At 44.2% G+C, this 60,948-nt stretch overlaps 1 protein-coding gene across 1 annotated transcript; it reads left to right on the top strand.

Annotated features, from left to right (window-relative positions):
* Window positions 1–2,370: 2,370 nt before the first annotated feature.
* rnf224 (ring finger protein 224) lies at window positions 2,371–49,495 on the top strand. Its single transcript, XM_068011896.1, has 2 exons — window positions 2,371–2,448; window positions 48,700–49,495. Exon 2 carries the CDS (start codon window positions 48,707–48,709, stop codon window positions 49,250–49,252), a length of 546 nt encoding a protein of 181 aa, XP_067867997.1. The 5' UTR covers window positions 2,371–2,448; window positions 48,700–48,706; the 3' UTR covers window positions 49,253–49,495.
* The last annotated feature ends 11,453 nt before the right edge of the window (window positions 49,496–60,948 follow it).

The raw sequence follows: 60,948 nt of genomic DNA, 5'->3' as shown, positions 1-60,948 counted from the left end.
TTAATATAATCATATCAAAATTACAAACAGCTGATATTTACAAAATGTATAAATGTATGGATGTTTAATGTTAAACCTCCCACCCCCCCCCCCCCCCCCTCCCCAGCACAGATAGAGTGTGAAGTCAGGAACAGTGTTAGGGCCCAATAAAAATCATTGGGCCATAATTTGCTGTCCAAGTAAAGGTGTGGCTAATTTATGTGCAAATGGTGTAGCAATTTCACGTGAGGAGCAGATCCGTGGTTAAACTTAAATGTCCAAAAGTTGCTGTCCCAGTTGTCCCACTCCACTGATAGCTTCACCAAAATGGCATTTCTTGGCTGCCTCACTGTTAAAAGATGCTGGATTTGTGTGGTAGACATGAACCAAACTAGCCGCAGGACGTTTAGTCTTGTACGTCCCAGTATATATACTTTTAATAACATAGCTGTTAATTACTGCCAATCAAACTCTCTGGCACTGAAATGTCACCATTACGTCTCATTTCTTCAGGTTCTAATTGCTGCTGGAGATTTTAAAAATGTAAAATTTTCATTTCTTTTACTTTTCCTTTGTCTCTTTTTTCTCTCTCCAATCCAATCTCTTTCCCTCTTTTTTTTTCTCTTTACCTGATTTGACATTGCATTCAACCACTCTAACTTCCATTTCCCTTTCAGTCCCTGCACTGTTAATTTCACAATCCTTCAATTTGCTTACAGAGATGAACAGTTGCTTTCCCTGTTCGCTCAGGTCCCAGATGCCCTGTTTCCCTCGCTGTGATGTTATCAGCTTGCACTTTCAGCAACTTGCCACCCAAAGAATTCAAAAACTTAAACATGAAAGGGCATGTCTAATGGCTGATGCTGTTAGATGTCCTGCCGCAGCAAATTATGGCCCTTTGTCTTATAAAATGGAGGGGCCTCAAACTGAACCTTTGCAAGGCAAACTGTGTGAAACATATTTATAGCCTACCACATGAATTGTCATCTGGCACATTGATGACTCTTGCTGATTATCCAATAACCTTTAATTTGGGGGGAAAATACTATAATTCTGTCTCTACAGGCAAATTGAGAAGAGATTCTGAATAAAGTGCTTCATAGACCTTTGATGAGGTAGATGGGAAAGAAGATGATGCCAAACATCATAACAAATCCGGCCATTATCAGGAGACTGAGCCAGCAGCAGTTACTGGAGAAAATCCAATACCTTGAGATCTGTGGTGTGTGGTGGACACCCACCAGATGTGATGGGTTCGAGAGTTCAGGGTTGGGATGGGGCAATAGTTGTAATGTCACCACAGTTGCAGTATCTTCGTATTCATCCCTCTTCAGCCAGCAGAGCCGAGACCCCTCCAACCAAACCTGCTGCCTGGTTTGGAGCCCCGGGGGGAAGGTGGACATCATCTCCAGGTCGGGGTTTAGCTTGGGGACTCCTCCCAGTGGGATGGAGATGGCAGTCCGGCAGAGCGGGCACGGGAAAGTGTCATTCTGTTTCATAAAGATGCAGATTCGCGCCAGGCATTCCATGCAGAAAGTGTGACCACAGGACAGCAGCAATGGTGTCTTGGAGGCATTGTCATAGACAAAGTAACAAATTGGGCATTCAAAAATAGTTCTCTGCAGCTCAGTCTCCTCCCTCTGAACAGCCATGTGCTCAGGAATCACCAGGGACCACCAGCTCCATTCTGCAGCCCTCAGCAGGGGAGATTTTGCAGGCTCCTACTGCAAGTTCCAATTAAGTTGGAAGAATATCACGCCACAGGGTTCTGAGCTGGAAAGTTCCAATATAGCCTGGGTGTTGCCCTTTTTTCCCCAGAGACTGGTGTTTCTCTCTGTAATAAACTGCTTCTTTAGAGAGGTGTGATTGATGCTGAGTTTGGCCACTCGCTTTGTGCTTGACAGATATGTCCAGGTGGAAGAGTCTCTCGCCCTTGCTGTGGGACCTCTCTGTCCTCTCTGCGAATGTGTGTGTGTGTGTTTGCTGTCTGTTTCTAAGCACTGGACTCTTTGTCCGCCTGGTTACCGCCTTCATTCAGCAGCCGCTCAGTCCGAGTCTGCAGCGTCGAGCTCCTCCTTAGCAACTGGTCAAGCGGCCGGGACTGACTCCCCTGAGTCAGCAGCTGGATCGGAGCCCGGGGAAAAGGCAGCTCTGAACGCAATCGCTCCCCCCAAACGGATCCCTGGGGCCGAGGCAGGACTGCGACGGTACATGGAAGTAATCCAGGCAGCCAAGGCTGGAAGGGGGTGGTGAAGAGAAGGATTAAAACGGTATGGCAGAGGCATGGGGCTCGAGATCCGAGGGAAGAATTAAAGGGTTAATAAACACCTCAGAACTCAAGTCATCCCTCTGGGTATGAGAGATTCAAAACTCCATCCAAAAATCCAATGGATGTCTAAGCTTCACTTACATAAGGTCTTTCACAACTCCCAGTCTCTATGCGGGTAACGTAAGAAATAGAACAAGTGGGTAAGACGCTCAAATTCGTTGCAAAGGGTATGAAGTAGTGCCATCGCTGAGATATGACTGCAATTTAGGCATGACTGGGAGGTAAATATTCCTGGTTTATAGGGTCTTTAGAAAGGACAGGGACATTGGAAAAGGAGGAGTAGCAAAGGGACATAATTACAGCATTAGAGGGGAAGTCAGTAGAATTACTATGGGTAGAATTGAGGAATAGAAAAGGATCTAAGACTTTGGTGGAAATTGTTTGTAGACTGCCAGAGTAGTTGGACACATACACGTGGAGATCAGAGAAGCCTGTTGCAAAAGCAGCGTAGTTAGAGAGGGAGACTTTACATTTCACGGAGACTGGGGGAAACGGAACAGGTTGAGTCCCAAAGACAGTGAATTTCTTAATGTATTCAAGACTGTTTTCTGGAGCAATATGTTCTTGAACTGACAAGATAACGGGCCATATTAGATTTAGTTATGAGCTTGAATCAGTCAATAATCTAACAGTAAGAGAAAACCCACCAACAGTGACCATAATATTCAATAGGTTGGAGAGGGAGCAGGGTGAGTCACAAACTACAGTTTAAATTAAAGTAAGGCAGACTTTGGAGAGATGAGGCAGAAACTGACCACAGTAGACTGAGCAGAACTATTGTGTGATAAAACTACAGATGAACAGTAGTAGAATACAAGACCTACACATACCCCTAAAGGGCAGGATCTGGTTAACAAGAGAAGCGAGATATAGTATAAAACTAAAAGAAAGGACTTATACAAAGGCAAAGAAAAGTAGCAATCCCACTGACCAGGAGAGAGATAAAGAACAGCAAATGGAAACAAAAAAAAAGTGCTAAGAGCTGCAAATAGGGAATATGAGAAAAAGTTTGCAAGGGATATTGAGGATGGCTAAGAGTAATGTGGACCCCTTAATGACAGACACAGGTGATATTGCAGTTGGAAATCAGGAAATGGCAGACTTACATTACGGCTTTGTATCAATCTTTACAATAGAGGATGAGGATAAAGTACCAGGATACAAAGAAATCGAGCAATAAATCAAGGGAGGAACTAACTCCATTCAATATAAGTTCAAAGAAATAGTGTTGGAGAAACACATGGGATTAAATATAAACAAATCTCCAGGACCTGATGGATATCAAAAAGAGTAGGTGAGCAAATTGTTGATGTGTGAGTAATGATCTTCCAAAACTCTCCTGATTCAGGAGTTATCCCCTTGGATTGGATTACTGCCAAAGTCACTCCAATATTTACTAAGTGTAGGAGATTATAGAAACACAAAAGCAAAATACCAAGGATGCTGGAAATCTCAGCAGGTCTGACAGCATCTGTGGAGAGAGAAACAGAGTTAACATTTCAGATTGATGACCTTTCATCAGAACTGGGAAAGTTAGAGATGTAACAGGTTTAAGCAAGTGAAAGAGGGGAGGGTGGGGAAAAGAACAAAAGGGAAGGTCTGTGATAGGGTGGAAGGTAAGAGAGATTAAATGACAAAGGAGTTGGTGGTGCAATGCCAAAGGGAGTGGTAATGGGGCCAGTAACGAAACAAATAATGTGTGTAGAGGAGATGTGAATGGTAGAATGGTGAACAACTGCCATCCAAAAGCAAAAAAAAAATCAAGAGAGAAACCAAAACCAGCAAAGAAAAAATAAACAAAATAGGGGCAGAGATCCTGGCCTGAAATTGTTGAACTCAACGTTGAGTCTGGAAGGTTGTAAACTGCCAGTTGGAAGATGGGGTCCTGTTCCTTGAGCATATGTTGAGCTTCATTGGAACACTGCAGGAGGCTGAGGACAGAGAGGTCAGAGTGGGAGCAAGGTGGAGAATTAAAATGACAGGCAACTGAAGCTCTGGGTCACGCTTGCAGACTGAATGGAGGTCTGTGAAAAAGCAGTCACCCAATCTACTTTTAATCTCCCCAGTGCAGAAGAGACCACTGCGAATACAGTGTACTAAATTGAAATAAGTACAAGTAATTCGCTGTTTTATCTGGAAGGAGTGTTTGGGGCCTCGGATGGTGAGGAGAAAGGAAGTAAAAGGGCAAGTGCTGCATCCCCTGTGCTTGCACTGAAAGGTGCCATGAGAAGTGTTTCGGGTGATTAAGGAGCAGACTAGGGTGCTGCAGAGGGAATAGTCCCTTCGAAATACTAAAGATGAGGGGGAAATGTGTTTGGTCGTGATATCATGTTGGAGGTGGTGGAACTGTCAGTGGATGATCCAATGAATACAGAGGTTGGTGGGGTGGAAGGTGAGAACAAGGGGAACCCTATCATGTTTCTGGGAGGGAGGGGAAGGGATGAGAGCAGAAGTGAGTGAAATGGAATGGACACAGTTGAGGACCCTGTAAATGATGGTGGGTGGAAATTCTTTGTTGAGGAAAAAGGAAGACATATTGGAAGCACTAGTATAGAAAGTTTCTTCATCAGAACAGATGCGTTGGAGACAAAAAAATTGCAAGAATGGAATAGAGTCCTTACAGGAAGCATGGTGTGAGAAAGTATAGTCAAGGTAGCTGTGGGAGTCAATGGACTTATAATGAATATTGGCGGATAGTTTATTCCCAGAAATGGAGACAGAGCAATAGAGTAAGGGAAGGGAAGAGTTGGAGATGGACCATGTGAAGGCAAGGGATAGATGGAAATTGGAAGCAAGTTGATGACATTTTCCCGTTCAGGTGAAAGCAGGAAATGGCATTGATACATTCATCATTGTACCAGAAAAAGAGGTGCTCGAGGGGACCTGAGTAGGACTGGAAACAAGAATGTTCCACATATCCCACAAAAAGGAAGACACAGCACTCATGTGGGTTCCCATAGCAACACCTTTTATTTGGAGGAAGTGAGTGGAGTTAAAGGAGAAGTTGTACATGTGAGAACAAGTTCAACCAGGCAGAGGAGGATGGTGGTGGATGGGGATTGGTTGGGGTTCCATTCAAGGAAGAAGTGGAACCCTCATACTGTCCTGGTAGCTGATGGAGGTGTAGTGATTGGATGTCCATGGTGAAAAGGAGATGGTTAGGGCCAGGAAACTGGAAACTGTTAAAGTGACAGAGAGCATCAGAAAAGGCGGGAAGAGACTGGACAAGGGGAGAAAAAAATGGAGTTGAGATAGAAAGAAATCAGTTCAGTGGGGCAGAAACCAGCTGAAACGATGGTTCTACCAGGGCAGTCCTGTTTGTGGAACTTGGGAAGGAGGTAGAAGCGGGCTGTGCAGGGTTGGAGCAACTATGACTATAGGGAAATTATAGGTCTATTAGTCTAACATTAGATGTGGTGAAGTTACTAGAATCTGTTTCTAGGGTCACAGTGACTGATTTGGACAAATATGAGCTGATCAGAGAGTCAGTATGGATTTGTAATGGGTAACTCATATACAATGAACTTAGTTTAATTTTTTGAGGCGCTAACAAACATAGTAAATAAGCAAGTGTCTATAGATGTTATGTATATGGACTATTCAACTAAGTTCTACATAAGAAACTGTTAATAAAAATGAGAGCGCATGGATTTGGAGTCAGCCTATCGACTTAGGTAGGGAGGCAGGAGACAGATGGATATGTACGCAGTTTGGCAGGAGGGAGCAGGCGATGGCGTAGTGGTATTGTCACTGGACTAATAACCCAGAGCAGAAGGTGGAATTTGAATTCAATTAATGAACCTGGAATTAAAAGCTAGTCTAATGATGACCATGAAACCATCAATGTTGATTGTTGTAAAAACCCATCTGGTTCACTAATGTCCTTTAGGGAAGGAAATCTGTTGTCCTTATCTGATCTGGCCTACATGTGACTTCAGACCCACAGCTATATGGTTGACTATTAAATGCCCTCTGAATGGCCTAGCAAGCCACTCAGTTGTATCAAACTGCTAAGAAGTCAATACTCCCTTCCTAATAGCACTGTGGGTGTACCTAGCCCACATGGACTGCAGTGGTTCAAGCAGGCAGCTCACCACCACCTTCTCAAGGGCAATAAATGCTGAGTTACTTACCACAGAATTCCCAGCCTCTGACCTGCTCGTGTAGCCACAATATTTATATGGCTGGTCCAGTTAAGTTTCTAATCAATGGTGACCCCCAGGACGTTGATAGTGGGGGATTTGGTAGTGCTAATGACATTGAACACCAAGGGGAGATGGTTAGATTCTCTCTTGTTGGAAATGGTCATTGCCTGGAGCCTGTGTGGTGTGAATATTACTTGCCACTTATCAGGCCAAGCCTGAATGTTGTCCAAGTCTTACTGTGTGTGGGCATGGACTGCTTCAGTATCTGAGGAGTTGTGAATGGTACTGAACACTGTGCAATCATCAGTGAACATTACCACTTCTGACCTTATGATGGAGGGAAGGTCATTGATGAAGCAACTGAAGATGATTGGGCCTAGGACACTAGCATGAAGAACTCCTGTAGTGATATCCTAGGGCTGAGAGGTTTGGCCTCCAACAACCACAACCATCTTCCTTTGTGCCAGGTATGACTCCAACCAGTGGACAGTTTTCCCCTGATTCCCATGACTTCAATTTTGCTCGGGCTCCTTGATGCCATACTTGGTCAAATGCTGCCTTGATGTCAAGGGCAGTCACTCTCACTTCACCTCTTAAAATCAGCTCTTTTGTCCATGTTTGAACCAAGGCTGGAGCCGAGTGGTCCTGGCAGAAATCAAACTGAGCATCAGCGAGCAGGTTATTGCTGAGTGAGTGTCTCTTGATAGCACTGTCAATGACACCTTGCATCACTTTGGTGATGATTGAGAGTAGACTAATGAGCAGTAATAGGTCAGATTGGATTTGTCCTGCTTTTTGTGGCCAGTACATGGGCAATTTTCCATATTGTTGGGTAGGTGCCAGTGTTGTAGCTGTACTGGAACTGCTTTGCTAAGGGAATGGCTAGTTCGGGAGCACAAGTCTTCAGTACTACAGCAGGTTATTGTCAGGGCCTATAGCCTTTGCTGTATCCTGTGCTTTCAGCCATTTCTTGATATCACATCGAGTGAATCAAATTGGTTGAAGAGTGGCATCTGTGATGCTAGGACTTCAGGAAGAGGCTGAGATTGACCACCCACTCGGCACTTCTGGCTGAAGATCGCTGCAAATGCTTCAGCCTTATCTTTTGCACTGATGTGCTGGGCTCCCCCATCATTGAGGATGGGAATGTTTGTGGAACCTCCTTCTACAGTTAATTCTCCACCTCCATTCATGACTGGATGTGGCAGGACTGCAGTGTTTTGATCTGAACCATTGGTTCTGGGATTGTTTAGCTCTGTCGTGTGCTGCTTCTGCTGTTTAGCATGCTTGCCGTCCTGTGTTGTAGCTTCACCAGGTTGGCACCTGGTTTTTAGGTATATCTGGTGCTGCTCTTGGCATGCTGTCCTGCACTCTTCATTGAACCAGTGTTGAATCCCTGGCTTGATGGTAATGGGAGTGAGGGATATGCCAGGTCATGAGGTTACAGATTATGGTTGAATATAATTCTGCTGCTGCTGATGGCCTATACCAACACGGAATCAAGGTGGGTAAATAGAGTAAAGATACAGATCAGCTATGATCTAACTGAATGGTGGAACAGGCTTGAGGGGCTGAATGACCTTTTCCTGTTCCTATATCCCAAAGTGCTTTACAGCCAAGAAAGTCCTTTAGAAGTGTAGTTACTTTTGTAATGTAGAGAAACACAGCAGCCAAACAGCAGCAAGGTAAATGCCCAGATAATCTATTTGGTGACGTGGATTGACATGACAAAGGAATGCCACCAGGCCCCCGCTGAGTTCCCGATCTCAAATTCCAGTTGAATTGAGCTGCAAGTCCCAATTTTGCTTTTATTGTCTGTGAGTGTCAGAGTGTCAGAGACTTGCATTTCTCTCTGTAAGAATTGCCTCTTCCACTTCCCGCCCAGACCCAAAACAGGGCAATCGAATGAATCCCTGTGGTGAGAAATGACGGCAACCCATGTGCGGAACTCCTGAAGAAAGCACATTTCCCACTGACTGGGCCACACAGGACTGAGGTCAGAGGTTCTTATGTCAGCACATCACGAGGACAGGCTCCTGGTGCACCTCCCACTACCCCCCAGCCCCCTGCAACCAGCAGGAGCACACCACTGAAATGGGAAAATTCTGCTGATGCTGCAGCAAGACACTTGAGAGGAAAGTAACTGTGGCCAAAATAGCAAGGGCGTGTTCAGCTGTGTTAGGGTTCTGAAGCCCATTAAGGGCATGTAGGGCTACTGAAGGATTACTCAGGGTGGAATTTGGTGGAACAATAGGTCCTTGATAGATTAAGGAATCAAATTGGGCTGCTGGCCCTGTCAGCATTCACCCAAGGGTACTCAAAGAAAAGGGGGCTGTGCTCTGCGAGCTCCCTGCTCATATATTGAACAAGCCACTGGGATTGTTCCTGGGACTGGAGAGAGCCCCATGTGGTGCCAACATTTAAAAAGGGCAACAGATCTGAACCAGGAACTCATAGGCTTATTAGTTTAACTTCCAATTATAAACAAGTTACTAGAAAGGATCATTAGAGATACAATGAATGACCATCTAGACAGAGTCTAGAGTTAGTAGAGAATCTCAACATGACTTCTGGCAGAGAAGATCCTGCTTCACTAACCTGGTTGAATTTTCCGAGGAAGTCTCCAAGTTGATGAGTGTAGGTATCAACTTTTGTAACTTGATTTTCCAAAAGCCTATAACAAGGTGCCACACAATAAGTTTCGAAGCAAGGTTGAGTCATGTCGGATTGGTTGGCAGATTTAGGCTGGGGTAAGAAACTGGTTGCTTTTTTGAAGACAGAAGCTTATTATTAATCATGGTGGCCCTATGTGGGGATAGATTACTAGTGAAAATCCGCAGGGATCGATGTGGGGACTGTTGCTCTTCCCCTTCTTTATCAGTAACCTTGGTAAAGACATTGAGAGTTCAGAGATGATGCAAAGAGTTGTGTGGGTGCAAGGACCTTAAATGAGGAAAATAGATTACAAACACATCTAGATGTGGAGAATGGACCAGCGTATAACAGATGCCTTTTAGTATAGATAGCTATGGTAAGATGCATGTGGGTATGGCTAATGGCAAACGTGTGCTCCATGCAGGGTTGCATTCTTAAGACTCTGGAGCAGGAAAAAGATTTTGGTATTATAGTACATAGATCTTTGAAGGGCAATGATCAATGTCATGTCAATTAAATAGAAGACAAGGAAATTCCATACGGTCTCTATACTAGGCCTTGGCTAAAGCCCATCTAGGGAACTGTGCCCAGTCTGGTTCCCTCACATAATGAGGCAATAGAAAAGGTACAGAGATGGGGCACTAGATTGATACTTAGTTTAAAGACAGTAATCTTCAGGAATTGGGGCTTTTTCATTTTCTTTGGGGTTGTGGAGGTAGAAAAATAGGGGTCACGACATTTGGAAGTTGCCCTTAACATTATGTGGCAGGCTTGATGGAGCATTGGTCGGTGCAAGATACATCACAGGACAGTTGGGCATAGCTGTGGGTCCACCACTGCGGACATTGCTAACATCACGTGGAAGTCGAGTGCTTATCTGAGAGGGAAGGAAGTAGAAAATGAGAATTGCTGAAAATAGAGACATGTTGTCGAAGCTTTTCGTCTTGCACTCATCAGGACAATACGCAAGAATAACCAATGTAAGGGAAAACAACAACTTATACTGCATAAGAAGAGAGTGCTGATTGTTTGGCAAGTGAACTCTGATTAGTAGAGGCATTGCCATGGAGAATGCACCAGTTTACGGTGACTGACAGTTAACTGCCAAGCTTTGTTTGAAAGGTAGACTGGACACTTTTGAGGGCAAATTTCGGTCCAATCATGTCCCTCCCGTGTTTGCAATGGGAATGGTACAGGCTGTACCCAACCAGTCCGTGCTCGCAAAACTCAAAACACAGTGTCCAACATTAGATGTGATTCCGCAATTGGACAACATTTGCTAAATAATCCGCAGTGTGCTAAGAATTACGCTGACAACCAGTTTAAATTGTCAGTAGAGCTCGCAGTGTGGTGCATTTGCGCATATTGGAAGCTACATATATTCATACACAGGGCCCTGTTCTTTGCAGACAGAAAGAACATGTACACACATTGCGCCTGTTTCAGCTGAACAAAGTGACAGCCATTCGCTGGTTCATTCCTCAGAACAATGCCTTGACCAATCAGAGTCAAGTTGCCTGGTTTAAATTTCAAACAAAGCTTGTCAGTTAACTGTCAGTCACTGTAAACTGGTGCATTCTCCATGGCAATGCCTCTACCAATCAGAGTTCACTTGCCAAACAATCAGCACTCCCTTCTCATGCAGTATAAGTTGTTGTTTTTCCTTACATTGGTTATTCTTGCATATTGTCCTGATGAGTGCAAGACGAAAAACTTCGATAACACGTCTCTATTTTCAGCAATTCTCAAGAAGTAGAAAATATTATACCAGGAACAGCAATGGGGAGCAGTGCAGGAATCCATACCTGCCCAGTTGATACAAATCACCATCAAGAAGAGAACATTTGAATTGGAATGGAACTGTATTTGCACCCTGGATATTAATAATATGTGTTTAAAATCTTTGTGGCTTGCACATTTTAATATTTCTCTGCGTTGATCTGCAATTTATGGCTGGCAACTTTTTGCCAACTCATTCACAGGAGGAGGAAATAGATATACTGCACACCTCACTGTAACTTTTTCCTTTCTCACTAATTTTCACCATTCTGTCTCTACTGTCAGCCACAGCTCAGTTGGTAGCAGTCTTACCTCTGAGTTAGCGATTATAGTTTCAAGTCCTGCTTTGGTCACTTGAGCACAAAAATCTAGACTGACATTGCAATGCAATACAAAGGGAGTGCTGTGCTGCGTTTCAGGTGGAATGTTAACTTGCAATCCTTTCTGCTCTCTCAAGTGGATGTGAAAGATTCTGTAGCACTATTTTGAAGAAGAGCATGGACGTTCTCCCTAGTGTTCTGGCCAATATTTATTCCTCAATCAACACCGCAAAAAAAATCTGGTCATTTTCATATTGCTGTTTATGGGACCTTGCTATGCGCAAATTGGTTGCTGTGTTTCCTATGAGCCTCTGTCAGTGGGCTATTTAACAGAGGAAGCAATGGAACTGGATCTGATTCTGTCTTCATCAGCATGTGCATATGCACACTTGCACACACACACACTTGAAAGCATGCACATACATGTGCACACACACACACCAGTAGATTGCACACACATACCTGCACACACACACATGTATGCTTGCCTACATGCAGGCAGACACACAAGCACACAAATGAACACACAAGCATTGCACGAACGATCTGTTCATACTTGATTCAAGTAGGACGTTCAGCTGTGTAGGGCTTCACTATACTGTGGCGGAATAAATTAAGTCTGTGACTCAATAGCCTACTTGTGCATTACAGAAAGAAAACTTGCTTTCATATAGAGCCTTTCATGTCCTTATAATTCCCAAAGTTTTTCACAGCCAATAAATTTATTTTTGAAGTGTAGTCATTGTTATGTAAAGAAATACAGCAGCCAAGTTCCTCAAACAACAATGGAGTTAATGACCAGATTATTTGTTTCTGATGGTGTTGGCTGAAGGATAAATGTTGGCCAGGACACCAAGAGAACTCCCCTGCTCTTCTTCAAAGATGGCCATGAGGTTTCTTATGTCCACCTGTCAGGCAGATAGGGTGTTGGTTTATGTCTGTTCCAAAGACGGCACTTACAACAATGTGTTAATTCTTAATGCTGTTCAGTAATAAGCTGAACACTGTGTACACATTCAGCAGCATAAACCTAGAACTGGGGTTAATAAAAAAAACTCAAGGTGAAAACCAAGCTGACTCCATAGTACTTACACAGTCTGTTGCACAGAAATGTGTTATCTGAATGCCTAATAAAAATACATAAAAACATGAGTCAAAAAAGAACCATTCCACCTTCGAATCTGTTTTGTCTACAGGCCGTGTATCATAGACCCTACTTCCATCTATTTCATCTTCTGAGTTCTATATAACTATCCAGTTAGTGGCCAAAGGCAATCAAACAAAGCTCCAGAATATTCATTCACCTTTATGGCTTTATTTCCAATCCTGACCTGCTATCCTCCACTTTTAGAAAACATTTTATATATAAATACCTTATTAAAAATCAGTTGTAAAGAAAGACTTGCATTTATGTAGCACCTTTCCATACTTCAGGATGTCTCAAAGCACTTTACAGCCAATGGAATATTTTTGAAGCATAGTCACTGTTGTAATGTAGGAAACATAGGGAGAGTTTGCAAGTTCTCCCTGTGACCGTGTGGGTTTTCACCGGGTGCTCCGGATTCCTCCCACAGCCAAAGACTTGCAGGTTGATAGGTAAATTGGCCATTATAAATTGCCCCTAGTATAGGTAGGTGGTAGGGGAATTGAGGGAAGATGGGTATGTGGTAGGAATATGGGATTAATGTAGGATTAGTATAAATGGGTGGTTGTTGGTCGGCACAGACTCGGTGGGCCGAAGGGCCTGTTTCAGTGCTGTATCTCTAAATAAATATAATAAATAAATGTAGCAGCCAGTTTGCGCACAGCAAGCTCCCACAAACAGATAATCTGTTCTTAGCAATATTGATTGTGAGATAAATATTGGCCAGGACACTGGGGGGAACTCCCCTGCTCTGATTTGAAATGGTGCCATGGGATTTTTTACATCCACCTGAGAGAGCAGATAGGGCCTTGTTTTAACACTTCTTCCACAAGGCAGCATCTCCGACAGTGGAGCACTCCCTTAATACTGCAGTGTAGTGTCAGCCTAGATTATGTGCTCAAGTCTCTGAGTGCCACAATCTTGTGACTCACTGAGCCACAGCTGACACCATATGTAGAATAGAATCATAGGATGGTTACAGCACAAAGTGAGGCCATTCGGCCCATCTTTTCCATGCTGGTCTCTGCAGAGGCAACTCAGCAAGTCCCTGCAATTGTCAGATGAATACTGAAAAATTTTTTCTATTGAGAAACCAAGGTGAAGAGCCATGGTGCGTGTTGCAAGTCAAAATGAGAGCAGAGACAAATCAGAAAATACTAATCAGATGCATCAATCTTGGGTTTTAAATCTCTGTAGATTGCAGAAGTAACTAAGCTGAGGAAAGTAAGGAATTCCACCGTTTTGAAATCTGGAAAAGAACTGATCAGAGGAAGAGGCTGTACTAAGAGTCCTGATTTAGATATGGTGATGATGCAGAAATAAAGGTGAATGCACAGGGTGAGACATTTGGAGATTAGAAGAAACAAGGCCAGGAGGAATTACCATGGTACTGCTGATAAACTAAAGAAAAGAAAGTTTGTAGTGACCAGTGAAAGAGATTGGAGGCTGGAGGAGAGAGAGCAGTCTATCAGAAACAAAGCTTTTTCAGCGTCGCTTGTCCAGGGTACATTGGACAAGGGCTATTTTGAGGAGCCTCAGAGCACCAGTAGAGGTTTCCTGCAGCCTCAGCCAAGCTCCAGAGGTTTGCAACAATGCCTAAGGATAGAAGATGTGTTTCTTTCTCTGTGAATCTGTCTGATTCTAATCTTCTTAGAGGTCTAACTGAGCAGGGGATCATTTCACAACATATGTCCTCAGATTCCCTTTCAAACAAGTTAGGAAAGAAAAATATCCTTGAAAATAGAAACAGTTAACGGAAGAAAATAGAATGTTTGTGGCAATGTTCAGTGAGAGGAGGAAGCCTAATTCTCCCTGGGAATTTTTCACATTCTGTGATACGTATAGAACAGAGCACAGCCAACCCATGCAGTTCTCCCTCTCAGGCCACATTCTGTGGTGTGAATGATTCAATCTTCAGGAGCACAATAGCACCATAGATCAAAAGAAATATGGATCTAAGATTCAGTGAAACATAATCTCTGTAAAATGTAAAACTTTCAGAGATTTTCTCCTGCGGCGTTTCAGAACTTCCCTCAAAAGGGGGCCCAGCTTTGCTCTGAAGTGATTGAGTTGCAACTCTGGTAGGGGGATCACTCTAACCTAATTCATCAGGCAAGAAACCCACAGGATTGGGTGGAACGTCGGTTTTATACCCCATCCAATAGTACTCTTTTATTCAGAGTAAAATCGAGCAGGGCGTAGAAGCAGTGCTGCACCCGATCCTGTCAGTTTCCCAATGGGTGGGTTAGTTAAAATTGCTCACCGCTCCACCCCAATAGCAGAAAAATTTGCCTAGCAAAGGCCAGAGCTTAAAACTCCTCATTTAATAAAAGCTCCTCAGATTTCAACTGAATAACCCATGAGGAAATTGTATGGGAACAAAGAGTCTTTTACAGCTTATGTATGTGTGTGTATGTGTGTGTGTGTTTGTGTGTTGGACACGCCTATGGGAGTGCTGCTGCATTGCCTGATACTTCTGAGGGGAGTGTGCAACTCAGTACAAGGGCAGACAAACACCCCTGTCCTCACATGGGAAAGGCAGTCTCAGTGTGGTGCAGCATTCACTTCCCACAGTGTGGAACAGTTCCCAGTGGAACAGCATCAGGAAGGGAAGTCTGACCTGGACAAGAATAGGAGAACTGCTGAGCTGCCAGTGGCAACTGTAGATTGTGAGTATCTCATAAGGCACTCCATCTTTACTTAGACTTTAAACAGTGCACTATTTCAATAAGAGCAGGGGAGTGCTCCTTGGTGTCCTGGTCAATATGTATCCCTCAACCAGCATCACAAGAACAGATTATCTGATCATCATTACATTGATGTATGTGAGAGCTTGCTGTGCGCAAATTGACTGCAGCTTTTTTTTACATTACAACAGTGGCTACACTTCAAAAATTACTTAATTGACTGTGAAATGTTTTGGGACACTCTGAGGTTGTGAAAGGTGCTCTATAATTGCAAGTTCTTCTTTCTTTCTGTTATCATGCACACAGCCTATATTCTCAGGTTGATGCCCCCATTGTGATGGTCCAGATGGTACTGTCAAAAAGCTCTATAGATGTAGGATCTATTTCTTAATTACCTGTGGTTTTGACACCATACTGCCAAGTATAAAATAATAATCTTGCCATCATGATTAGTTTTGTTGGGTTGTTAATAGAATGGAATTAATCCCATTTATAGCCAGTTATCATAACATATAGTAATGACGTTATTCTCCCCACTCTCCAACTGCTGTTTAGAGGTGCCCTGGAATGACCCAGGATAAGGCTCATTTAGGCTGTTCCTCCCTTCCTGAAAGTGGCGGGGACACGTGTGAGCATCCTCTGTGAGAAGTACGTGAGCGTCACTTTGTGTCTTCCCTCACACACTATGGCTTCTACCAATATCCGGCCAGTGTTTAACCCTGTGCTGGTGTAAAGCTCAGGCCCACTTGGGCCATATGGTCTACTCCTGCTCCTATATATAAGCTAGTTACTAATAAATCAAATAGGGAATTCAGGAGAAACCAGAGAATAGTTAGAATGTGGAACTCACTACCATAAGGAGTAGTTGAGGTGAATAACATAGATGCATTTAAGGCAAGGCTGGATAAGAATACTAGGTAAAAAAGGATAGTAGGATATGTTATGGGATTAGATGAAGAAGGGTGGGAAGAGGCTCGTGTGGAGCAGAAACACCAGCACAGACCAGTTGTGCCAAATGGCCTATTTCTGTCTGTAAATGTTATGTACAGTGATGTGGTTGATGCTGAAAAATACCATTTAGATGGAGAGAACTAAGACCCAAGAGGCTTTGAAGTAAAGAAAATTAAATGGAAGCCAGTGACCATTCTCCTACCTTCCCAACATTAGTGGCAAAAGGTATCAAGTCTTTGGGTTTAATGGTATTCCTGGGTGTTTTGGTTTGTTTTCCAGCATCAGCCATGGCTTATTTGGTAGAACTCCCACCTCTGAGTCAGGAGGTTGCAGGCACAATTTCCAAATTGACATTCTAGTGCAGTACTGAGGGAATACAGCACTGTTGGACACAAAGATAGTGGCATTATAAGTAGTGTAGATGGAAGCATAAAATTACAAAGAGTTATTGATAGATTGCAGGGCTACAGAGAAAGGCATGGAAGTGGGACTAGCTGAGCTGCTCCTGTAGAGAGCTGGCATGGACTCGATAGGCCGAATGGCCTCCTTCTGTGCTGTGCCAGTTCTATGACTCTAAGTGAATGGGCAAAACTGTGGCAAATGGATTTCAATGTCGGCAAATCTGAAGTTATTCACTTTAGACATTAAAAGAATAGTATAGAGTACTTTATAAACAAGGAAAAGCTAGAAACAATGGAAGTCTAAATAGACTTGGGGTCCAGGAACATAGATCAATCATTAAAATGTCATGAACAAGTGCAGAAAATAATCAAAAAGGCTATGGAATGCTGGCCTTATATTTCTAGAGGATTAGAATACAAGAGGGTAGAAGTCATGCTTCAGCTATACAAAGCCCTGATTAGACCACACCTGGAATACTGTGAGAAGTCCTGGGCACCACACCTGAGGAAGGATATATTGGCCTCGGAGGGAGTGCAGCTTAGATTTACTAGAATGATGCACACACTCTAAGGGTTAAATTATGAAGATAGATTACACACACTGGGGTTGTATTTCCTGGAATTTAGTAGGTTAAGGGGTGATTTAATTGAAGTTTTCAAGATATTAAGGGGAACAGATAGGGTAGATAGAGAGAAACTATTTCCATTGGTTAGGAAGTTTAGCACTCGGGAGGCATAGTCTAAAAAGTAGAGCCAGACCTTCTCACAGTGAAATTAGGAAACACACAAAGGGTGGTGGAAGTTTGGAACTCTTCTGTAAATGGTAATTGATGCTAGATTGATTGCGAATTTTAAATCTGAGACTGATAGATTTTTGTTAACCAAAGCTATTAAAGGATATAGGGCAAAGGTGGAGTTAGGTTGCAGACCTTATTGAATGGGGGAACAGGTTACTGGGGTTAAATTGCCTCTTCCTGTTCCAACAAAAGCAAAATATTGCAGATGCTGGAAATCTGAAATAAAAACAAAAAGTGCTGGAAATACTCAGCAGGTCTAGTAGCATCTGTGGAGAGAGAAACAGAGTTAACATTTCAGGTCTGTGACTTTTCATCAGTTCTGATGTCTGTTTTTACTCCTGCTCCTATGTTTCTAGATGTTGTCTTTGGGATGGGGAATTAAACCAAGGGCCTGTCTATCCGCTCAGGTGGACAGAAGAAATCCCAAAGCACTATTTGAGGAAGAGCAGGGGAGTTCTCCCTGGTGTCCTGGCCAATATTTAGCCTTCAATCAACTTCACTAAAACAGATTCTCTGGTTATTATCACATTGCTGTTTGTGGGACCTTGCAGTGCGCAAATTAGCTGCTGCATTTTCTTACATTACAACAGCAAATATGCTTCAAAAGTACTTCATTGGCTGTAAAAGCATTTTGGAACATTCTAAAGTTGTAAAAGATTCTTTATAAATGCAAGGCTTTCTTTGTTTTCTTATGCACACACACACACACACACATATGTATATCTATATATAGATATATACATGTTATTTAATTTTGCAAGCAGTCTACACCAGTTGCTTAGCAGCATAACAAACAAGCTGCAGTTTATAACTTTGGAAAAAGAGCTTTCTTTCTTTGCCTACAATGCTTTCTGTTTCAGCATTATGTTTGACATCTCATAAACACAATGTGTGTATGGAATAATTTCAAAGAACCTTTATTTAATTCAGTTGCCCCTGATAGTTGCTCCAAGAGTTACCTAGATATGTAAAAGAAAGACTTGCATTTATATAGGGCCTTTCATAACCTCAAGAGATCCAAAATGCCTTCACAGCCAATGAAGTACTTTTTTGAAGTGTAGACACTATTGTATTATAGGGAAACTCAGCCACCAATTTTGAGTACAGCAGAATCCTACAGACAGCAATGAGATAAAAGAGCAGATAATCTATTTTAGTGATGCTGATTGACTCATCTATAGGATGCCACCCAGTGAGTTCCAGGTCCCTGGGCTGCCACCTGTCTCCTGCCACCTCCAAGCTAAAGAAAGGAAGCTTGTTTCCAAACACAGCAACATAGGAACAGGAGTATGCCATTCAGCCCCTCAAACCTGTTCCACTACTCAGTTAAATTGTAGATGCTTAGTATCTTAATTTCATCTACCCACTTTGGTTCCATAACCCTTAATGTCCATTCCTAATAAAAATAGATCAATCTCCGTTTTGAAATTTTCAATTGACCCCTAGCCTCAATAGCTTTTTGGGGGAGTGGGTTCCAGATTTCCACTGCCCTTTGTATGAAGAAATGCTTCTCTGAAATCACCCCTGAACAGTCCAAGCTAAGGCCCCCTTTGTTCCTAACTCCCCCAGCTTTTCTCTATAACCCTTAATCTTCTTAAACACCTCAACTGGATCACCTCTTAATCTTGGATATGCAAGGGAATGCAAGACTAATCAAATCAACATGTTCTCATAATTTAACCTTTTTTAGCCCCAGTATCATTCTGGTAAATCTGTGTCGCACTTCCTCCAAAGCCAATATATCCTTCCTGAGGTGTGATGCCCAGAGCTGAATGCCATACTCCGGAGGGGGTCGCGCCAGAGCTTTAAATAACTGTAACATTATTTCCACCCCTTTATATTTCAGCCCCCTCGAGTTAAAGGTCTACATTCCACTGACCTTGAAATTATTTTGTGTAATTGCCCACTAGCTTTTCGTGATAATTGTGCTTGGACCTCTGAAGCTTTCTGCTCCTCCAGAGTGCCTAGCTTAAGACCATTTAGAAAATACACTGATCCATCTTACTTAGGTCTAAAGTGGCTACCCCCAAACTTCCCCACATTGAACACCATCTATTCAGTTAGACAGCTGGTTATATTTGAATGTGATTCATAGTTATTCAAATCCAGGAAGTCCTGATTGCTATCTCCAGGGATATTTAGGGAATTGTAGTTGTTCAAATGTCTGATGTAATTTGGAGTTCTCGAGAGAACAGTGTAAGCCAGAATCAACTCTTGAGGTAGTAAGAACTACAAGAACAAAAGAAGGACTATGGATATAACAGTATTCTAGAAAAACTGTTTAGCATTAGAGTACAATGTTTTATTGATCTTCTTTTGAGTAGTGGCTAGGAATGCTACTGTAAATATATACATGTATTATAACTCTGCTCGTCATTTACTTGTTCACCTTTTGAAAAATGTATATGATTGAAACTTAAGAGCTGAAGCTGTGATGCCCAATCACTTATCAAATACGGGAGAGAAATCCTAAGGGGGCAAAAGATTGTTCAGATTACTAAAAAATAATGAACAGAAATGTTTTCTTCTTTGCTTTCCTGAAGTACACTACTGAAAGCTCAGCTGCATATCCAGAATGAAAGAAAGATTTGCATTTCTACAGCATCTTTCACAACCTCAGGATGTCCCAAAGTGCTTTGTAACCAATGAAATACTTTTCAAATGTAGTCACTGTTGTAATTTAGGAAACGCAGCAGTCAATTTTCACACAGCAAGGTCCCACAAACAGCAATGAGTCCTAAAGGAAGAGTGCTAAATTGGGGGAAGGCCAACTATACCAAAATTCGGCAGGAGCTGGGGAATGTAGATTGGGAGCAGCTGTTTGAAGGTAAATCCACATTTGATATGTGGGAGGCTTTTAAAGAGAGGTTGATTAGCGTGCAGGAGAGACATGTTCCTGTGAAAATGAGGGATAGAAATGGCAAGATTAGGGAACCATGGATGACAGGTGAAATTGTGAGACTAGCTAAGAGGAAAAAAGAAGCATACATAAGATCTAGGAGGCTGAAGAAAGACGAAGCTTTGAAAGAATATCGGGAATGTAGAACCAATCTGAAACGAGGAATTAAGAGGGCTAAAAGGGGTCATGAAATATCTTCAGCAAACAGGGTTAAGGAAAATCCCAAAGTCTTTTATTCAAATATAAGGAGCAAGAGGGTAACTAGAGAAAGGATTGGCCCACTCAAGGACAAAGGAGGAAAGTTATGCGTGGAGTCAGAGAAAATGGGTGAGATTCTAAACGAGTACTTTGCATCGGTATTCACCGAGGAGAGGGACATGACGGATGTTGAGGTTAGGGACAGATGTTTGATTACTCTAGGTCAAGTCGGCATAAGGAGGGAGGAAGTGTTGGGTATTCTAAAAGGCATTAAGGTGGACAAGTCCCCAGGTCCGGATGGGATCTATCCCAGGTTACTGAGGGAAGCGAGAGAGGAAATAGCTGGGGCCTTAACAGATATCTTTGCAGCATCCTTAAACACGGGTGAGGTCCCGGAGGATTGGAGAATTGCTAATGTTGTCCCCTTGTTTAAGAAGGGCAGCAGGGATAATCCAGGTAATTATAGACCGGTGAGCCTGACGTCAGTGGTAGGGAAGCTGCTGGAGAAGATACTGAGGGATAGGATCTATTCCCATTTGGAAGAAAATGGGCTTATCAGTGATAGGCAACATGGTTTTGTGCAGGGAAGGTCATGTCTTACCAACTTAATAGAATTCTTTGAGGAAGTGACAAAGTTGATTGATGAGGGAAGGGCTGTAGATGTCATATACATGGACTTCAATAAGGCGTTTGATAAGGTTCCCCATGGTAGACTGATGGAGAAAGTGAAGTCGCATGGGGTCCAGGGTGTACTAGCTAGATGGATAAAGAACTGGCTGGGCAACAGGAGACAGAGAGTAGCAGTGGAAGGGAGTTTCTCAAAATGGAGACGTGTGACCAGTGGTGTTCCACAGGGATCCGTGCTGGGACCACTGTTGTTTGTGATATACATAAATGATTTGGAGGAAAGTATAGGTGGTCTGATTAGCAAGTTTGTAGACGACACTAAGATTGGTGGAGTAGCAGATAGTGAAGGGGACTGTCAGAGAATACAGCAGAATATAGATAGATTGGAGAGTTGGGCAGAGAAATGGCAGATGGAGTTCAATCAGGGCAAATGCGAGGTGATGCATTTTGGAAGATCCAATTCAAGAGTGAGCTATACAGTAAATGGAAAAGTCCTGGGGAAAATTGATGTACAGAGAGATTTGGGTGTTCAGGTCCATTGTTCCCTGAAGGTGGCAACGCAGGTCAATAGAGTGGTCAAGAAGGCATACGGCATGCTTTCCTTCATCGGACGGGGTATTGAGTATAAGGGTTGGCAGGTCATGTTACAGTTGTATAAGACTTTGGTTCGGCCACATTTGGAATACTGCGTGCAGTTCTGGTCGCCACATTACCAAAAGGATGTAGATGCATTGGAGAGGGTGCAGAGGAGGTTCACCAGCATGTTGCCTGGTATGGAGGGCGCTAGCTATGAAGAGAGGTTGAGTAGATTAGGATTATTTTCATTAGAAAGACGGAGGTTGAGGGGGGACCTGATTAAGGTGTACAAAATCATGAGAGGTATAGACAGGGTGGATAGCAAGAAGCTTTTTCCCAGAGTGGGGGATTCAATTACTAGGGGTCACGAGTTCAAAGTGAGAGGGGAAAAGTTTAGGGGGGATATGCGTGGAAAGTTCTTTACGTAGAGGGTGGTAGGTGCCTGGAACGCGTTGCCAGCGGAGGTGGTAGACGCGGGCACGATAGCGTCTTTTAAGATGTATCTAGACAGATAGATGAATGGGCAGGAAGCAAAGAGATACAGACCCTTAGAAAATAGGCAACATGTTGAGATAGAGGATCTGGATCGGCACAGGCTTGGAGGGCCGAAGGGCCTGTTCCTGTGCTGTAATTTTCTTTGTTCTTTGTATGACAGATCATCTATTTTAGTGACTAAAACCAAAATACTGCAAATGCTGGAAATCTGAAATCTGGTGTCGTTGTCTGGCATACCAACCTCTACCTTACAGAGGCTGAGTACCAACTCTCAGACACTTCCTCCTACCTCCCCCTGGACCATAACCCCACCACCAAACATCAAGCTACTGTCTACAGGACTGTCACTGACCTCATCTCTTCTGGAGATCTTCCCTCTACAGCTTCCCACCTCATAGTCCCGCAACCCTGGACAGCCCGCTTCTACCTCCTTCCCAAAATCCACGAACAGGACTGTCCTGGCAGACCCATCGTTTCAGCCTGTTCCTGGCCCACTGAGCTTGCTTCTTCCTATCGTGACTCCATCTTTTCTCCCTTGGTCCAGTCTCTTCCCACCTACATCTGTGACTCTTCTGATGCCCTACATCATTTTGACAATTTCCAGTTTCCTAGCACTAACCGCCTCCTCTTCACTATGGATGTCTAAACTCTCTACACCTCTATCCCCCACCAGGATGGTTTGAGGGCTCACCGCTGCTTCCTTGAACAGAGGCCCAACCAGTCCCCATACACCACCACCCTCCTCCGCCTGTCTGAACTTGTTCTCACATTGAACAACTTCTCCTTCAGCTCCACTCACTTCCTTCAACACAAAAGGTGTTGCTATGGGTATTCACATGGGTCCTAGTTATGCCTGTCTTTTTATGGGATATGTCAAACATTCCTTTATTTAGAGATACAGCACTGAAACAGGCCCTTCGGCCCACCGAGTCTGTGCCGACCATCAACCGCCATTTATACTAATCCTTGTTCCAGTCCTACTCAGGCCCCCTCCCCCAACTCTTGTTCCAGTACATTGATGACTGTATCGGTGCCGTTTCCTGCTCCTGCCCCAAACTGGAAAACTTTGTCAACTTTGCTTCCAATTTCCACCCTTCTCTCACCATTACGTGGACCATCTCCGACACTTCCCTTCCTTGACTTCTCTGTCTCCATCTCTGGGAATAAGTTTTTTTTTAGTTTTAGAGATACAGCACTGAAACAGGCCCTTCGGCCCACCGAGTCTGTGCCGACCATTTATACTCATCCTACACTAATCCCATATTCCTACCACATCCCCACCTGTCCCTATATTTCCCTACCACCTACCTATACTAGGGGCAATTTATAATGGCCAATTTACCTACCAACCTGCAAGTCTTTTGACTTGTGGGAGGAAACCGGAGCACCCGGAGAAAACCCACGCAGACACAGGGAGAACTTGCAAACTACACACAGGCAGTACCCAGAATTGAACCCGGGTCGCTTGTGCTGTGAGGCTGCGGTGCTAACCACTGGGCCACTGTGCCGCCCTAAGCTGTCTACTAATATTCATTATAAGCCCACCGACTCCCACAGCTACCTCGAATACACATCTTCACACCCTGCCTCCTGTAAGGACTCCATTCCATTCTCCCAATTTCTCTGTCTCAGACGCATCTGCTCTGATGATGCAACCTTCCACTACAGAGCTTCTGATATGTCTTCTTTTTTCCTCAACTGAAGGTTCCCTCCCACTGTGGTTGACAGGGCCCTTAACCGTGTCCAGCCCATTTCCCACACTTCTGCCCTCACCCCTTGCCCTCCCTCCCAGAACCGCAACAGGGTCCCCCTTGTCCTCACCCCACCAGTCTCCACATCTAAAGGATCATCCTCCACCATTTCCGCCACCTCCAGGTGATGCCATCACCCAAATGCATCTTCCCCTCCCCTCCTCTGTCAGAATTCCGAAGGGTTTGTTCCTTTCACGCCACCCTGGTCCACTCCTCCATTACTCCTGACTCCTCGTCCCCTTCCCAGGGCACTTTCCCATGCAATTGCAGGAGGTGGAATACCTGCCCTTTTACCTCCTCCTTCCTCAGTATTGAAGGCCCCAAACACTCCTTTCAGGTGAAGCAGCGATTTACTTGTACCTTTTTCAATGTTGTATACTGTATTCGCTGCTCACAATGCGGTCTCCTATACACTGGGGAGACCAAATGCAGATTGGGTGACTGCTTTGCGAAACACCTCTGCTCAGTCTGAAAGCATGACCCCGAGCTTGCGGTCGCTTGCCATTTCAACACCCCCCCCCCCCGGCTCTCATGCTCACATCTCTATCCTGGGCTTGCTGCAGTGTTCCAGTGAACATCAACGCAAGCTCAAGGACCAGCATCTCATTTATCGATTAGGCACAGCCTACTGGACTGAACATTGAGTTCAATAATTTCAGAGCATGACCAGCCCTTTTTTATTTATATTTTTAATTTTTACTTTATTTTATTTTGTTTCAACATTTTTTTACTCTGCCTGCTCACTGGTTTTTTCATGTTTGTGCTTTTGGCTAGGGCTGTTCATTATGCTGACATTTAACACCTTCTCTGCACTAATGCTTTGTCTTTCACCACACCATTAGCACACTTTCTTTGCCTTTGTCCCATGACCTCCTTGTCAGTTAATCTCTCTGGTCCTCTGTCCTATCAACACCTTCCCTTTTGTTCTCTTTTCCCCCACTCCTGATTTATTTGCTTAAAACCTATCACATTTCCAATCTTTGCGAGTTCTGATGAAAGGTCACTGACCTGAAATGTTAACACTGCTTCTCTCTCCACGGATGCTGCCAGACCTGCTGATGACACAAAGATAGGTAAGAAAGTATCTTGTGAAGAAGACATAAGGAGGCTACAAAGGGATATAGATAGGTTAAGTGAGTGGGCAAAGATCTGGCAAATGGAGTATAATGTGGGAAAATGTGAAATTGTCCATTTTGGCATGAAGAATAAAAAGGAAGCATATTATCTAAATTGTGAGAGATTGCAGAGCTCTGAGATGCAGAGGGATTTGGGTGTCCGAGTGCATGAATCGTAAAAGGTTAGTATGCTGGTATAGCAAGTAATTAGGATCGCTAACAGAATGTTATTGTTTATTGCAAGGGGAATTGAATACAAAAGTAGGGAGGTTATGCTTCAGTTATACAGGATATTGGTGAGACCACATCTGGAGTATTGAGTACAGTATTGGTCTCCTTATTTAAGGAAGGATATAAATGCGCTGGAAGCAGTTCAGTGAAGATTCACTAGACTAATACCTGGAATGGGCGGGTTGTCTTATGAGGAAAGGTTGGACAGGCTAGGCTTGTATCCACTGGAGTTTAGAAGACTAAGAGGCAACTTGATTGAATCATATAAGATTCTGAGGGGTCTTGACAGGCTGGCTGTGGAAAAGATGTTTCCTTTTGTGGGAGAATCTAGAACTAGGGGTCACTGTTTAAAAATAAGGGGTTGACCATTTAAGACAGAGATGAGGAGAAATCTTTTCTCTCAGAGGGTCGTGAGTTTTTGGAACTCTCCTCCTCAAAAGACAGTGGAAGCACAGTCTTTGAATATTTTTAAGGCAGAGGTAGATATATTCTTGATAAGCAAGGGGTGAAATGTTATTGGGGGCAGGCGGGAATGTAGAGTTAGAGTCATAAACTCTCCATTGAGGTTTACAATCAGATCAGCCAGATCTTGTTGAATGACGGAGCAGGCTCGAGGGGCCGAGTGGCCTACTCCTGCTCCTAATTCGTGTGTTTGTATGTATGTTCATATGAAATATTGCCATGGATTCTTCTACTTCCAATTGAAAGGGAATTCAGGGTTTCAGTTTAATATCTCATCTGAAGGATGGCACCTCCAAGAGTGCAGCACTACCTCAGTACCACCGTGAGTTCATCTAGATTTTGTGCTTAAGTTTCTGGATTATGACTTGAACCGACAACCTTCTAACCTAGAGGCAAGAGCCATGGCTGCCACTTATAGCATGCTGCTTCTGTTGTTTAGCATGTATGGAGCCCTTTGTTCTAGCTTCACCAGGTTGGCATCTTATTTCCAGGTATGCCTTCTCCTGGTATGGTCTTTTGCACTCTTCATTAAGCTAGGGTTAATCCCCTGGCTTGATGATAATGGTAAAGTGAAGGATATGCCAGGCCATGAGCATACAGATTTTGGCGGAATACAATTCTGCTGCTGTTGATACCCATAGTGCCTCATGGATGCCCAGTTCTGACCTGCTAAAACTGTTCTGAATCTATCCCATTTAGCACGGTGTAGTACCACACAGCATGTTGGTGGGTGGCCTCAGTGTGAATCATAAAATCAAAGAACATTTATGGCACATCATGCCTGCGCTGGCTTGAAAAAAGAGAAAACCAGCTTAATCCCACTTTCCAACATTTGGTCCGTAGCCCTACAGGTTACGACACTTCATGTGTACATCCAGGTTTTCTGCCGTTACCACCCTTTCAGGCAGTGAGTTCCAGACCCCCACAACCGTGTGGGTGACAAAATCTTTCCTCAGCGCCCCTTTAATCCTTCTACCAATCACTTTAAATCTATGCCCCCTAGTCACTCACCCCTCGGCTAATGTAAATAGTCTCTTCCCATCCACTCCATTTAGACCCCTCATAATTTTGTACATCTCAATAAAATCTCCCCTCAGCCTCCTCTGTTCCAAGGAGAACAACCCCAGCCTATCCAATATTTCCTCCTAGCTGCAATTTTCCAGTTCTGGCAACATCCTCATAAATCTCTGTACCCTCTCTACTGCAATTACATCCTTTCTGTAATGAGGTGACCAGAACTGCACACAGTACTCAAGTTGTGGCTTAATTAATGTTTTATGTAGTTCCAGCATAACCTTTCTACTCCTTTATTCTATGCCTCGGCTAATAAAGGAAAGGATTCTTTCGGCCTTTTTAACCACCTTATCGATCACTCCTGCTACTGCAGGGATCTGTGGACATTCACTTCACTTCACTGAAGACGGGACTTCAACTCCACAAGAACTATGTGATGGTCACTCCTACCAATCCTGTCATGGACAGATGCATCTGTAACAGGTAGATTAGTGAGGATGAGATCAAGTAGGCTTTTCACTCGTATTGGTACTCTCACCACCTTCCACAGGCCCAGACTGGCAGATATGTCCTTCAGGACTCGGCCAGGTCAGTCAGCAGTGTCAGTATGACTATATGAGGCTGTTGTTTGACTAGTATGTGGGACATCTCTTTCAATTTTGGCACACATCCCTAGATGTTAGTGCAGAGGGGTTTGCAGGGTGACTGAGCTGGGTGTGCTTTTGTCGTGCCCTGATTCAATATCTAGGTCAAAGCTCAGTGGGGGGCCGCCCAGTTTTATTCTCCTTATTCATTGTTGTGGCTTGATACAACTGAATTCAGAGGCAGTTAAATGTCAATGACAATGTGTGGAATATGAATCAAATATAAGCTAGACCACATTAGGATGGCAATGTTTACTTCCCAAAAGTGCATTTGTGAATCCGTTGGGCAGCTCGATACCATCCAGCAGCTTCAGATTCCCTTTTATTGATGCAAACTTTTTTATACATTATTTTTTAATATTACAAATTCACAAGCTACCAAGGTAGAATCTGAAGTCATGTTTTGGCAGATTATTAGATCAGGCCTTGGGATTACTAGTCCACTAACATAACCACTGCAATACTATACCCTACATACAGGACTGGCCCTGGATGTGATACTTACATATTGTCCAATATACTGTAAATACTTGCTGCCTAAAATCACACTAAACAATGGCCACTTAGATGAGGTATGATTGGACAGTCAGCATCCGTGGGACCTGTACTCCACTGAGAATTTAGCGCCCTGGAAACAATACCCCACTGAGAGTCACTGCCCTGGAACCCATACCCCAATGAGAGTCAGTGCCCTGGAACCTATACTCCACTGAGAGTCAGTGCCCTGGAACCCATACCCCACTGAGAGTCAGTGCCCATGGAGCCCATACCCCACTGAGTCAGTGTCCTGGAACCCATACCCCACTGAGAGTCAGTGCCCATGGAGCCCATACCCCACTGAGTCAGTGTCCTGGAACCCATACCCCACTGAGAGTCAGTGACCTGGAACCCATACGCCACTGAGAATCCGTGCCCACGGAGCCCATACCCTACTGAGTCAGTGCCCATGGAACCTATACCCCACTGAGAGTCAGTGGCCTGGTTCCCATACTCCACTGACAGTCAGTGTCCTAGAACCAATACCCCACTGAGAGTCAGTGCCCTTGGAACCCATACGCTACTGAGTCAGTGTCGTGGAACCCAAACCCCACTGAGAGTCAGTGCCCATGGAGCCCATACCCCACTGAGTCAGTGTCCTGGAACCCATACCCCACTGAGAGTCAGTGACCTGGAACCCATACGCCACTGAGAATCCGTGCCCACGGAGCCCATACCCTACTGAGTCAATGTCCTGGAACCCATACCCCACTGAGAGTCAGTGGCCTGGTTCCCATACCCCACTGACAGTCAGTGTCCTAGAACCAATACCCCACTGAGAGTCAGTGCCCTTGGAACCCATACGCTACTGAGTCAGTGTCGTGGAACCCATACCCCACTGAGAGTCAGTGCCCATGGAGCCCATACCCCACTGAGTCAGTGTCCTGGAACCCATACCCCACTGAGAGTCAGTGACCTGGAACCCATACGCCACTGAGAATCCGTGCCCACGGAGCCCATACCCTACTGAGTCAATGTCCTGGAACCCATACCCCACTGAGAGTCAGTGGCCTGGTACCCATACCCCATTGAGAGTCCGTGTCCTAGAACTCATACCCCACTGAGATCAGTGTCCTGGAACCCATACCCTACTGAGTCAGTGTCCTGTAACCCATGCCCCACTGAGAGTCAGTGCCCTGGAACCCATACCCCACTGAGATTCAGTGTCCTGGAACCCATACCCTACTGAGTCAGTGTCCTGGAACCCATACCCCACTGAGATTCAGTGTCCTGGAACCCATACCCTACTGAGTCAGTGTCCTGGAACCCATACCCCATTAAGAGTCAGTGCCCATGGAACCCATACCCCATTGATAGTCAGTGCCCATGGAACCCATACCCCATTGAGAGTCAGTGCCCATGGAACCCATACCCTACTGAGTCAATGTCCTGGAACCCATACCCCATTGAGAGTCAGTGCCCATGGAACCCATACCCCATTGAGAGTCAGTGCCCATGGAACCCATACCCCATTGTCAGTGCCCATGGAACCCATACCTCATTGAGAGTCAGTGCCCTGGAACCCATACCCCATTGACAGTCAGTGCCCATGGAACCCATACCCTACTGAGTCAGTGTCCTGGAACCCATACCCCACAGAGTCAGTGCCCATGGAACCCATATCCTGCTGAGTCAGTGTCCTGGAACCCATACCCCATTGAGATTCAGTGCCCTGGAACCCATACCCCACTGAGAGTCAGTGCCCTGGAACCCATACCCTACTCAGAGTCAGTGCCCATGGAACCTATACCCCATTGAGAGTCAGTGCCCTGGAACCCATACCCCATTGACAGTCAGTGCCCATGGAACCCATACCCTACTGAGTCAGTGTCCTGGAACCCATACCCCACAGAGTCAGTGCCCATGGAACCCATATCCTGCTGAGTCAGTGTCCTGGAACCCATACCCCATTGAGATTCAGTGCCCTGGAACCCATACCCCACTGAGAGTCAGTGCCCTGGAACCCATACCCTACTCAGAGTCAGTGCCCATGGAACCTATACCCCACTGAGAGTCAGTGCCCATGGAACCCATACCCCATTGAGAGTCAGTGCCCTGGAACCCATACCCCATTGAGAGTCAGTGTCCTGGAACCCATACCCTACTGAGTCAGTGTCCTGGAACCCATACCCCATTGAGAGTCAGTGTCTTGGAACCCATACCCCTTTGAGTGTCAGTATCCTGGAACCCATACCCCACTGAGAGTCAGTGCTCATGGAACCCGTACCCCACTGAGAGTCAGTGCCCATGGAACGCATACCCTACTAAGTCAGTGTCCTGGAACCCATACCCCAGTGAGAGTCAGTGCCCATGGAACCCATACCCCACTGAGAGTCAGTGCCCATGGAACCCATACCCCATTGAGAGTCAGTGCCCATGGAACCCATACCCCACTGAGAGTCAGTGACCATGGAACCCATACCCCATTGAGAGTCAGTGCCCATGGAACCCATACTCCATTGAGAGTCTGTGCCCTGGAACCCATACCCTACTGGGTCAGTGTCCTGGAACCCATACCCCATTGAGAGTCAGTGCCCATGGAATCCATACCCCATTGAGAGTCAGTGCCCATGGAACCCATACCCCACTGAACGTCAGTGCCCATGGAACCCATACCCCATTGAGAGTCGTTGCCCATGGAATCCATACCCCATTTAGAGTCAGTGCCCATGGAACCCATACCCTACTGAGTCAGTGCCCTGGAACCCGTACCCCACTGAGATTCTGTGCCCTGGAACCCGTACCCCACTGAGGGTCAGCACCTATAAAACCAGTACCTCACTGTGAGTCAGCATCCATAGAACCTATACCCCACTAAGAGTCAGTACCCATGGAACCCATACCCCACTGAGAGTCAGTGCCCATGGGGCCTTTGACATTTAATGGCATTACCATGATTGAATCCCTCACCAACAACATCCTGCGGATTACCATTGGTCAGAAACTTAACTAGACCAGCCATATAAATACTGTGGCTACAAGGGCTGGTCAGAGGCTAAGAATTCTGCAGTGAGTAACTCACTTCCTAACTCCCCAAAGTCTGTCCACCAACTACAAGGTACAAGCCAGGAGTGTAATGGAATACTTTAAACTTGCCTGGATGAGTACAGCTCCAACAACACTCAAGAAGCTTGATACTATCCAGGACGAAGCAGCCCGCTTGATTGACACCCCATCCACTCCCCCAGCTTAAACATTCACTTCCTCCACCACCGACGCACAGTGGCAGCAGTGTGTACCATCTACAAGATGCACTGCAGCAACTCACCAAGGTTCCATCAACAGAACCTTCCAAACCTGCGACCTCTACAACCTAGAAGAACAAGGGCAGAAAATGCATGGAAACACCACACCTGCTAGTTCACCTCCAATCCACACACCATCCTGACTTGGAACTATATCACCGTTCCTTCACCATTGCTGGGTCAAAATCCTGACAGCACTAACACCACATGGACTGCAGCGATTCAAGAAGGCAGCTCACCACCACCTTCTCAGGGGCAATCAGGGATGGGCAACAAATGTTGGCATTGCCAGTGGTGCTCACATCCCATGAACACGTTAGGAAATGCTGCTGATCACTGGCACAGTGCAGAGAGATGTTGAAGCACAGTCTGTATTTATATTGAACTGTAAAATTCAATATTTGTACAAGACTGGAGCCTGGCACTTGTCCCACAGCAAGTGGTGGAGAATCAGAGAGGTCCAAAATTGGACTGTAGTCACATCTCTCCCCGCTGGCAACCTGAGAGAGAGAGAGAGGGAGGGACAGAGAGAAAGAAAGAAAAAGACAGAAAGAGACAAGCGAATGCAGAGATGGCAAGGCGGTTAGCCTGCCACGTCCTACTGAATGGAGAGTAATGTACAATGTAGGGAGCTTAGTGTAAAAATATGTCTTAAAATGGCACAGTGGTGCACAAACCACTGACCACCTCCAGGCGCTTATCCATTGTCTCTCGAGACAAGGAGGCCAAAGAAGAAGGGAGCTTAGTGTAAAAATATGTCTTAAAATGGCACAAAATTAATTAAATGTTTGGCATGAGGAACTTTGCCATTGCTTCATTTGACAGCAGATAAGCAGTACTGCACCATGAACTCTGGGAGAGAGCCCAACAGCCTCGGGCTGCTGTCAACTCCTTGTTTACAGATAGCTTTTTATGTAAAATGTAGGCTAGTTTGCATGCCCCTGTATGAGGTTTCTGTCCTACAATTCACCATCTGATTTGATTATCAAATGTCTGTTGCGTCACTGTGTCCATTGTGTTACTCCAGATTAAGCTCACTGTTTACCTGCACCATTTGCTTGGCTTTTATCCCCTCTTCTCCTGATTATGCACCAAGCACATGAATTGAGTCAGTGAGGAATCAGTCTGTGTGACGTGTTACCATAGTTGTCCCAGGTTCGATCCCAGCTCTGTGCTGATCCTCTAGAACAACTATTGGGATAATATGGTGAGGGTTGTGAAATCCTATTGGATGTATTTCTGGAGTTTTGATCATATGATATCTGACCACGTGGTATGATCAATGTGATGATGGATCACATAGTTTGTAAATGTTATTGCAGTTATCCTTGTTCTCAAATCCCACATGGCCTGGCCCATCCCTATCTCCGTAACAACCCAATAACCCTCCAGGATATCTGTGCTCCGCCAATTCTGGCCTCTTGCACATCCATGATTTTAATTGCTCCACCATTGGTGACCGTGCCTTCAGCTGCATAGGCCCTGCATTCTGGAATTCTCTCTCTGTCTCCCTCTCCCTTCTCCTTTAAACACTCCTTAAACCTACCTCTTTCATCTGTCCTAATATCTCTTTATGTGGATCAATGCCAATTTTTGCCTGATTACTTTTCTGTGAAGCACCTTGTGACATTTTACTACTTAAAGGCACTATATAATATGCAAGTTGTTGTTGAATGCACATGTACAGCATTGAACTCTGGGGTTAGAGCAGTTTCTCTGCCACTGTGTTGCTGGGAAAAGAACTTCCCATTTCACAAAAGTAATTTCTTCCATAAACCTGCTGCTGCCTTGGGCTGACCTGCAACCATCGACATGACCAGCCTTGCAAATCAAGGGAAGACAGTGCGGACAACAAGAATGGACAACCTTTCCAGCTCCAGGGCCAGGAGGAGTGGGTGAGTCTCGATGGAGATAAAACAACCTGAAAATGAAAGACTAATGTTTATCATTCTGCCTTTTGTGAGTGGTTAGTGCATTTTTAATAAGTCAGTATGAACTGTGATCAGATTGTTTTCTTCCAATAGATTGTAGCACCATGGATTGACCAATAGCAACATAGACAAATTTATTTGCGCCTCAAATGAATGAGAACACTGACATCACAATCAGCAAAGCATAAAATTTGTGAGCTGGTACAGTATCTGTCAGCCAAGTGTTCTTAAGGTCATTGCATCACTCCCGCGAGCATCCTGGGTGCAAGTTGATCTCCACACTTGTGGTTTGTGCCTGTGCTCATTCTTGGCCTATTGACGGGCATTCCTTGTGGATCTCAGAACCTCATAGCTACTGGCTAGAACCAGGAGCAAAGACACTCAACTGCAGGAGTCTTAACCTTTGTAATGTAACAAGAACAACTTGCATTTATATACTGCCTTCAACACAGTAAACTGTCCCTAGGCGTTTTACAGGAGCATAATCAAACAAAATTTGACTAAAGGAAATATTAGGACAAGTGTGATCAAAAGCTTGGTCAAAGAGGTAGGTTTTAAGGAGGAGAGAGAGGTACAGAGGCTGAGAGGTTTGGGAAGGGAATTCCAGAGCTTAGGGCCCAGGTAGCTGAAGACATGGCCAACAATGGTGGAGCGATTAAAATCAGGGTTGCTCAAGAGGCCAGAATTAGAGGAGTGCAGATATCTCAGAGGGTTGCAGGGCTCGAGGATTTACAGAGATAGGGAGGAGAGGTTACAGTGTTGGAGAGGTACAAGGCCATGGGGGGATTTGAAAACAAGGATGATCATTTTAAAATCAAGGCATTGCCGGACAGGGAGCTAATATAAGTCAGTGAGCACTGGGGTGATGGGAGAATGAGACTTGGTGAAAGTTCAGATATGGGTAGGATATGGATGAACTCAAATTTCCGGAGGCTGGAAGATAGGAGGCCGGCCAGGAGCGCATTTGAATAGTCACAAGGTAACAAGGCATGGATGAAGGTTTCAGCAGCAGATAAGCTGATGCAGGGGCAGAGAATGGCAATTTTACTGAGGTGGATGTTGGCGGTCATGGTGATGGTGCCGGGTTCCAAGCTGAGCTTAGGGTCAAATAGGATGCCAAGATTGTGGATAGTTTGGTTCGACCTCAGACAGTGGCCAAGGAGGTGGATGTGATGAGTGGCTAAGGAATGGAGTTTGTGGTGGGGATTGAAGACAATGGCTTCAGTCTTCCCAATATTATTGGAGAAATTTCTGCTCATCCAATACTGCATGTCGGATAAGCAGCTTAACCAATCATAAGCAATGAAGGAGTTGTGAGAAGTGGTGATGAGGTAGAGCTGGGTGTCCTCAGCGTACATATAGAACCTGACATTGTGTTTTCAGATGATGTCACCGAGGGGCAGTATGGAGATGAGAAACAGTTGTAGCTTTGTAATTTTGTTTTGGCAGCTAAATTCTGTTGTACACTTGATCAAATGCTTAAATTGAAACAATAGACTCTTAAAGCTAATAGTTAACCCATGAGGTTTACACAAAACATTTCTTCCTGGGAAGGGAATGCCAGTCTGCCACTGTGGCGTGAGATGATGGCACCAAGATAGGAAGATGTTGCACGTCTCCTACATCCCTGTGAATCTGGGAGAATTGATAGACTGGGAGCAGGCACTCTCACTCCAGCACTTAGGGTCTGATGTTTCCAGAGTCAGTGGGAAGGAAATTCATTTCCCTTGATATTTGGGAGGGTGGTGGGGGGGGGTGCTGAAATTCATGGTAGGAAATCCTCCATACTAACCTGGCAAAGGGAATATGAGCAGATGGTTAGAGTAGTGAATGCCCAGAGTGGCACCACAAGCTTGGCAGCAATGCTGAAAAGAGTTTAATGATCTGAGTCATTACCTGGTCAAGGTGAGTGAATGCACCTCCACATCACATCACTCACCCACCACAACTGCCACTCTCACACTGCTCAATGCACTACACAACCTCACTCACCCAGCAGCACTCCCTGACACTCAGCACTCACCTCTAACATCCTTATAGTGCACCTCATCCACACACATCTTCCAATCATATCAGCAGCCCGCCCCCCCCACACACACACACACACACCCTCCACACACACACACACACACACACACACACACACACCCTCCACACACACACACACACACACACACACACCTCCACACCTCTGTAAGTTGTTACGACCGAGGCAGGAGCAATGCACTGCCAGTTCAGTCCCATTACTCCACAGGTCGCAGCATATTATTAAAGTTTTCCCACCTAACCGGAAAACAGCCAAATTAAACACCTTAGTACTCCCCAGAATAAAAATAGACCAACCCTGGTATATTTAGACAACAAATTAACTATTTAATAATAAACTAAATCTTAAACACTATTAAGATAAATTTATGTCTAAAAACCTTATAACTTCTTATTTATTCTAACTCCCCCATTCACACACATACATTCAAAATCTAACGGTTAACTGGTTTTAAAAATGGTGTTTTAAAAATGAGCTGTTTCCTAAGAATAAATAAATAACTGGGTGGTAAGTCTTTGTGGGTTACGTTCTTGATGGGTGAGGTATCCTAGTGTAAAACAAAAATCAGATGCCACTCGAAGTCTCCAAGCAGATTTGATGAACAGTCTTTACTTGATAGACATTCAAAGACTTCAGCTGCAGCAGGCGTCACACAGTTCCTTCAACATGGAGTATAACGACAGGTCTATTAGTTGGATTTTAAAATTGGTAGTTTTCAGTCGAAACTTTACTGCGAATTCCAGAAAACACAATTAGTCAAGAGAGAGTCACTCTTGAAGCAAAGACTGTTAGATTGGAAGTAAAGAAAAGGAATTTTTGCCACCTCCAGCAATACAAATGTTCTCTTCAAAAGGGTTATTCTTCTCTTCTTAGGCAATTACACAGCCTGGGGGTCATTGTAGAATTTCTGCTGAGAGAATTCTCTTCCTTCAAGGCAAGCACGCTTCGCTGGTCTCTCTCTCGCTAGTTCAAACCAGTTGAAGCTGTTTTTTATACACAGTTAAAAGTTACAGTACACCATGTGATCTCTGCACTCTCCTGCTGTGACCTAGGGAACAGATGCAGCTGTGGCACACTGTTCTCAGTCTTAAAGGCACACTGTTTTTAAGCAGAGGACAAAAAAATAGTTCCGTGACATCTCCGCCCTTGGCAAAATGAAACGCCATTCTTAAAATGCATTTCATTGCAATGCAAAAAAAATAGAAAATGGGAAAAAAGCACTAACATTTTTTTACATTCATGCACCCATTCACTCTACTGATAATTACAGAATGTTCTTTGTACCATTGCCATCCATATAACAACATGGTTAAATTTGTGACAAAGCGGCAGTGATAACATTGTTTTCCCCGAAATATGTACAATTTTCAGATGATAAGGCTATAACAATAAACTTCATCAAAACATTTTGACTTTAGTTTTTTTTTCAAAGGTTGTCCCATTCAGCCCATTGCAACCTTCCAAACATAGTCTCCCAGTTGTTTCATGTTTTCCTTCCAAGCACCCCTATAGTCCATCACCTCAGCCAGGTGAACTGCACAGCTAGGAACACTGGCCACTACTGGGTTCACTATTCTCTGAGAAGTCTCTCAAGTACCCGTTAACCTGAGTGGTATCACCTGATACTGAAAAACCCTGCCCACAGTGCAACAAAAATTGACTTTTCCTTATCTTGGGTTGTCAAAGGAATTTGACAGTATCCTTCAACATATTTATCACTGTATGACACATGGTGTTGCCAACTCTGTCCATACAGTCTTCTAAATGAGAAATTTGGTAGGAGTCTGCCTTCGTTACAGCATTGACTTTTCTGTAGTCTATGCAAATTTGGGCTGACCCATCAGGTTTAGGCATCAAGACCACCAGGGAATTCCAGCTGCTCTGACTAGGCTCAACTAAGTTGCCCTCCAGCATGCATTGGATCTCTGCTTTTACTTGGGCCTGTCAGTCTGGACCTAAGCGTCAAGGATGTTGTTTTAAAGGAACGGTTCCCCCTGTGCCCACATCATGTGTGGCTAAGGTTGTTCATCCTGGCTTATCCCTACAGACTCTTTTAAATGTTGTGAAAAGCCTGGTTAGGTCTTCATGTTGTTTTGTCTCTAAGTGCAAAAGCATGTTGTCCAATTTTCCCAGCCATTCTGTATCCGCTAATCTGATAATTGGAGGTTCAATCTGAGAATTGTCTCATCCTCACTATCCTTTTCCTTCTCAACAGTCCCCATTACCTGACATACTGGCTTATCCTCCTCCCTATGATAATATTGCTATAACATATTGATGTGAAACAACCAGTTCTTCCGGCGATCAGGCGTGTCAATCAAGAAGTCTACCTTACCCACTCTTTTGATCACTCTATATGGGCCACTGAACCTTGCTTTTAATGGTTCCCCCATGATGGTAACAACACCAATACTTCATCCCCTGATTGAAAATTGTGGGTTTTTGCATTCTTGTCTGCCCATTTTTTCATATTGACTTGGGATGCTTTAAGGTGTTCACTTATACATGATTTGGTCTTCCAAATTCCCCTATGTCCTGCATTGGGGATGTCATGTGCTAACCTTAATCCTGATGATATTTAGGTGGTACCACTATCTGTTTAACAACTGTTCAGTATTCGTCCACAGGTCTATGAGGCAGTCTCCATTTCCTGCTCAAAACCCCGTCTTCCCTATAATAGCCTTCTGGAACTCCTTTTGCCTCAGCTTCTGTGAGAGCCATCTGTGCTGTTTGGTATAACTCTGGATCAGCTTGCTGTGCTACAATTATAGAAGATCTGTTAAACATCTCATTTGGGTTATCTAAATCCCCAAATAAGGTTTCAGATACTCGGCTATCTGTTTGTTGTGCTACTTTTACCTCCGACAATGGATCCTGTTTAGCCGTTGCTCGGGTGATTACACGTGCAGGAAATATTCCTGGAACTTGTTCCTGTAATTGTTCCATTTCCCTAACCACTTGGTTCCTCTGTAATTATAGGAGAAACTGATACTTTTGATCCAGCGAAATCATTTCCGAGGAGTAGATCAATTCCCGCTACTAGCAAACTGTGGCCAACTCCTACAGTTACCATCCCAGATATTAAGTCACTCTCTAGGCATTCTTTATATAAAGGAATGGGTATATACTCCCCACCAATTCCATTAACTAAAACTTTAGCATTCAAGGTGCTCACTGGTGGAGCTCCTCAGCAAGAGTGTTTGGGTTGCTCCTGTATCCCTGGGTATAATGATAGGTTTAACTGCCTCACTTAAAGGATATGGAGTTAGTTTCCCCTTTGACAAAAATTCATTATAACTCTCAGGTATTTTATTCTTATATCTACACTCACTCTAGTTTTTGTATCTGGTTTTACAGCTGTTGTTAAAGCTATAGTCTGGTCTGCTATACTCTCAGTCAGAGTCTTTTCCTCTGCATTAACTTTGCGTACCCCAACAAGTCCTATGGGGTTACCTTGCAATTTCCAGCATTCTGAATGAAGATGACCCATTTTGTGGCAATGGTAACACTTTGGCTTGAGACCCTCACTTCTACCCTCAGCACCTTCCTTTCTGGCCTGAGGAGGTGATCCTGGGGCATTCCCAGCTGTTCCTTCTTTTCCCCAGCTACTTGCCTTCCTTTCACTCTCCCACTTTCTATCCTTCTCGGGTTTATGGGGGTAACGGAAAAAAGGTTTTGTCTTATTCACAAGCTCAAAATCATCAGCAATTTCTGCTGCTTGCCCAACTTTCAAAACTCTCAGGTTATCTACATGAGTTCTCACTACTGAAGGAATTGAATTTTAAAACTCTTCCAAGAGAATCAATTCTCAAAGGTTCTCATGTATGGTTTCCATTTTTAATGCCTGTATGTTGGGCGGCACAGTAGTGCAGTGGTTAGCACCGCAGCCTCACAGCTCCAGCGACCCGGGTTCAATTCTGGGTACTGCCTGTGTGGAGTTTGCAAGTTCTCCCTGTGTCTGCGTGGGTTTCCTCCGGGTGCTCCGGTTTCCTCCCACAAGCCAAAAGACTTGCAGGTTGATAGGTAAATTGGCCATTATAAATTGCCCCTAGTATAGGTAGGTGGTAGGGGAATATAGGGACAGGTGAGGATGTGGTAGGAATATGGGATTAGTGTAGGATTAGTATAAATGGGTGGTTAATGGTCGGCACAGACTCGGTGGGCTGAAGGGCCTGTTTCAGTGCTGTATCTCTAAATAAAAAATAAAAAAAAAATCCAATGGTCAAAGCTAGTTTGCTTCACCGTCTCAAATTCTACATATGTCTGCCCTCTGTAAATTCTCTGTAAATTCTGAAACTTCTGATGGTAAACTTCAGGGACTAACTCATACGCAGCGAGAATAGCCTTTTTTGCCATCTCATAATCTGCAGAAGCCTCTTCAGGAAGCAGGGCATAAACTTCATGAGCTCTGCCTATCGACCTGCTTTGCATAAGCAGTGTCCAGCTTTCCTTCGACCATTTCATTTGTTTGGTTATTTTTTCAAAAGATATGAAAAATACCTCTACGTCCCTTTTCTCGAACTTAGGAAGAGCTTGTATAAATTTAAACAACTTTTCGCTGGATCCTAGGCTGAATTCAGATTCTTCCTGACCCAAATTTTTCCTGGAGTCAAGACCACCCCTTTGTCTTCGTTTCATCTCTTTTAGCCTAAATTCTGTTTCTTCTCTTTCACTTTCTCTCTGCTGTGCTCTCTCTTTCTCCCTTTCCTCTTTTTCAAGTTCAAGTTTTCTTAATTCTTTTTCAGCCTCAAGTTTTTTCGTTTCTAACTGAATCCTAGCCAATATCACTGCATCACACTCTGACTTACTACCTTCTTGTTCCTTTTCTTCTAATTTTAAATGTTGGGCTATTATGTCAATTATCTCTGCTTTTTTAGCACCAGATTTCAATTCTAACCCCAACTGTGCTGTCAATTCTTCTGGTTTATTCTTAGTTAAAGTCACTGAGGGACACATTCTCCGTTCCCAGAAAAACTGCTGCAACTGCTAATGCCATTCAGATATAGACTGTACCATATTATACAAGAAACCTGGTTCCTTTTTTTTCCAAATTATTACTCTCCTTGTAATTCATGTAATTGGCGTTAGATTTGGATCCTGACAATCGAGCACCCCAATTAATATGATCCCAGAGACGAGCAAATAATATGATGCCAGACACAAGACCCCAATTTATATGTTATCCCAGAGACGTGCCCCCAATTAATATGGTATGGCTGAGGCGGGAGCTATGCACTGCCAGTTCAGTCCCATTACTCCACAGTCGCAGCATATTATTAAAGTTTTCCCACCTAACGGGAAAACAGCCAAATTAAACACCTTAGTACCCCCCAGAATAAAAATAGACCAACCCTGGTATCTTTAGACAACAAATTAACTATTTAATAATAAACTAAATCTTAAATACTATTAAGAAAAATTTATGTCTAAAGACTTTAGAACTTCTTATTTATTCTAACTCCCCCATTCACACACATACATTCAAAATCTAACGATTAACTGGTTTTAAAAATGGTGTTTTAAAAATGAGCTGTTTCTTAAGAATAAATAAATAACTGGGTGGTAAGTCTTCGTGGGTTACGTTCTTGATGGGTGAGGTATCCTAGTGTAAAAAAAATCAGATGCCACTTGAAGTCTCCACGCGGATTTGATGAACAGTCTTTACTTGATAGACATTCAAAGCACTTTGGCTACAGCAGGCGTCACACAGTTCCCTCAACATGGAGTATAACAACAGGTCTGTTAGTTGGATTTTAAAATTGATAGTTTTCAGTTGGAACTTTACTGCAAATTCCAGAAAACACAATTAGTCAAGAATCACTCTAGAAGCAATGCCTCTTAGGTTGGAAGTAAAGAAAAGGAATTTTTACCACTTCCAACAATACAAATGTTCTCTTCAAAAGGGTTATTTTTTTCTTCTTAGGCAATTACACAGCCTGGGGGTCATTGTAGAATTTCTGCTGAGAGAATTCTCTTCCTTCAAGGCAAGCACGCTTTGCTGGTGTCTCTCTCTCTAGTTCAAACCAGTTGAAGCTGCTTTTTATACACAGTTAAAAGTTACAGTACACCATGTGATCTCTGCACTCTCCTGCTGTGACCTAGGGAACAGGTGCAGCTGTGGCACACTGTTCTCAGTCTTAAAGGCACACTGTTTTAAACAGAGGGGAAAAAAGTAGTTCTGTGACAAAGTTTACAGCTATTCAACTATGGAAGGCACATCACCCAAACACACTGACACACAGTCACTGACATTCTGCCCTCTCCCTTGCAGGATAAGGTCACCCATAACAGAAAGGAGAAGCAGATGATGGGTGGAGGACCACCAAGGTCCTCTCAGCATCCTCAACCTGAGGATCATGATCACCAGTGCAATGGAGCCAGTAGCACCAGACAGTGCTGAAGCCATCCTGGATGATGGTACGCTGCTTTATGCATCTTCCCCACTACTCACCCTCTTACTGAAAGGTACCTTGAAATGAAAAATGCTGATGGAGTCACTGTGCACCTTCTGCTTTCCTTTCCACCCACCCTCTTCCCTCACCCTTACCCTCCCCTTATGCATTTGTGCTTTCAAATAGCAAAGAACATCTGGCTGCTCAGCCCTTGCAGCCTCATGTGGAAAAGGATGAGAAGAGGAAGGTAGCTCAGGGGAAGACACATCATCACTCAACTTAACACTCACAGTCACCAGCTCAGATACTGGCACTGTGTGAAAGTCAGAGGTTAGTTTAGAGTTGGCATCAGTATGTGGTGAGTCACCAGGCACAAGAAGGCTGCACCCAGGCTAGGCCAGGGGAGAAAGGTCATCTCATGTGTGAACTCCCCGGAGAGCCAGGTTGCAGATATGTTTAGCTGCAGTGGACTCAGATGAGGACATTGGGGCAGACGATAGGAAAATACTGATGAACGTGCACACCAAGATGCTTGGTGCATTGGCAGGCGTGCCAGATAGCCTCCACTGGTTAGAGGCTCCACCGTAGCAGAGAACAGAGCTCAGAACCCATCCTTTCCATGTGGAAGTGGTGGGCAGCTTGATGGCAGCACTGCCAGGCCTCACCATGGTGGAGCATCTGTCAGCCACTGTGTCAGCTTCCACTGAAGCACAGGCGGATGCCTCCTGATGTATCAGTACTGTAGTGGAAGCTCAGACAGAGGTCATGTGATCCCTGGCTGCTGGCATGCGGTCTCAGATTGTTGCCATCCAGGCACAGACAGCTGCCATTGTGGATGCAGATCTCAGCGCTCGACAGGGCATGCAGGCTCTCACACCAGAAATCTGTGCTTCAGCAGATTATGAGGATTGCTGAGGTGCCTCCCCATGGGAGTGGGTTGTCTCTCACCAGCCAACCCATAGTCCTGCCATTCATGTCGAGGTGGTGAAGTTTGAAGCTGGACCTTCAAGGCCCAGAGCTCCTCAAGGGCATCCTCCATGGTCATCTGCAGCTCTCCCCAATGAAAGTCAGGAGTCTTCTACCAACCATGCTGCAGCCAGTGGGGTAGCACTGTGTAGGCAAAGGCAACTTCAAGACAGGCACTAAGGGATGCCACATTTGAAATTCGTTCTCTTTTTGTATTATTGATGTATTGCTGGGTAAAGATTTTGTTTGAAGGGTTTTGCTACTGGCCTTTATTGATTGATGTCAGCCAAGAGGGTGCTCAGATTGGAGGGAAGCAAAACTGGTAACTTGTCAGGGTTGTGGGAACCAGGAGCAAGTATCAGGGATGAATACCAAGGTGCACAGAATACTGGGGCAGACAGATAGCATGAAAGTAGGGAAGAATAAGTTATGTGGGCTCAGAGTAAGGGCGAAAGTAATAAAGTCTGAATCAGGGTTAATGTGCATGTATGCGAAGAACGGAGTGTGGTTAATAAGACTGGTGAGGTACAGGCGCAGATTGCCATTTGCAAATATGATGTTGTGGTTATAACAGAGACCTGGCTCACAGAAGGGCAGGACTGGGTGTTAAATATTCCTGGATACAAGGTGTTCAGGAAAGATAGGAAAGGGAAAAAAGGGGCAGGAGTGGCAGTATTGATTAAGGAGAGCATTGCAGTGCTGGAGAAAACGATGTCCCAGAGAGGTCGATGACAGAATCAATTTGGCTAGAGCTAAGGAACAAAAACGGTGCAGTTACATTGCTTGGTGTTGTCTATAGGCCACCAGCTCATGGGAAGGATGTGGAGGAACAAATTTGCAAGGAATTTACAGAGAGATGCAAAAATTATAGGGTAGTTATAATGGGGAACTTTAATTATCCAAGGATAGACTGGGATAATAGTATTGTAAAGGGCAGTGAGGGGCAAGAGTTCCTAGAGTGTTCAGGAAAATTTTCTACAACAGTATGTTGCTAGTCTAATGAGAAAGGAGGCACTGGTAGACCTGCTTCTTGGGAATGAGGTGGGCCAAGTGGATCAAGTATCACTAGGAGAGCATTTAGGGGACAGTGATCATTGTATCATAAGGTTTAGGCTGACTATGGAAAAGGACAAACAGCAATCCAGAGTAAGAATAATTAACTGGGGGAAGGCCAACTTCAATGGGGTAAGAATGGAGCTGGGGTGAATAAATTGGAGTCAAAAGCTGGCAGGAAAACTGCTAGATGAACAATGGGCTACCTTCAAAGAAGAGATAGTTCAGGCACAGTTAAGGTATGTTCCCTCAAAGGGGAAAAGTAGGGCAAACAAATCCAGAGCTCCCTGGATGACAAAAGAGGTAGTGATTAAGGTAAAGAAGAAAAAGTGCGCTTCTGACAGATGCCATGTAGAAAATACTATTGAGAACCAGGCTGAAAATGGAAGGTCCAGAGGGGAAGTGAAAAAGCAAATAAGAGAAGCAAAGAGAGAGCATGAAAAGAGACTGGCAGCTAACATTAAAGGAAATCCCAAAGTTTTCAACAGGCATATAAATAGTAAAAGGGTGGTAAAAGAAGGAGTGGGGCCGATAAGGGACCAGAAAGGGGATTTACACATGGAGGCAGAGGGCATAGCTGAGGTATTAAACGAATACTCTGCATCTGTCTTTACCAAGGAAGAAGATGCAACCCAGGCAATGGTGAAAGAAGATGTAATTCAGACACTGGAGGGGTTTAAAATTAATAAAGAGGAAGTATTAGATAGGCTGTCTGTACTTAACGTGGATAAAATACCAGGACCCAATGAGATGCATCCAAGGATACTGAGGGACGTGAGGGTGGCAATTGCAGATGCACTGGCCATAATTTTTCAGTCTTCCTGAGACTCAGAGGTGGTGCCAGAGGACTGGAGAATTGCAAACGTTACACCCTTGTTCAAAAGGCCAGTCAGTTTAACTTCAGTGGTGGGAAAACTTAGAAAGAGACAGCACTGAAACAGGCCCTTCAGCCCACCGAGTCTGTGCTGACCAACAACCACCCATTTATACAAACCCTACATTAACCCCAGATTCCTACCACATCCCCACCTTCCCTCAATTCTCCTACCACCTATCTACACTAGACGCAATTTACAATGACCAATTTACCTAGCAACCTGCAAGTCTTTGTCTGTGGGAGGAAACAGGAGTACCCGACGGAAACCCATGCGGTCACAGGCAGAACTTGCAAACTCCGTACAGGCAATACCCAGAACCGAACCCGGGTTGCTGGAGCTGTGAGGCTGCAGTGCTAACCACTGCGCCACCCCATCTAGAAAAAATAATTCGGGACAAAATCAATAGTCACATGGACAAATACGAGTTAATTAAGGAAAGCCAGCATGAATTTCTTAAAGGAAAATCATGTTTAACTAACTTGCAGGAGTTTTTTTGAGGCAGTAACAGAGAGGGTTGATGAGGCCAATAAAGACATTTGATACAGCGCTACACAACAGACCTGTGAGCAAACTTGTAGCTCATGGAATAAAAGGGACGGTAACAACATGGATACGAAATTGGCTGAGCAACAGGAAATAAAGAGTAGTGGTTAATGAATGTTTCTCGGGCTGGAAGAAGGTTTGTAGTGGAGTTCCCCAGGGATCCGTTTTGGGACCCTTGCTTTTCCTGATATATATTAATGCCCTAGGCCTTGGTGTAAAGGGCACAGTTTCAAAGTTTGCAGATGATACAAAACTTGGAAGTATTGTGAACTATGAGGAGGATAGTGTAGAACTTCAAAAAGGACATAGACAAGTCGGTGGAATGGGCAGACAAGTTGGTGGAATGGGCAGACAGGTGGCAGATGAAGTTCAATGTGGTTTTGGTAGGAAGAAGATGGAGAGACAATATAAAATAAAGGGTACAATTCTAAAGTGGGTGCAGGAGCAGAGGGACCTAGGTATATATGTGCATAAGTCATTGGAGGTGGCAGGACAGGTTGAGAGCGTGGTTAAGAAAGCATACAGTATCCTGGGTTTTATTAATAGCGGCATGGAGTACAAGAGCAAGGAAATTATGTTGAACTTGTATAAGACAATAGTTTGGCCTCAGCTGGAGTATTGCATCCAATTCTGGGTGCCACACTTTAGGAAAGACGTGACGGCATTGGAGAGAGTACAGATTCATGAGAATAATTCCAGGGTTGAGGAACTTCAGTTATGACGATAGATTGGAGAAGTTAGGACTGTTTTCCTTGGAATAGAGAAGGCTGAGATGTGATTTGATAGAGGTATTCAAAATCATGAGGGGTCTGGACAGAGTAGATCGGGAGAAACTGCTCACACTTGTGAAAGGATCAAGAACGAGAGGGCACAGATTTAAAGTATTTGATAAGAGAAGCAAAAGTGACATGAGGAAAAAAATTTTCACGCAGCAAGTGGTTAAGGTCTGGAATGCGCTGCCTGAGAAAGTGGTGGAGGCAGGTTCAATTGAAGCATTCAAAAGGGAATTAGATAGTTATATGAAAAGAAAGAATGTGCAGGGTTACGGGGAGAAGGCAGAGGAATGGAACTGAAGGAACTGTTCTTTCAGAGAGCCAGTGCAGACACAATGGGCCGAATAGCCTCCTTCTGCACTGTAACAATACTCTGGTTCTGTGAAAATAGCTCCAGAGCCTGGTCCATTTACTTCCTAATGCTTGTTGTTTCAGTAGTGAATAAGGAAGGCTTTCCCTGCACCTTCATTGGACAATTTTAGTATTCGTGCGTTGCATCAGCCTGTCATGATCTCACTCCTTCAAGTTCTTCAGACACACGGAGGGGATGCACCTGCATGCACCGGTCCAGTTGCCACACACTGTGTGGGCCATGCACCAGCAGTACTTCCCATGATTCCAAGGCCTAGAAGTGGCGCTACCCAAATGAATTTCGTGTCCCCTATATCTTTATCTACAAATTGTTAACAGCAAAGAGAGTAATTAAACTATTGGTACAGTAAAGTTCAGCTTCAATTCAAGAGTTCATTGGTTTACATGATATTTTAATTCAGAACCCATTACCCTCTTTCCTGTACATCATACAAAGCAGACTTCTCATGTTGTTAAGATTACACTTTAAAACTTATTTACTGACAACACCCAGCTCGACTTCTCCACCACCTCGCTCACTCCTCCACAACGACTATGCTGCAAGTTTTGGTCTCCATATTTGAGGAAGGATATATTTGCCTTGGAGGCAGTACAGTGAAGGTTTACTGGGATTGGTCCCTGGGATGAGAGGGTTGTCCTGTGATAGGATGTGTAAATTGGGCCTTTACTCTCTGGAGTTTAGAAGAATGAGAGGTGATCTCATTGACACATACAAGATATTGAAAGGGCTTGACAGGGTGGACACTGAAAGGTTGTTTCCCCTGGCTGGGAAATCTAGAATGCGGGGACACAGTCTCAGGATAAGGGATCGATCATTTAGGACTTGAGATGAAGAGAAACTTCTTCACTCAGAGGGTTGTGAATCTTTGGCAGTCTCTACCCAGAGGGTTGTGGATGCTCCATCATTAAATATAGGATAGGACAGACAGATTTTTGATCTCTCCTGAAATCATGAAATATGGGGATCAGGTGGGAAAAAGAAGTTAAGGCACATCAGTCTTAATCATATTGAATGGTGGAGCAGGCTTGAATGGCCCTATGGTCTACTTCTGCTCCTATTTGTTATTACTTATTTCTTATTTCTGTGCTTTCACACTGCCTTTCAGATATCCGTTTGGATAAACCACAATTTTCTCCAGTTAAACATTAGGAAGACTGAAACCATGGTCTTCAGCCCTTACCTCAAACTCCATTCCCGAGCCATCAATTCCATCCCCTCCCAGCCACTGTTTCAAATTGAAGCAGGTCATTCGCAGCCTTTCAACTACAAGCTGAGCTTCCGACCCTGTATCTTCTCCATCATAAAGACCACCGACACTCACCTTCATAACACTACCCACCTCTGCCCTGCCTCATTCCAGCTGCTGTATAACCCTTTGTAAACTTGCATTTCTTTCCCACCTTTAACATGGTAAAACATCCCAAGGTGCTTCACAGGAGCAATTAGCAAACAAAATTTGACACTGAGCCACATAAAGATGTATTAGGAGAGGTGACCAAATGCTTGCTCAAAGAGGTATGTTTCAATTAGTCATTATTTACGGCACCGCACTGAGTTTGTTGTTCATGTGGACACGCTGCAGCGGGAAATTTAAATTGCTGATCTCTCGGCTGCTGGGATATAAACTCCTGAATCTGCAAAACTCCTAATTGTTCCAGGAGAATTGGGAACCCTAGAATTGAGACATCTGGGAGTGTAAATGCACAGATCTTTGAAGGTGGCAGAACAAGTTGAGAAAGCTGTTAAAAAGGCACACAGGATCCTTAGCTGTATACATAGAGGCATAGAGTGAAAAAGCTAGGAAGCAATACAGAACATTTTTATAAAACACTCGTTCGGCCTCAGCTGGAGTATTGTGACCAATTCGGGGCACCACACTTTAGGAAGGATTCCAAGGCCTTGGAGAGGATGCAGAGGAGATTTACTGGAATTGTACCAGGGATGAGGGACTTCAGTTACATGGAGTGACCTGAGAAACTCCTTAGAGCAGAGAAGGTTAAAGGGAGATGTAATCGAGGTGTCCCCTATGCCCAACCCATTCTCTCCATGCACGCTGACTGCTCTGCAGTGCGCTTCCCACATTTTCCAATTTTTCTCAGATTTCCAGCCTCTGTGCTCCTGCTGCTTCTGACTGCTGTCCTACTGAAGTATGAATGTGGGGGTCTGGAATGAGCTTGTGTTGTAATGCACCTCATGGTCCAATCACCTGCCAACACTAACCATCTACACTCACCTATGACCAGCAACCACCAGTTGAGCTCCTCCTGCCACCTTTTCAAAAATTAATTCTCAAGATGTTGGCATTGCTGGCCTTTTTCAGTCATTGGAAGCAGTTTGATATCACCAACTGGCTTGCTGGGTCATTTCAAAGGGCAGTAAAGAGTCAACCACATTTGTGTGGGACTAGAGTCACATATAGACTCAGACCAGGAAAGGGTGGCAGGTTTAATTTCCTGAAGGACATGAGTGAACCAGTTGGATTTTTGCAACAATCTTACAGTTTCGTGGTCACTGTTACTGGTACCAGCTTTTTATTCCAGATTTTGCTAAACCTGAATTCAAATTCATAAACTGCCCTGATGAGATTTGAACTCAAATTCTCTGGTTTAATAGTCCAGGGCCTGGATTACTAACCAAGTAATAGAACCACTACTTGGGTGAAAAGCTTTAGGAAAGGAAGAGAAATTGGGGAGGGAAGATAAGTAATTCCATCTTGAGTGATTGTGTTCTGTGCTTGTTGTTTCAAATGGGACTGCCACTAGCTCCAGTATGTCTGAAGAGAAATCCTGTGATTTGGAGTGTGCCATCTGCTTCAGTAACTACAACAATGTCTTCAGAACCCCCAAGGTTTTGGACTGCGGCCACACCTTCTGCCTGGAGTGCTTGGCCCGCATGAACATGAAGTCGCACGTTTCTGAGGCCATCCAGTGCCCCATGTGTCGCAACCTGACGCTGGTTCCCAAGGATGGGCTGCCCAAGTTAGGCAATGACCCAATCGTCTTGTCCTGCCTGCCGGAGGCAATGCAGAAAATACAAAGCATCCGCTTCAGCCGGGATAAAGGCAAGCTTTTCGTGAAGAAGGGACCAAGGTCCCAGAGAAAGAATGAGAAGAAGAAAGTCAGGACGTTCTTCATCAGCACAGTGAGTCAGAGCCTGGATGTGGGACATCCAGCTGAACCGGACAGTGACAGGCAGCAGGGGCAGAGCTACTGGTGCTGGTCTCACAACAGGTGGTTCTGTATCGTGACAATTATTGTTATTCTGATGATTGTGGGTCTTCTCATCAGTTCCATTTGGGTGTTTAGGGTCCGTTAGCCATCGAACGGCAATGGATTTAATCAGCCCAAATGTCACAAACAGGAGGAGTAACTAATTGAAGCATTCCCACAAAAATTCATTAAGGACCTGAAACCAACGAGAACAAGGAACTTCATCGAGAATGACAATTCCTGATGTGCAAGGAAAAGAATATTCAGACTACAGAATTTGATGGAACATTGATATAGATTGCAATTGTATTTTGTGTGTATCTTCTAAGTTCGGGCCCCAGGTTAAACACTGTCTATGATGCCACCTCGACCTTTTCTATATTTAATTTTATTTTTGTTAAATCTTTATGTGCTAACCTGTGTTTGGCCAGATTTTTTCTTCACTGTTCTCCGTCTGCTGAATACCTGCATCACTCATCTCCTGGGCAAGGATGTGAAAAATGTAATGTCCAACATGAAATAGTATTCAACACATAGCAGTGACCAACACTGATCAAACTTTCAGAAGTGCCAACATGAAATATCTCGCATGAATGAATTATTGTCCAACACAAATTAGTAAACAAAATAAAGTACCGTTCAAAATGCAGTAGTGTACAAGACAAACCGTTGTTCAACACAAAGTAATCTCCAACACAATGTAATGTCCAACATAAAGTACAGTCCAATATTAAGTGGCATCCAATGCAAAGTAATGACCAACATAAAGTAGTTTCCAACATTAAGAATTCTCCAAAATAATGTATTGAACAACATAAAGGAGTGTAGACATGAAGTGCTATTCAACATAGAGCAGTGTTCAATGTAGTGTCCAACATGAAGTAGTGTCCATGACAATGAGGTATACAATATGAAGTAGCGTTCAACATGAAGTAGTTTTTTTAAATTCGCCCTTTGGATGTGAGCGTTGGTGGCAAAGCCAGCATTTATTGCTATCCCGAATTGCATTTGAGCAGATGGTGGTGAGGTACCGACAACTGAGTTGCTTGCTAGACCATTTCAGAGAGCAGTTAAAAGTCAACCACATTGGTATAGGTCTGGAGACACATGTCGGCCAGACCGGGTAAGAACAGCATATTTCTTTCCCTGAAGAACATTAGTGAACCAGATGAGATTTTATGATAATCCAATAGTTTCATAATCACTATTAATGAGACTAGCATTTTATTCTCGATTTATTAATTAATTGAATCTAAATTCCCCCAGCTGCTATGGTGGGATTTAAATTCATGTCTCCTGAGCATTAGGTGGGCCTCTGGATTACTAGTGCAATAACATTACCACTAAACTACAGTCCCTCGTGTCCAACATAAAGAAGTGTCCAATGTAAGCTAGCATCCATTAAGTGATGTCCTACGTGAAGTGGTGTCTAACATGAAGTAGTGTCCAATATAATGTAGTGCCCAATAAAGAGTGATGACCAACAGGAATTAGCCTTCAACATGAAGTAATGTCCAAAATGGAGTAGCATTCAACAAAATAGTGTCCATCATGAAGTATTATCCAACAAAATGAAGTAGTGTCCAACATAAAGTAGTGTCCAGCATGAAGTTGTGTCCATCGTGAGTAGTGCCCAACACAGTGAGGTATACACATGAAGTCATGTCCACCATGAAGCAGAGTCCAAGATAAATTGTGTCCAACACAATGATGCATCCAAAATGAAGTAGCATCCATCACAAAGTAGTGTCCAACATAAAGTATCATCCAACTTGAAGTTGTATTCCATCATGAAGTGTCCAACACAATGAAGTATACAACATGAAGTAGCGTCCATCGTGAACTAGTTTTCAACATAGTGCACAACATGAAAAAGCACCCAACATGAAGTAATGCCCAACCTGTAGTGTTCAACATAAAGTCGGGTCCATCATGGAGGACTGTCCTGCATGATGCAATGTCCAATATAGTGTATTCTTCAACGTGAAGTGTAGTACAAGATGACGTTGCATCCAACGTGATGAGGTGTTCAAAATAAACTGGTTTCGACGTGAATTAGGGTCCAACACAAAGTAGTGTCCATCATGAAATATTACATTATGAAGTAGTGTCCAACTTCATTTAGCAACCATCATGAAGCAGCTTCCAACCTGAAGTAGTGACCATCGAAGGTAAGGTCAAACATTAAATACTGTCCATCAGCAAGTCGGGTCCAACATGAAGTAGGGTCAAAGTCACACAGAGTAACTCACATTGAACACTGAGTCACTGAGTAACGAGGAGGGTTGATGAGGGTAGTGCAGTGGATGTGGCCGACATGGATTTTAGTAAGCCATTTGACAAGGTCCCGCATGGCAGACTGGTCAGTAAAATGAAAGCACATGGGATACAGGGGAATGTGGCAGGTTGGATCCAAAATTGGCTCAGTGACAGGAAGCAAAGGGTAGCAGGCGACAGATGTTTTTTGTGAATGAAAAGCTGTTTCCAGTGGTGTTCCACAGGGCTCAGTGTTGAGCCCCTTGCTGTTTGTGGTATATATTAATGATTTGGACTTAAATGTGGAAGGCATGATGGAGAAATTTGCTGATGACACAAAAATTGGCCACGTAGTTGATAGTGAAGAGGATAGCTGTAGACTCCAGAATGATATCAATGGTTTGGTTGAGTGGGTGGAAAAGTGGCAAATGGAATTCAATCCAGAGAAGTGTGAGGTAATGCATTTGGGGAGGGCAAACAAAGCAAGGGAATACACAATAAATGGGAGGATATTGAGAGGGGTAGAAGAAGTGAGAGACCTTGGAGAGCATGTCCACAGGTTCCTGAAGGTGACAGGACAGGTAGATAGAGTGGTGAAGGCAGTATATGGAATGCTTTCATTTCTTGGCCGAGGTATAGAATACAAAAGCAGGGATGTAATGCTAGAACTGTATAAAACACTGATTCGGCCACAGTTGGAGTATTGCGTACAGTCAGGTCGCCACATGACAGGAAGAACGTAATTGCTCTGGAGAGAGTACAGAGGAGATTTACAAGAATGTTGCCAGGGCTTGAAAGTTGCAGCTGTGAGGAAAGATTGGATAGGCTAGGGCTGTTTCCTTAGAACAGAGGAGGCTATGGGGTGACTTAATTGAGGTGTACAAAATTATGAGGGGCCTAGATAGAGTAGACAAGAAGGACCTGTTTCTCCTAGCAAGGAGATCAATTACCAGGGGGCACAGATTTAAGGTGATTGGTAGAAGGATTATAGGGGACATGAGGAAAAACTTTTTCACCCAGAAAGTGGTGGGTGTCTGGAATCCAATGCTAGGAATGGTGGTGGAGGCAGAAACCCTCAATTCTTTCAAAAGGTACCTGGACATGCACCCGAATTGCTGTAACCAAAAGGCTATGGACCGGGAGCTGGAAGGTGAAATTAGATTGGGCAGCCAGCTTTCGGCTGGCACAGACATGACGGGCCAATAGGCCACCTTCTGTGCTGTAATGGTTCTATTAAACACTGAGTCACTCACACTAACACTAAGTCACACACTTTGAACACTGAACACAGTCACTCACACTGAACACTGAGTCACTCACACTAACACTAAGTCACACACACTGAACACTGAGTCACTCACACTGAACACTGAGTTACGCACACTGAACACTGAGTTACTCACACTAACACTAAGTCACACACTTTGAACACTGAACACAGTCACTCACACTGAACACTGAGTCACTCACACTGAACACAGTCACTCACACTGAACACTGAGTCACTCACTTTGAACACTGAACACAGTCACTCACACTGAACACTGAGTCACTCACACTGAACACTGAGTCACTCACTTTGAACACTGAACACAGTCACTCACACTGAACACTGAGTCACTCACACTGAACACTGAGTCACTCACTTTGAACACTGAGTCACTCACACTAACACTAAGTCACACACTTTGAACACTGAACACAGTCACTCACACTGAACACTGAGTTACTCACACTGAACACTGAGTCACTCACACTGAACACTGAGTCACTCACTTTGAACACTGAACACAGTCACTCACACTGAACACTGAGTTACTCACACTGAACACTGAGTCACACATTGAACACTGAGTTACTCACACTGAACACTGAGTCACTCACACTGAACACTGAGTCACTCACATTGAACACTGAGTTACTCACACTGAACACTGAGTTACTCACACTGAACACTGAGTTACTCACACTGAATTGAGTCGCTCACACTGAACACTGAGTCACACATTGAACACTGAGTTACTCACACTGAACACTGAGTCACTCACACTGAACACTGAGTCAATCACATTGAACACAGTCACTCACACTGAACACTGAGTCACTCACACTGAACACGGAGTCACTCACTTTGAACACAACTCAGTCACTCACACTGAACACTGAGTTACTCACACTGAACACTGAGTCACTCACACTGAACACTGAGACACTCACTTTGAACACTGAACACAGTCACTCACACTGAACACTGAGTCACTCACACTGAACACTGAGTTACTCACACTGAACACTGAACAGTCACTCACACTGAACAGAGTCACTCACGTTGAACATTGTGTCACTCACACTGAATTGAGTTGCTCACACTGAACACTGAATCACACACTTTGAACACTGAGTTACTCACATTGAACACTCAGTCACTCACACTGAACAGAGTCACTCACGTTGAACACTGAGTCACTCACACTGAACACTGAGTCACTCACATTGAACACTGAGTTACTCACACTGAACAGAGTCACTCACGTTGAACACTGAGTCACTCACACTGAACACAGTCACTCACACTGAACACTGAATCACTCACACTGAACACTAAGTCACACACTTTGAACACTGAACACAGTCACTCACACTGAACACTGAGTTACTCACACTGAACACTGAGTCACTCACTTTGAACACTGAACACAGTCACTCACACTGAACACTGAGTCACTCACTTTGAACACTGAACAGTCACTCACACTGAACACTGGGTCACTCACACTGAACACTGAGTCACTCACATTGAACACTGAGTCACTCACTTTGAACACTGAACACAGTCACTCACACTGAACACTGAGTCACTCACTTTGAACACTGAACAGTCACTCACACTGAACACTGGGTCACTCACACTGAACACTGAGTCACTCACATTGAACACTGAGTCACTCACTTTGAACACTGAACAGAGTCACTCACACTGAACACTGAGTCACTCATTTTGAACACTGAACAGAGTCACTCACACTGAACACTGAGTCACTCACTTTGAACACTGAACAGTCACTCACACTGAACACTGAGTCACTCACACTGAACACTGAGTCACTCACGTTGAACACTGAGTCACTCACACTGAACACTGAGTCACTCACATTGAACACTGAGTTACTCACACTGAACACTGAGTTACTCACACTGAACACTGAGTCACTCACACTGAACACTGAGTCACTCACACTGAATTGAGTCGCTCACACTGAACACTGAGTCACTCACATTGAACACTGAGTTACTCACACTGAACACTGAGTTACTCACACTGAACACTGAGTCACTCACACTGAACACTGAGTCACTCACACTGAATTGAGTCGCTCACACTGAACACTGAGTCACTCACACTGAACACTGAGTCACTCACATTGAACACTGAGTTACTCACATTGAACACTGAGTCACTCACACTGAACACTGAGTCAATCACATTGAACACTGAGTCACTCACTTTGAACACTGAACACATTCACTCACACTGAACACTGAGTTACTCACACTGAACACTGAGTCACTCACACTGAACACTGAGTCACTCACACTGAACACTGAGTCACTCACTTTGAACACTGAACACAGTCACTCACACTGAACACTGAGTTACTCACACTGAACACTGAGTCACTCACTTTGAACACTGAACACAGTCACTCACACTGAACACTGAGTCACTCACTTTGAACACTGAACAGTCACTCACACTGAACACTGGGTCACTCACACTGAACAGAGTCACTCACGTTGAACACTGAGTGACTCACACTGAACACTGAGTCACTCACACTGAACACTGAGTCACTCACACTGAACAGTCACTCACACTGAACACTGAGTCACTCACATTGAACACTGAGTCACTCACACTGAACACTGAGTCACTCACTTTGAACACTGAACAGTCACTCACACTGAACACTGAGTCACTCACATTGAACACTGAGTTACTCACACTGAACACTGAGTTACTCACACATGAACAGTGAGTTACTCACACTGAACACTGAGTCACTCACACTGAACACTGAGTTACTCACACTGAACACTGAGTCACTCACTTTCAACACTGAACAGTCACTCACACTGAACACTGGGTCACTCACACTGAACAGAGTCACTCACGTTGAACACTGAGTCACTCACACTGAACACTGAGTCACTCACTTTGAACACTGAACACAGTCACTCACACTGAACACTGAGTCACTCACTTTGAACACTGAACAGTCACTCACACTGAACACTGGGTCACTCACACTGAACACTGAGTCACTCACATTGAACACTGAGTCACTCACACTGAATTGAGTCGCTCACACTGAACACTGAATCACACACTTTGAACACTGAGTCACTCACATTGAACACTGAGTCACTCACATTGAACACTGAGTCACTCACACTGAACACTGAGTCACTCACATTGAACACTGAACGGTCACTCACACTGAACACTGGGTCACTCACACTGAACAGAGTCACTCACGTTGAACACTGAGTCACTCACACTGAACACTGAGTCATTCACATTGAACACTGAGTTACTCATACTGAACACTGAGTTACTCACACTGAACACTGAGTCACTCACACTGAACACTGAGTCAATCACATTGAACACTGAGTCACTCACACTGAACACTGAGTTACTCACACTGAACACTGAGTCACTCACTTTGAACACTGAACAGTCACTCACACTGAACACTGGGTCACTCACACTGAACAGAGTCACTCACGTTGAACACTGAGTCACTCACACTGAACACTGAGTCACTCACATTGAACACTGAGTTACTCACACTGAACACTGAGTTACTCACACTGAACACTGAGTCACTCACACTGAACACTGAGTCACTCTCACTGAACACTGAGTCACTCACTTTGAACACTGAACAGTCACTCACACTGAACACTGGGTCACTCACACTGAACAGAGTCACTCACGTTGAACACTGAGTCACTCACACTGAACACTGAGTCACTCACATTGAACACTGAGTTACTCACACTGAACACTGAGTTACTCACACTGAACACTGAGAGACACATTGAACACTGAGTTACTCACACTGAACACTGAGTCACTCACACTGAACACTGAGTCACTCACATTGAACACTGAGTTACTCACACTGAACACTGAGTTACTCACACTGAACACTGAGTTACTCACACTGAATTGAGTCGCTCACACTGAACACTGAGTCACACATTGAACACTGAGTTACTCACACTGAACACTGAGTCACTCACACTGAACACTGAGTTACTCACATTGAACACTGAGTCACTCACACTGAACACTGAGTCAATCACATTGAACACAGTCACTCACACTGAACACTGAGTCACTCACACTGAACACTGAGTCACTCACTTTGAACACAACTCAGTCACTCACACTGAACACTGAGTTACTCACACTGAACACTGAGTCACTCATACTGAACACTGAGTCACTCACACTGAACACTGAGTCACTCACTTTGAACACTGAACACAGTCACTCACACTGAACACTGAGTCACTCACACTGAACACTGAGTTACTCACACTGAACACTGAACAGTCACTCACACTGAACAGAGTCACTCACGTTGAACATTGTGTCACTCACACTGAATTGAGTTGCTCACACTGAACACTGAATCACACACTTTGAACACTGAGTTACTCACATTGAACACTCATTCACTCACACTGAACAGAGTCACTCACGTTGAACACTGAGTCACTCACACTGAACACTGAGTCACTCACATTGAACACTGAGTTACTCACACTGAACAGAGTCACTCACGTTGAACACTGAGTCACTCACACTGAACACAGTCACTCACACTGAACACTGAATCACTCACACTGAACACTAAGTCACACACTTTGAACACTGAACACAGTCACTCACACTGAACACTGAGTTACTCACACTGAACACTGAGTCACTCACTTTGAACACTGAACACAGTCACTCACACTGAACACTGAGTCACTCACTTTGAACACTGAACACTGAGTTACTCACACTGAACACTCAGTCACTCACACTGAACACTGAGTCACTCACACTGAACACTGAGTCAATCACATTGAACACAGTCACTCACACTGAACACTGAGTCACTCACATTGAACACTGAGTTACTCACATTGAACACAGTCACTCACACTGAACACTGAGTCACACACATTGAACCTATTCACTCACACTGAACACAGTCACTCACATTGAACACTGAGTCACTCACACTGAACACTGAGTCACTCACTTTGAACACTGAGTCACTCACACTAACACTAAGTCACACACTTTGAACACTGAACACAGTCACTCACACTGAACACTGAGTCACTCACACTGAACACTGAGTCACTCACACTAACACTAAGTCACACACTTTGAACACTGAACACAGTCACTCACACTGAACACTGAGTCACTCACACTGAACACTGAGTTACTCACACTGAACACTGAGTCACTCACACTGAACACTGAGTCACTCACACTAACACTAAGTCACACACTTTGAACACTGAACACAGTCACTCACACTGAACACTGAGTCACTCACACTGAACACTGAGTCACTCACACTAACACTAAGTCACACACTTTGAACACTGAACACAGTCACTCACACTGAACACTGAGTCACTCACACTGAACACTGAGTTACTCACACTGAACACTGAGTCACTCACACTGAACACTGAGTCACTCACACTGAACACTGAACACAGTCACTCACACTGAACATTGAGTTACTCACACTGAACACTGAATCACTCACTTTGAACACTGAACACAGTCACTCACATTGAACACTGAGTCACTCACATTGAACACTGAGTTACTCACATTGAACACTGAGTCACTCACATTGAACCTAGTCACTCACACTGAACAGAGTCACTCACATTGAACACTGAGTCACTCACTTTGAACACTGAGTCACTCACACTAACACTAAGTCACACACTTTGAACACTGAACACAGTCACTCACATTGAACACTGAGTCACTCACACTGAACAGAGTCACTCACGTTGAACACTGAGTCACTCACACTGAACACTGAGTCACTCACATTGAACACTGAGTTACTCACACTGAACACTGAGTCACTCACACTGAACACTGAGTCATTCACACTGAACACTGAGTCACTCACTTTGAACACAGAACAGTCACTCACACTGAACACTGGGTCACTCACACTGAACAGAGTCACTCACGTTGAATACTGAGTCACTCACACTGAACACTGAGTCACTCACATTGAACACTGAGTTACTCACACTGAACACTGAGTTACTCACACTGAACACTGAGTCACACATTGAACACTGAGTTACTCACACTGAACACTGAGTCACTCACACTGAACACTGAGTCACTCACATTGAACACTGAGTTACTCACACTGAACACTGAGTTACTCACACTGAACACTGAGTTACTCACACTGAATTGAGTCGCTCACACTGAACACTGAGTCACACATTGAACACTGAGTTACTCACACTGAACACTGAGTTACTCACATTGAACACTGAGTCACTCACACTGAACACTGAGTCAATCACATTGAACACAGTCACTCACACTGAACACTGAGTCACTCACACTGAACACTGAGTCACTCACTTTGAACACAACTCAGTCACTCACACTGAACACTGAGTTACTCACATTGAACACTGAGTCACTCATACTGAACACTGAGTCACTCACACTGAACACTGAGTCACTCACTTTGAACACTGAACACAGTCACTCACACTGAACACTGAGTCACTCACACTGAACACTGAGTTACTCACACTGAACACTGAACAGTCACTCACACTGAACAGAGTCACTCACGTTGAACATTGTGTCACTCACACTGAATTGAGTCGCTCACACTGAACAGAGTCACTCACGTTGAACACTGAGTCACTCACACTGAACACTGAGTCACTCACATTGAACAGTGAGTTACTCAGACTGAACAGAGTCACTCACGTTGAACACTGAGTCACTCACACTGAACACAGTCACTCACACTGAACACTGAGTCACTCACACTGAACACTAAGTCACACACTTTGAACACTGAACACAGTCACTCACACTGAACACTGAGTTACTCACACTGAACACTGAGTCACTCACTTTCAACACTGAACACAGTCACTCACACTGAACACTGAGTCACTCACACTGAACAGAGTCACTCACGTTGAACACTGAGTGACTCACACTGAACACTGAGTCACTCACATTGAACACTGAGTGACTCACACTGAATTTAGTCGAACACACTGAACACTGAATCACACACTTTGAACACTGAACAGTCACTCACACTGAACACTCAGTCACTCACATTGAACACTGAGTTACTCACATTGAACACAGTCACTCACACTGAACACTGAGTCAATCACATTGAACACTGAGTCACTCACTTTGAACACTGAACACATTCACTCACACTGAACACTGAGTTACTCACACTGAACACTGAGTCACTCACACTTAACACTGAGTCACTCACACTGAACACTGAGTCACTCACTTTGAACACTGAACACAGTCACTCACACTGAACACTGAGTCACTCACTTTGAACACTGAACAGTCACTCACACTGAACACTGGGTCACTCACACTGAACAGAGTCACTCACGTTGAATACTGAGTCACTCACACTGAACACTGAGTCACTCACATTGAACACTGAGTTACTCACACTGAACACTGAGTTACTCACACTGAACACTGAGTCACACATTGAACACTGAGTTACTCACACTGAACACTGAGTCACTCACACTGAACACTGAGTCACTCACATTGAACACTGAGTTACTCACACTGAACACTGAGTTACTCACACTGAACACTGAGTTACTCACACTGAATTGAGTCGCTCACACTGAACACTGAGTCACACATTGAACACTGAGTTACTCACACTGAACACTGAGTCACTCACACTGAACACTGAGTTACTCACATTGAACACTGAGTCACTCACACTGAACACTGAGTCAATCACATTGAACACAGTCACTCACACTGAACACTGAGTCACTCACACTGAACACTGAGTCACTCACTTTGAACACAACTCAGTCACTCACACTGAACACTGAGTTACTCACACTGAACACTGAGTCACTCATACTGAACACTGAGTCACTCACACTGAACACTGAGTCACTCACTTTGAACACTGAACACAGTCACTCACACTGAACACTGAGTCACTCACACTGAACACTGAGTTACTCACACTGAACACTGAACAGTCACTCACACTGAACAGAGTCACTCACGTTGAACATTGTGTCACTCACACTGAATTGAGTCGCTCACACTGAACACTGAATCACACACTTTGAACACTGAGTTACTCACATTGAACACTGAGTCACTCACACTGAACAGAGTCACTCACGTTGAACACTGAGTCACTCACACTGAACACTGAGTCA

The sequence above is a fragment of the Heterodontus francisci genome, chromosome 32 (assembly GCF_036365525.1).
Source record: "Heterodontus francisci isolate sHetFra1 chromosome 32, sHetFra1.hap1, whole genome shotgun sequence".
NCBI lineage: Eukaryota > Metazoa > Chordata > Chondrichthyes > Heterodontiformes > Heterodontidae > Heterodontus > Heterodontus francisci.
This window is presented reverse-complemented; position numbering and strand designations above follow the sequence as displayed.

What these genes read in the sequence shown, in the direction of transcription:
- rnf224 (XM_068011896.1), top strand. Translation starts at nt 48,707, where the DNA reads ATGTCTGAAGAGAAATCCTGTGATTTGGAGTGTGCCATCTGCTTCAGT.